Source organism: Salvia miltiorrhiza, chromosome 8 (assembly GCF_028751815.1).
Source record: "Salvia miltiorrhiza cultivar Shanhuang (shh) chromosome 8, IMPLAD_Smil_shh, whole genome shotgun sequence".
In the NCBI taxonomy this organism is placed as follows: domain Eukaryota; kingdom Viridiplantae; phylum Streptophyta; class Magnoliopsida; order Lamiales; family Lamiaceae; genus Salvia; species Salvia miltiorrhiza.
This window is the reverse complement of record NC_080394.1, coordinates 40,454,273-40,526,361: the sequence shown is the minus strand read 5'-3', so window position 1 is coordinate 40,526,361 and position 72,089 is coordinate 40,454,273. Positions and strand designations below refer to the sequence as shown.

Sequence of the window (72,089 nt, the reverse complement as noted above, 5' to 3'; positions counted from 1 at the left end):
TTGCATGTGTAGCTATTCGGTTTGAGACCTAGCGGAGATAACTGTTTAGTGGATTCAGGAATGTATGATATGAGTTTAACCTTGAGACCTAGCGGAGATAGGTGGATCATAGAGAGCTATTCTTAGGAGCTTTTGGGAGTTAGTAGATTTTCTTGAGACCTAGCGGAGATAGAGAATTTACTAATCTACGATCGTTGCTGCTCTAGCGAAAGTGATTGATTAATTAAGTGATCTCGCATCATAACTGGATTAAACTGGTACATAGGATTAATAGATTAATTGTGTAGATTTAATTAATGAACTTACTACCCTAGGATCAGCTGTTTTTCCTTATTTGATTTTTCTACGTGCTTTTATTTATTGCTATCTGCGTTTTAGTTTAAGTCAATCAATCTCTACTTTCTGTTGCCTGTCTACTGTTATAGTTTGTCTAGGAGATAGCTAGGGTGATTTCGGTTTTTCAGTCCCTGTGGATACGATACTCGATTGCTGTTTATACTACGATTACACCGTGTTAGTTGCGGTATTTTTATTGCTAATAAAATAGTGATCAAGCCCTGACTCTCTACCCACTCCACAAGATACTCATGCCCCCTCTTCTTCAGATCAGTTGATGACTGAATCCATCAGTCATCCAATGGCAGATACCACCACTGCCACACTTGCTTCAGATCAGTCAGCACCCCGGACGACAGAACCCATTAGTTGTCCTTTCTTTGAAGAATCACAGCCCGCTGACACTGATCAGACTGAAGATCACACCGCCAACCCCGTAGTTGATGATCGATAAGCTGAAGCTGGAGATCCCTCTACTCCAAAAAGACGCGTAGAGGACATCACTGAAGATCCTCAACCATCGTCTCCACCACTACTTTCCTCTGATGATCCCACTCAAGTCGAGGGTATCACTCACAAATCAGGATGTACTTTTGCTCCTTCTTTTTCTGCAGAAAATGAACAAGTCATTCCGTCTGCTCCAACCAATGCATCTGATCCTCCTTCTTCATCTAAAGGAGCTTCCACATCTCAAAGCCAACCCAGGGCACCACATGTTCCCCCTGAATTGGTTGTTGAGTTCATAGAGATTCCTCGCAAACCACGGGCTGTCAGATACGATTCTGACCTCGAGACTGATAGATATGTCACGGAATGGAAACATGAATCCCGCCCAAGGTCACATTCCAACCTGCTGAGAACACAGAAGATATGATTCAAGCTCTTCTGGACGTCATCTCTGATCAGTAGAATGAGATTGCCACTCTCAAGCATGAACACGAACTGCGCGACATCTATGGCGCCAAATTTCTCAAATATTTGCGTGATGTAGAAAAACAGGCAACCGAGGACATGATTGATCATGATATTCGGATTAAACAACTTGATGCGGCCTTGACTAAACTACGTCAAATTCATTTTGACTATGAACACGACATGATTCCTACCAAGGCCATTGCTGCACTCATACATGACAAACATAAGGCCCTTCAGATCTATGTCCTGGAACATGAAGTTTAGACCAAAGAGAAGCTTCTGACGCTCCAACAAGAACTTCGTGGCCTTCGAATCGAATTCATGAAATACTTCATGAACTCTACAGATGCTCAACTGATTGTAGCAGGAGCTCTTCGTCCTGTCAGTGCTCGAATTACTCAGCTAGAAGGTGAGCTTCAAAGTATTCACAATTCTTCTGATTATGCGCTCCTGCAATCCATGCTTGAAAACATCAAAGAGCTACAACTTCAAGTCAACTCTATCCCTCGTGATGATGCCAAAAAGGGGGAAAAGATTATGGATGATCGTCTCTCTGATGCTCTCCTAAAAGAATTGGCCCAGAACTTTGCCAATTCTAGAGCTATCCTTGCTCGTGCTACTTCGAAGACTCCTCTTGTCCCATCTATTTTAGGAGAATACAGCCGAAAGAGAACAAGGGAAGAAAACTCATCCAAAGATCCAGAGCCTAAGGCCAAGAAGGCTCTCCACCTTGGTGAAAATGCTCTATGACCGCCTCCTCAACAATCCTTCCATCAAATGTTTCGAGAAGAACAGAAAATGAAGTACTATATCAGCGAAGGACTCCTCGTATCCTACCTAGATAGGTTTGACAGACAAGATCAATGGATACCAGCTGACATCAACGAATGGTGGCAGAAGCTGAAAGAATGTTACACCAAGTGGATTGTCTTTGCCAATCTTAACAAGGATTCATATTTCCAGAAAGAAGCCTGGAAATACTTTCTTGTTAACTGGCATGAAAGAGGAATGGTTGAAAGAATGCAGACTGCTCAAAGAGAAGCAAAACTTCAGATTTCTAATCCCTTAAAGACGACAGTTTGCCCTCCAAGAGTCAGAAATGGCGTCAGTAGAGAAACAATCAAGAGAGAAGTCAGAGTCATTTGCAAGATCTGGAATGTGCCCTCAAACTTCAACTCAGATGATTTTGATAAGATCTGGAAAACAGTCTTCAATCTGTATGGTTAGAAACCCTAGTTTCTAGAACTGGTTCTTCTGTGCAAGATCTACGTTCTTCTTGTATTTTAAACTGATGTCTCGACAGTTTTTCTTAATGAAAAGAACTTCTCTTTGATCTCAACCTGAAGACAATACCTTTTTGTCCAAGCTCTAATTATTGCGCTCTTAATGAAAAGAACTTCTCTTTAAACTGTTGTGTTCTTCCTTCAAAGTGCAAGTTTTAGGTTCTATTGTTAAGGGGGAATAGTATTCACCCTGTTTGATAGCTTGTGCTTTGAGTTCAGTCTTTTTCTTGATTAGAACTGTTGTGTGGTTTTGGCGTCACCAAAAAGGGAAAAATTATTGGGAACTTAATAAAATATTCTAATCCTAGTTTTGATGATACCAAAATCAATAGGTTTCACTTGTAATAGACTAGAACTATTCGAACTCAAGTGTTAGAGTTCTTTTTCTAGTTTAGTTGCTGTTCTGAAGACTGAAGACTGAAGAACGAAGGAATGAAGACTGAAGACTGAAGATGCCGACTGATGTGACGATTAAGGCAAAGTCAAATACTGATATTTGATTTATCAGTCGAATGACCAGTTTCGACTGATTACTTAATACGCGCCACGTGGATTCAGCGGACAAATACAAAAGTCAAGTATCAATTAAACATTCTTCCTCGGACTGAACCTCTAAAGTTTAAAGGAAGCCACGTGATTTATGCTTAATTATTCTTAATTTGGGGGTTTGATTGTGTTAATTTTGAGTTAAATATTCTAGAAGTTGGTTCGTTTATGGGTTTGTTTAATACTTTGTAGGAGATTTTAATATAATAGGAGGAAGAATGTTTTGTTCAAATTTTTGGATCATAAATGGCTATCTTGGGCTCAAAGTGGTGTCCAGAGCTGACGGTGTATACTTTGTTGCCTCGCCAGAGCTGACAGAGTTCAAGTCCATTCGTCAAAATGGATTTCCCGTGCCAGAGCCAGAGCTAACAATCCCAAGCCAGAGCTGAGTTCCAGAACTGACCAATGTTGACAGAGCGGACCTTCCAGACTTCCTTGCCAGAGCTGGCATTTATTCGTCCAGAGCTGATACATCACCAGAGCTGACAAACTCTAGAGCTACCTACGCCAACACTGTTCCAGAGCTGACTTCCAGCTCTGCCATGACTCGCCAGAGCTGCCAAGACTTGCCGAGCAAGTTATCCAGTGCAATCCCCTGTGCGCGCATGTTGCCTTGATGTTTATCTTTTAGGCCCAGTTTGGCTGGGCCATTTTGAGTGTTTTTAGGGTTGATCGGTAGTCTATATATAGGGCTTAATGTTCTCAATGAAAAATAATCTTTTAGCCTTCGGAACAAGAATAGCTTCGACCTTAGGCAATCAAAACAATCTTTAGTTTAATTCTCGTTTTTCATAGTTCTTTAGTTTCGAGTTTTTGTTCTAGTTAGCTTTCAATTCAGTTTTAGTTAGTTCTCCGTTTCGAAGTTGTAATCAAGTGACAGTGATTTCATCCTCGCGACGTTTTATGGTATTTCGTATTTACGTTAATTTCTTTGCCTCGTTATAAATTATGTTAAGCTTTCAATTATGCAATTTAGTTTATGTCAACTTAGATTAGAAGCTTTTAATTAAAGTTATTTAAATTCTTAGTGTAGTAGCATTTAATTTCGAGTAGCCTTTACTTTATGCTTTTTATTCTGCCTAGGTTTAATAGTTTATTTATTTCTGCTTCGTATTTATGTTTCGTTTAATTCTGCCTAGGGTTAGTAATTTTCTTCTTCTTCTTAAGTATTTACGTTTTGTTCTTTTCCGCCTAGTTAATTTTAAGATTACGTTTTAAGTTTAAGTTTTAATTACAAACATTAGTTAATGGTTCTTTTCTGCCTAGTTAATTCTTAAGTTTAATTTTTCAAGCTTTAGTTTAATTTTACTGCTTTCAATCCGTTCTTTACTGCTTTCTTGTGATATAATTAGAAGCCTTTTAAGATCTTCCTTGAGAGATGAATTTGGGTCAACTTACCATTGCTAGAGTGTCCATGTTCTATTGCAAGTCAATCTAGAGGTGTTTCAGGTTGAGTCAAATTTTGGCGTCGTTGCTGGGGAAGGTTTTAGGTGTTTTAATTGTGTCACTTTGCTTTCTATTTTTACTTGTTTTATTTCATTTTTCTTGTTTTTGTTACTTTCTCCTGCCGGTGCGTTTAATCCGTGTGTTAAGTGTTGTGAATGCAGGAACGCCGCAGTCTGAAAAGAAAACTGGTGTCTCCCTTGGATAGCGCGAACACGGGTATTTTTAGAAAGGCGCATGACAGAGCAGACAATTCTGAGTCTGGTTCTGACGGAAAGGCGCGTGACAGAGTAGACGAATTATACTCTGACTCTGGCTCTAGATCGAATGCTGACTCTGACTCTGATCGTTCAGAGCAGACCATAGAAAGGAAGGAAGAAGCAGACTCTGACTCTAACGGGTCAGAGCAGACCTTAAATGAGGAAAAATAAGAGATGGCGTAAAACGATATGCAGTATATGGAAGACTTCACTCAGCCCGTCATAGGCCACACAAACACCTCGTCTATTGTGCTCCCTACGGCCTTCAGAAACTACAACTTGAAGCCGAATGATTCAAGTTTGCTACCTCTGTTTTACGGGATGCCGAATGAGGATGCCCTGCAGTTCATTCGTGACTTTTGCAATCAAGTGAAAACCATCCTACTGCGGAATCTTACTGAGGATCAATTAAAGCTTAAGTGTTTCCCTTATGCACTTAAAGATCGGGCGAGGACGTGGCTGCTATCTCTGCCGCCTAATTCCATCACCACTTGGGGAGAAGCTTGTGAGAAATTCATGTTGAAATATTACCCGAATCACAAGACACAGAAGATCAGAGCTCAAATCATGGACTTCATCCAAGGAACGGACGAGCCTTTTCATGAGGCTTGGGAGAGATTTCAAGAACTCCTCTGCCAATGCCCACAACATCAACTAACCAATGTGATATTGATGAAATTTTTCTATGATGGGCTAGTGCAGACTGCCCAATTCATGGTGGACAGCACCGCAGGAGGGAACATAGCTAGGAAGACTGCAGACGAGCTAAAAGAAATATTCAAAACCTTAGCTGAGAGCTCCCAGCAGAAATCAGTCCGTGGAAAGAAGGTCGAGGCCAGCGCTGTATCACAGGCTGGCGATTTGCAAAAACAGATGGCTACAATGGTGCGAGAATTGCAACAGCTCAAGATGAGCAAGATGGAAACCCCTCCGGTCCCTGCACAGAACATCGAACCTTGCGAAATCTGTGGTGATTTTAGCCATGGAATCAATGAGTGTCACATAATGGGCGAGTTTACTCCAGAGGGTGAAGCTGAAGTATATGCGGCATAAGGATTTCAGTGCAAACCATAATTCGGGCAGATCTATAATCAAGGGCAGCAGAACTTCAATGGCGGTTGGAGAGGTTAGCAGAACGCTGGGTGGGGAAATCAAGCTCCAGGAGGAAGTCAAGGAAATCAATTCCGTAGACCGTCTCAAATGGGATATCAAAATCAGCAACAATATTTCCCACCGCAGCAGAATTTTCCACAACAATATCCACAGCAATATCAGCAATTCCCTATGCAGCAAGGGAACTTTCAACCTCAACAATTCCTGAATGTGCAGCAGTATCAAAAGCAGATTCCATAGCAGAAGCAGTCTCCGGAGGAGACTATGCAATCCTTTATGGAGATAAGCAAGCAGAATATGGAATCTCAGTCAGCAACCATCAAACGACTTGAGACTACCGTGGGGCAGCTCTCAGGAACTCTGAACGAGTTGCAACAGCAGCAGCAGCAGCAGCCCGAAAAACTTCATGGTCAGCCTTTGCAGGCTCATCAGGCTCAAGCTGTTACTATTCTCCGCAGTGGTAAGATGGTGGATAATAAAGTGGATAGACCAGAGCAGACTAGGGTACCAGAGCAGACTAGGATGCCAGAGCTAATAAGGGTACCAGAGCAGACTTGAGTACCAGCGCAAACCGGGATGCCAGAGCTGATAAGGGCCCCAGAGCAGACATTGGTACCAGCGCAGACTAGGGTACCAAAGCAGAGGCAGCCAAAAGACAGAAAGATGGAGAAAGAGAGGGAGGTTAAGCTTCACAAGTCTACTTCGCCATATCGACCACCAATCCCTTTCCCCAGCAGATTGAGGAATGAAAAGCAGGACCACCAGTTTGAAGATTTCTATAACATGCTGGCTAAGGTGAATGTAAATCTGCCTCTCATAGACATAATCAGGAATGTCCCGGCTTATGTCAAGTTTTTCAAAGAGTTGGCGTCCAAGAAGAGAAAGTTCATGGACGATGAGAAAGTGTTGGTCTCTGAAGTTGCAAACTCTATCATACAGCAGCCCTTACCACCGAAGCAGCGCGATCCAGGTAGTTTTTTTATTAATATTGCTTTGAGAAATGGTAAGGAAGCTAAGGGTATATTAGATTTGGGTGCGGGAATCAATTTGATGCCTTACTCTATTTTTCAACAGTTAGAGTTAGGTAATTTGAAATCCACCCGTATGTGTTTGTAGCTCGCTGATAGGTTTTTTAGATATCCTAGTGGGATAGTAGAGAATATTCTGGTCAGAGTTGGGGGATTGATTGTCCCCGTCGATTTTGTAGTTCTGGAGATTGGGGAGGTACATGAAAATGGTAGACAACACACTCTGCTGTTAGGAAGACCATTTATGGCGACTACTAACACTTTGATTGATGTTAAAAATGGAACTATTAAAATGACGGTGTTAGGGGAGTCTGTGTCTTTCTCTGTGCATAGTAGCCGTGAAATGTCGTTTGCACATTTTATTAATGAATGCTCATTTATAGATACTACTGATGGCTTGGTCGAGACGGTATTTGTGCAGGAGCATAAGTGTGTGGAAGTCTTTGCAGGATCAGTGATAACACTCATGTTTCCATGGTTTTTAATATTCTTATGATGTTAATTTTATAGGAAACTGAGTGTTTGATGATTGTTTTGTGCTTAAATTGCTTTATATTGTGAAATATGTTACTTGCTCGTACTTTGATGAATTTTACAGAAATATGAAGTTCGAATTTGGACTGTTGATCTTAATGAAAGTTGTAGTTCGTCTCGATACGAGTTCGTAGGCGCAAACGGTTCGCAAATCCGAGTTCGGATGAGAAAGATATGGCCGAAACAAGAAAGTCGCGCGCAGCAGTGAATAGTGCCCGACGGGAATTTCCGAATTTTCGGGATTTTGCGGGATTTTCGGATTTTATCAGTATTTTCGAGCTCTATACTGTATTTATCTCCTGTGCCTATATATAGGTCCTTTGCCTGACCTATTAGACACATCTTTTCACATCTCTTTACCTCTTTTCATATTTTTCAGTTTTAGACTTAGGATTTTAATGCTTTCATAGATTAGATTTCTTTTCCTCCAAGATTCAAGATTCAAGCTGTTCATCCAGAATTTCTTCCGGGTTTTATCTATTTTATTTATTTCAATTGCTTTCTTTTATTTATGCTTTTATTTTATTTTATGATGTCCAGCTAGTTCTTTCATCTGAACCTAGGGTTTGTACATAGCTGATTAATTATGTGTGTATGATTTATTGATATCAATTTGCCCTCCAACTTGTGATTCATGATTCCTGGTGTTTAATTTCTTGTGAATTATTTGGCCAATAATTTACATGTCTAGCTGTTCAGTTTGAGTCTTGAATGCGATAATTGTTCAGCCGATTCAGGAATGCATGTTATAGAAGTAGCCTTGACACTTGAATGGGATAGGTGAAACTATAGGGAGCTATTCTTTGTGTACTCTTGGGAGTTAATTTATTCCTTGGAGTCTTGAATGTGAAGGGGGGTAAATTAATCTACTTTCATAGGTGTTCGTTAGAGAAGCTTGTGAATAGTTTTGTGATCTCTCATCAGAGTTGGATTAAATTGGTAATTGAATCAATAGGTTAAATGCATGTAGTTAATTAGTAAAAGTACATCCCTAGGGTCAGAGTCTTTTATTATTTGAATTTCCTAAGTGTTTTTATTTGTTATGTGCGTTTTAGTAAATCAATCTTTATTTTCGTTTGCCTGTCTACTATTTTAGTTTGTTTAGGAGATAGCTAGAGTGATTTCGATTTTTCAGTCCCTGTGGATACGATACTCGGTTACTTTTTACCTGCTACAATTGCCTGTGTTAGTTGCAGTATTTGTTGCTAAGAAATTAGTGATCAACTTTTTGGCGCCGTTGCCGGGGATTGATTAGAAGTTGCTTTAATATTTCCGATAGGACTAGGTAGTACTTCAGGCGTTTACTGTTTCTTTTTATTTTTTATTTTTTTTATTTCTCGTTTTTTTTCAGGCACTGCATACGATGGCAACTATTGAGCAAATTCAATTTCAAATGTTGGATATGATGCTGCAGATGTTAACAGAGATGTCTAGTATGAAGACAACTGTTAATACAAGAATGACCAATTTGGAGTTCCAAGTGGGTCATATTGAAAAAAAATTCTCAGCACTGTCCAAGCAAGTGCAGATGTTGGAGACTCAAATTGGTCAGATTGCCAACCAAGCAGCCGCGCAGCACAAGTCGAGCCAATTCCCGAGCAACACTATTGTCAATCCAAAGGGCAAATGCAATGCGATTTTCGATGACACTGTGTCTCCTGAAGATGAGGAAGCGATTGAATTTTTCCTGGCAAACTGTGAGGAGACGAGCAAGGAGCATGAATCTCTGATTGAGAAACCACACAAGGCTCCTTTTCCACTTAGGGAATACTTTCCAAAGGGTCCACTTCCCCGTAGACTGATGAAGAGGAAGGTGCTTGAAGAGCAATGTGCTGAGAAGCCGAGCAAAAAGTATAACGCAATTCAAGTGAGAAGCGGGCCAGAGCAGCGGGATCAGCCAGAGCAGCGGGATCGGCTAGAGCAAAGGGACGGCAAGGATGCCAAGGAAATCAAGCTGGAGATCCCCCATTGCAAGAATGAGAAAAAAATTGCCAATCCCGAGGAGACAGAGCATAGACGCATAGTGGATGAGCTAGAGAGGCTACTTGAAGAATCAGACCGGCGTGCAGAGCCTCAAGATAGCAGAGCAGCGAAGCAAAGTTCAGAACTCAACAGCCAGAGCAGAGAAATCAACCATTTCTCTGCCAATATCCGTTCCTCTACCAATGATAAAGAAAAAAAGGCAGTCGTTCACACCAAGAAGATGGGTCATGAGGATAGGAAAATCTTGCAGGCGACAGCTGTGGGCACTGAGCTGCCAATGAAGCTACTTTCGAAGAAGAAAGATCCGGGTAGCTTCACCATTGAGTGCGAGATTGGAGGAGAGCTCTTTCCCAAGGCTCTTTGCGATTTAGGGGCTAGTGTCAATGTGATGCCCATCTCTGTTTTCAAGCGGTTGGGAATTGAAGATCTCAAGCCGACCTCAATGGAGATTCAGATGGCGGATAGATCAAGAGTGAAGCCGAGAGGAAAGCTTGACGACATCTTTGTGAAGGTTGACAAGCTCGTCTTCCCTACGGATTTCTTGGTCCTCGATATTCCTGAAGATACAAATCCGCCGTTGATTCTTGGTCGATCATTCTTAGCTACGGGAAGAGCTATGATAGATGTGCCGAATGGAAGCATCATTTTTCACGCAGCTGATGCGCATGGGTCTTCTACCTCTGTTCGTGTCGGGCGGTCTGTCACGCCTGCTGTGTTTGATGTTCATTGAGAACATGAGGTATCGTCGAGCTCTAGACGTTAAATTAAGCACTTGTTGGGAGGTAACCCAACTATTTTTCTTCTTTGTTTTGTTTTTCGTTCTTTTTGTTTCTTTTTGTTCCTTTGTTTTCTTTGTTTTGTTTGAGAGTTTAGTGCAGTGTTGAGCTTGGAAGATGCGGGAACTCGCGCCTTGTCCATACTACCACCTTGGAGCATGTGTTTCTGTGAGTAGTGACACACATATCATCATCCCTCCAAACTTATTTTCGAACTTATGTTCTGTAATAAGTTTGGGGGAGGGGGTGAGAGTAGATATGTGTATCACTTTTATTACTTTTGTTGGCTTTATTGTTTTATCTTGCTTGGTTGGTGGTGTGTGATTGTTAGCTCCATTAGATTTCTGGTAAGATGCCAATGATGATTTCTGTGAAAAAAAATTGGAATTTGATTTTCTTTGATGATTTAAGTATAATTGGAACTAATTTGCATAATTCTAGAGTGATTTTGACCTTGACTTTTGGACGTTGAATAAACCTGTGAGGATTTGAGCTATAACTGTTTATCATGCACAGTTTATTCTTTGTTGTGAGTTTTGTCATTGCATGTGGTGATCTTCTAGAACTTGCCATGGTTTCTGTGTCGAGGTTGCTGTTGTGCCCAGGATTATGAGATGATTTTAGGCCATCTTTTGTTAGCCACAATTTCTCCCAAACACTATCCTTGAAAAAAAAATTATCCTTTGTTATCCACTTTGAGCCTATTTAGCTTTTATTCTTTAGCCGGATGATAGGGGGTGATGAAGTATATGGGGATCTTCGTGTGGTGAATATTCATAGTGGGTTGTGAAAAAGAAGGGATGATATTGATCTACTATTTACTCTTATAAGCTCTAGAAAAGTTGTGAAAAAAAAAAGAAAACAAAAAGAAGAAAAAAAAAGAAAAAAAGAAAAGAAAAAGAAAGAGAAAAAAGTATAAAGTCTAGTGTATATTGAGATATTTGTTTGAAAATCGACTTTGTGTGTTGGAAATAAATGGAGAGCATAAAAGAGTGTTTAGTTCTGTTTTGTGATGATTAAATCCCTTGAGTTGTGTTGATTATGGTGATATAGTTGGGTGGAAGATGGAATTTATTCCATACTTGTTTTGCGAAGTTATAAGGTGTTAGTGTTCTTGATATATTTTTGAGTCACTTAGCCTATATTTCCCTACCTTAACCAATGTCCCTACATTATAACCCGAATAAAAAGACCTTTTTTATCTTAGTCCTGGCACACTATTAGCGATGGAGATTGTAGACGATTGGCAAGCCTATGGTAAGAGATCTGCATTGTATTGAATTCGATGAGAGCATACACGTCCTATTCCATTAAATTGAGAGTTGAGTGATACACATACCTTGTGAGATTCAATTGTTTGGAATGTCAAGGTGGATTTTGCTATTGGTTGTGTTTATTGGTGAATTTTGTGCTTAATTATTGAGGATTTGAGAATTCTATCATTCTTTATTTTTCGGAGGCATCGATGAGCTAGATTTCTTACCCATTCGTGTTATCGATTGTGTTCTTCTCATTATTCGAGGACGAACAATGGCTTAAGTTTGGGGGAGTTGATAACACTCATGTTTCCATGGTTTTTAATATTCTTATGATGTTAATTTTATAGGAAACTGAGTGTTTGATGATTGTTTTGTGCTTAAATTGCTTTATATTGTGAAATATGTTACTTGCTCGTACTTTGATGAATTTTACAGAAATATGAAGTTCGAATTTGGACTGTTGATCTTAATGAAAGTTGTAGTTCGTCTCGATACGAGTTCGTAGGCGCAAACGGTTCGCAAATCCGAGTTCGGATGAGAAAGATATGGCCGAAACAAGAAAGTCGCGCGCAGCAGTGAATAGTGCCCGACGGGAATTTCCGAATTTTCGGGATTTTGCGGGATTTTCGGATTTTATCAGTATTTTCGAGCTCTATACTGTATTTATCTCCTGTGCCTATATATAGGTCCTTTGCCTGACCTATTAGACACATCTTTTCACATCTCTTTACCTCTTTTCATATTTTTCAGTTTTAGACTTAGGATTTTAATGCTTTCATAGATTAGATTTCTTTTCCTCCAAGATTCAAGATTCAAGCTGTTCATCCAGAATTTCTTCCGGGTTTTATCTATTTTATTTATTTCAATTGCTTTCTTTTATTTATGCTTTTATTTTATTTTATGTTGTCCAGCTAGTTCTTTCATCTGAACCTAGGGTTTGTACATAGCTGATTAATTATGTGTGTATGATTTATTGATATCAATTTGCCCTCCAACTTGTGATTCATGATTCCTGGTGTTTAATTTCTTGTGAATTATTTGGCCAATAATTTACATGTCTAGCTGTTCAGTTTGAGTCTTGAATGCGATAATTGTTCAGCCGATTCAGGAATGCATGTTATAGAAGTAGCCTTGACACTTGAATGGGATAGGTGAAACTATAGGGAGCTATTCTTTGTGTACTCTTGGGAGTTAATTTATTCCTTGGAGTCTTGAATGTGAAGGGGGGTAAATTAATCTACTTTCATAGGTGTTCGTTAGAGAAGCTTGTGAATAGTTTTGTGATCTCTCATCAGAGTTGGATTAAATTGGTAATTGAATCAATAGGTTAAATGCATGTAGTTAATTAGTAAAAGTACATCCCTAGGGTCAGAGTCTTTTATTATTTGAATTTCCTAAGTGTTTTTATTTGTTATGTGCGTTTTAGTAAATCAATCTTTATTTTCGTTTGCCTGTCTACTATTTTAGTTTGTTTAGGAGATAGCTAGAGTGATTTCGATTTTTCAGTCCCTGTGGATACGATACTCGGTTACTTTTTACTTGCTACAATTGCCTGTGTTAGTTGCAGTATTTGTTGCTAAGAAATTAGTGATCAATCAGCTGATATGGAGGAGTTAGAGCGAGAAGTCGAAGAGATGGAAAAGGCCACGCTGCCTATAGAGGAATCGGTGGGGTCTAGGAAGCCAGAGCTGGAATTGAAGGCACTCCCTGCCAATCTCAAGTATGTATTCTTAGAAGAATGAGAGGAGAAGCCGGTTATCATATCTTCTGCTCTGTCTATGGAGCAAGAAGCAGCGCTGCTAGAGGTGCTGTTGAGAAACAAGGCAGCGCTGGGATGGAGTCTGGCGGATATTCATGGCATTAGTCCAGCCATGTGCATGCACCGAATTAACCTCGAGGAGGGAGCTACGCCAAACCGAGATGGCCAGAGAAGACTAAACCCTGCTCTGATGGAGGTGGTGCGCAAGGAGCTTCTTAAGCTGTTGGCAGAGGGGATCATCTACTCTATCGCTGACAGTGAGTGGGTGAGCCCAGTACATGTTGTGCCAAAGAAAGGAGGGATCACGGTCATTCGCAATGATAAAGGGGAGTTGGTGCCGACTCATCCTACCACGGGTTGGCGGATGTGCACCGATTATAGAAAATTAAACGTCGTCACGAAAAAGGACCACTTTCCTCTCCCTTTTGTTGATCAAATGTTAGATCGCTTAGCTGGACATGATTTTTATTATTTTCTTGATGGTTTATCAGGATATTACCAGATCGCGATCGCGCCGGAAGATCAAATCAAAACAGCCTTCACCACGCCGTTTGGGACTTTTGCATGGAAGAGGATGCCTTTTGGGTTGTGCAATGCACCCGGAACGTTTCAAAGGTGCATGATGTTTATCTTCTTGGAAATGATAGGTAATTTTGTGGAGGCCTTTATGGACGATTTTTCTGTGTTTGGGCAGTCTTTCAATGATTGTCTAAATAAGATTGATGTAGTCCTACAAAGGTGTGTTGAAAGTGGCCTAACATTGAGTTGGGAAAAGAGTCATTTCATGGTAACTAGTGGTTGGGTCACATAGTGTCTAAACATGGAATTGAGGTTGACAGAGCTAAGGTTGAGGTAATTCAAAAATTGCCTTCTCCTGTTGATGTGAAAGGGATTAGAAGTTTTTTGGGTCACGCTGAATTTTACCAGCGTTTCATAAAAGATTTTTCAAAAATAAGTCACCCGTTGTGTAAACTGCTAGCTCAGGACGTACCTTTTAATTTTGATGATTCTTGCATGTCTGCCTTTGAATTACTTCAGCTAAAGTGAGCTCTGGACCTGTGGTGATTGCGCCAGATTGGTCTCTGCCCTTTGAGATTATGTGTGATGCGTCTAATTCTGCTGTAGGAGCTGTGTTAGGTCAACGTGTGGATAAAATGTTGCGTGTAATTTATTATGCTAGTTTAACTCTGAATACTGCACAAATAAATTACACCACAACTGAAAAAGAGATGCTTGTCGTGGTTTTTGCCTTAGATAAATTTCGTGCTCACATCATTAGATCTAAGGTAATTGTTCATAGTGACCATGCTGCTTTGAGATATTTGATGACTAAAACACAAGCTAAATCGCGCCTAATTCGTTGGGTTTTATTATTGCAAGAGTTTAATGTTGAGATAAATGATAGAAAAGAGAGTGAGAATTCTGTGGCAGACCATCTTTCACGCTTAGATAATAATTTGATAGAGTCTGGTCATAACACCGTCCCTGAATCTTTTCCTTTTGAGCATGCTTATGAATTGTATTATGTCCCTTGGTATGCGGACATTGTTAATTATTTGGCATGTGGAGAGTTAAGACCAGAGCTGACATCCCAGGAGAGGAAAAGGTTTCTTGCTCTGTGCAGGCACTATTATTGAGAGGTCCCACACCTATTCAAGCTTAGAAAAGATGAAGTCATTCGAAGGTGTGTACCGGCAGAAGAGCAGCAGCAAGTTCTGAGGATGTGCCATGAAGCTTATTGTGGTGGACATTTGGGGGGCAGAAGACAGCGCACAAAGTTCTGCAGTCTGGTCTGTTTTGGCCCTCCCTGTTTAAAGACGCGCATACTTTTACTTTGGCATGTGATAGATGCCAGAGAGTAGGAAATTTGGGATGCAAGAATGAAATGTCCCTCCAGAGTATACTGATTGTTGAAAGTTTCGATGTTTGGGGCATCGATTTCATGGGTCCATTTCCTGCTTCGCATGGATTTCAGTACATTTTGCTTGCTGTAGATTATGTGTCCAAATGGATCGAAGCTGTTCCTACGCGGACATGTAATGCTAATGTAGTGCTTAAGTTTGTGCAGAAGAACATTCTGTGCAGATTTGGATTTCCCAGAGCTATCATCAGTGATGGAGGAAAGCACTTTTGCAATAAACTGTTTGCAAAGCTCATGAAGAAGAATGAGATCATGCATAAGGTGGCCACACCTTATCACCCGCAGACCTCTGGGCAAGCTGAAATGAGCAACATGCAGATTAAGGGCATTCTGGAGAAAACAGTTATGCCATCGCGCAAGGATTGGTCTACAAAACTGAATGATGCACTCTGGGCGTACAGAACTGCCTTCAAAGACGTGCTTGGGATGAGTCTGTACCGCCTCGTTTATGGCAAGGCGTGTCATCTGCCGGTAGAGATTGAGCACAAAGCTTACTGGGCGATCAGAGTAGCCAATTGCGATCTGGACTCTGCAGTGAAGCAGCGCACGCTACAAATGGAAGAGTTGGATGAACTGCGCAATGAGGCGTATGAGAACGCCTGGATTTACAAGGACTTTTATTTCCTCAAAGTGAAGCGGCTGCATGATCGCCGTATTTCTCACAAGAAGCTCTGCCCTGGAATGAAGGTGTTACTGTTTAATTCCAGATTGAAGTTGTTTACGGGCAAGTTGAAATCTAGATGGAGTGGCTCTTTTCTGCTAAGGGAGGTGTTTGACCATGGTGCAGTCGAGCTGTACAATGAGAATACTAAGGAGAGTTTCAGAGTAAACGGTCATCGCATGAAACCCTACTATGAGCACCAGAGTCCTCCGATGGTGGTGGAGTCTCAAGCTCTACACTATCCAGAGCTGTGATTGAAGGCTGGTGTCGAGCTCTAGACATTAATCAGAGCGCTTTGTGGGAGGCAACCCACAGTTGGTTTTGTTTTATTTACATTTTGCTTGTGTTTTTGCTTTCTGTTTATATTTTTTCTTGTTTTGGTGCTTGCTCGGATTGCTTTGATTTTTAGGTGTTCTTGTTTATGTTAAGCAGAAGAGTCTTATCCCAGTACTGAACTTCCACTATGGCGCTAAATTTTTCTCTCTGAAATCCCAGCGCTGAACTTCCAGCTCTGACGCTGCCGCCAGCGCTGAAGAGAGCCGCCAGCGCTGACATTTCCACACTGTCGCAAACCTTAATTTTCGCCGCCTCTCACAGTGCTTCTGCTTTTCAGTGCCGATATTCAGGGACGTTCATCTAACTCTTTATATCTTTTGCCCTGAGGACATGGCATACTTTAAGTGTGGGGGTGACTTGTTTTGATGCGTGCATGCTTTCGATTGGGCGATTGGTCCCCCTGTTCTTAGCTTGTTCTTGTTTGCTTGCTAATTTTTTTGAATTTGTGGAAAAGATGATTCTTGATGTGAATTTCGGGTTAGTGATTGAATGGTGGTTATTCTGGTTTTACTCTTGATATATATATCTCTTGTTTGTGTAAAGAATTATGAGTTTTGTTGCAACACTGTGGTGAGCAAGTAAAACGTGATTTGTCCGGTAGATGCTAGAAGGAGTGTTGTCATTGTGAATTGCCTACGATCGTATCCTTATATGTGAATTTTTGACAGTTCTGAACATCTGGCCAGCTCTGAAAATCTGGTCCAGCTCTGAGTCTCTGCTCCGCTAGTTTAACTATGAGCATTGGAAATCACGTGAGAAGACTTTGGATTACATCCAAATGGTTTTATTTCACGAATTATGGCTCAACTGTCGAAATTTAAGTGATTAAGCACACAAAGTGTGAGAAATAGAGATAATGATTATAAAGGCGATCATATTAGGGAATTCACTTCTAGTGGAAAATTGGGTCTGATCGAATTATTTGCTTTACCTCTGTGTTGTTTCGTAAACTTGAAGTTACTGGCATGATCTAAGAGATATATGTTGATTGGAAAATTTTAAATTGACTTGTTGAATGTTTGGATGGAAATAATCAACGTGAAACATTCTCTTCCTTAGATTCATACTGATTTTGCTTGACGACAAGCAAAAGGCTACGTATGGGGGGTGCCAGCTCTGTAGATTTAGCTCTGCACACATGAATGCCAGCTCTGGCAAGGAAGTCTGGAAGGTCCGTCCTGTCAAGATTGGTCAATCTGGAACTCAGCTCTGGCTTGGGATTGTTAGCTCTGGCTCTAGCATGGGAAATCCATTCTGACGAATGGACTTCAGCTCTGTCAGCTCTGGCGAGGCAACAGAGTATGCGCCATCAGCCCTGGACACCACTTTGAGCCTAAAATAGCCATTTCTGATCCAAAAACTCGAACAAAATACTCTTCATCCTATTATATCAAAATCTCCTACATAGCATTAAACAAACCCATAAACACACTAACTTCCAGAATATTTAACTCAAAATTAGCACAATCAAACCCCCAAATTAAGAACAATTAAGCATAAATCAACCTCCCACAATTAGCCTTTTTCTTTTCCTCAAGCAAAATCAGTATGAATCTAAGGAAGAGAACGTTTCACGATGATTATTTCCATCCAAACATTCAACAAGTCAATTCAAAATTTTCCAATCAACATATATCTCTCAGATCATGCAAGTAACTTAAAGTTTACGAAACAACATAGAGGTAAAGAAAATAATTCGATCAGACCCAATTCTCCGCTAGAAGTGAATTTCCTAATGTGATCGCCTTTATAATCAGTATCTCCATTTCTCACACTTTGTGTGCTTAATCATCTTAAATTTCGACAGTTGAGCCATAATTCATGAAATAAAACCATTTGGATGTAATCCAAAGTCTACTCACGTAGTTTCCCACGCTCATAGTTAAACTAGCGGAGCAGAGACTCAGAGCTGTCATTTTCAGAGCTGGACCAGATTTTCAGAGCTGGCCAGATGTTCAGAACTGTCAAAAATTCACATATAAGGATACGATCGTAGGCAATCACAATGACAACACTCCTTCTAGCATCTACCGGATAAATCACGTTTTACTTGCTTACCACAAGTGTTGCAACAAAACTCATAATTCTTTGCACAAACAAGAGATATATATCAAGAGTAAAACTAGAATAACCACCATTCAATCACTAACCCAAAATTCACATTAAGAATCATCTCTTCCACAAATTCATAAAAATCAGCAAGCATCCAAGAACAAGCTAAGAACAGAGGGACCAATCGCCCAATCGAAAGCATGCACGCATCAAAACAAGTCACCACGCACTCCAGAAGTACAGCCGCATTAAATGCAGAGATCTCAGGATCGTCCTTTCTCTGCAGAGGCCATTCCTTTTTGGTGATTACCTTTTCAGAGATGTCCTATCTCCTGCTCCTCAAAGTAGTCGTTCTCACCAAACAAGGAACCTCAAAGATTGAAGCATTAGCCCAAGTTCAAATTACTCTCTAACGGAAGAAATCTTGAAGACCATCTCCGCCAACGGATCTATGCAAGACGTCTCCTATAAATTGCTGCTCGAGGATCACTTCAATCTTCACCAATTCAACAACATAAGCTGAAACGCTGCCGAATTCGTTACTCAGCAAAACCAAGCCTCCCCAAAGTTTGAATCGAAGAAGAGAATCACAAAGCCAAAAATCAGTCACTGCTGATTACATATATTCTCTTAGAACTTAGGCAAATATTGTATATCCACAGCCTAGGTAAAAACTGACTGCAGAGAACTTGTTCTTTGTGGTTTAGTTGGCAAGTGTTCAAACCTCCATTCAACGGACTGAATTCAGAGTTTGAGTCGAAAAGGAGTTCAGGTCAGTGTCCTGTCTCCGTGAGATCTTAGTTCCCAGTGTGCACTAGGAGTTAGAAATCAAACCCAGTGTGTTGGTACTGAAGATAGGCTCTTCAGTTGTTTCGGTTTGTTATGCACCCGTAAGCACACGTTCAGGTATGCTGTGCACTCGTAAGCACACTCATAGGTTTGCTGTGCACCCGTAAGCACACGCATAGGTTTGTTGTGCACCCGTAAGCACATGCCCAGTGAAGTTATCGGTCTGATCTATTGGTCGTGGATGTAGGAAGTGTTTTCCGAATCACGTAAAAATCTCTGTGTTATTTACAACTTTCAGTATTTACCTTCTTACTTGTGCTCTTACTTTCTTAAACTGAAAACTGATTAATTGCAAAGAGAAACTTAACTGCTAACAACGTGATTAATATCACAGGCTATTTCAAAACAAAAGTTTTCCGCTACGTGTGTTATTAGGCTAACTGATCTATCTTCAGATAGTCAGTAAGATTCATAACATCTCTCTATTTAACAAACTCGACTGAAGCCTTACGTGTATCAGTTAAAGTCTTTGACTTAACTGATAACTCTTTACTGAATAGTATTCAGTATCAGTCGTCAACCTTGTTTTGATAAAACTCTTTTAACTAAAGGTTGAGTCAGTTTGTATTTAAAGTTTCATTTTTGAAAAATAACCTATAGGTGTATTCTCCCCCCCCTATACACCTATTCGAGACCCTCCGGACCTAACACCTACTAATTCATTTTCTATCCTAGACAAGAAACAGATTGGGATTGATCCGAAGTCGACGGATCCTGCTATGCGCGATGAAGTTTTTGAATTTCCTAATGTTATGGGGGATGCAATACTTAATTCTCATCAGCATAAGGACGTTTCTTTCCCAACAAGATTGTCGGGCAGCTCGACTCAGGATCTTCATCGAGCACATGGAAGACACACTCCAGATAAGTAGCACGCTCAAGTGACGAATGTTGAACGTGAGAAGCAGGCTATTGGTAAGCAGGGTCAACCTCGGAAGATGACTTTGGTGGTCGAAAGTAGGGTCCAAATGGAGAATCAGGATTTTTTTACTAATTCAAGCAGCCGTTATATTGAGAATCAGGATGATTTGACTCAAGACATTCATCGGTCAGGTGGTGGGCATCCCGACTCGCCTCTGCATTGCACGCCTGATCCTATTACTTACACCAGAGGGAATGCTTCTTTGCTTCCTTTTGTTCGATCCCAAGATCGGCAGTCTAGTTCGGGCGGCCATCCCTCATGCCAGGTTGATATGGATGATCTGAGACATAGCATTGAGGCAAAGCGAAAGTCCATTGTTGATGGAAGGGGTCATGACACTATTGTGCCTTCTGTTGAAACTCCTAACACTCACACTAAAGCTTTCCTTACCAAAGTTAAGGACAACAATGCTCAAGGGGTGCCTCTTAGCTCTTTTAAGCTTCTTAACCAGAACACAACGACAGTTGGCACCATGAATGCGGTAGCATCACAAAGATAGGGAGACATGATGGATAATGATCCTCTACAGGAGGATGAGCTACTTGTGGAGTATATCATGAATATTATATCCTGGAACATTCGTGGGTTCGTCGGTAATTCGTGAGATCTTTTACGTCATTATTTGCTTGTTACATAAGCAACTCGTGCTTGGCATTTTAGAACCAAAGTTGCAATTCTCCAGTTTTCATGTTTTTTTTTTTGCATTCTATGAATTTTTGTCTGGTGCACCAGAATTCTTGGGGGTCTCATTCTTCCAATATATGGGTTTTTGCGCATCACTCTATTACTCCATAGTTACTTTTATCTTCTGAGCAGGTGGTCATTATTCCTTTCAGTATGTGGGAGCCTGGTTTACGGTTGGTGTTGTGCATGCTAGTTGTAATTACATTACTAGGCGGGAGCTTTGGCCGGATCTTTTGGCCCACGTTTCTGAAAAAGTTATTTTCATCGGTGATTTTAAGGCGGTTTTGGGTGCTCATGAGAGACGTGGGAGGCGGATTCCCCCAGCTATCTCGTGCCGAGAGTTTTAAAATTTTGTTGATCAGGCCGCTCTTATGCCTCCCCCTTCATCCGGTCTATTCTTCACGTGGACTGATAGAAGGCGATTTCCTTCTCCAATTGAGTCAGTTCTTGATCGGGCTATGATTTCTGAAGATTTTGCTAATTGATGGTCGTCTATTGCCTCGATTGTTCTCCGTCGTATTGGTTCGGATCATTCGCCTATTGTCCTTCAATGCAGCAATGGCAGTCATTCGAAGGCTACTTTTCTTTTTTTGGATATGTGAATTTCTCATGAGGATTTCTTACCGCACGTTAAGCGGTCTTGGGGGAGCCAATTCAGGTACGTTGTCCGATGGTGCGGGTCATGCACAAACTCAAACAGCTCAGGAAATCCTTTAAAGTGTGGAACAAAGAGGTTTTTGGGAATTTTAATTCTTCCATCACTCATTTCATGGACGATCTCAGTGCGCTTCAAGAGACTATCGACAAGGATGGTTATTCGGATCTTCTCTTTGATCATGAGATTGATTTGCAAGCTCAGCTTAGTGTTATGCTCACTAGGAAAAATCAGTTATTACAGCAGCAAAGCCGTGTTGCATGGCTTCAGGATGGGGACAGAAATACTCGATTTTTCATAATATGGTTAAATGGAAACGGGCAAGGTAACAAATTTGTAGCCTGCGTATCAACGGGTCTTTGGAGTTTGATAATCAGCGTATGCGCAGCACGTAATTCAGTTTTATGAAAATTTCTTTTCTGGTCCTCCCTCTGTTCAGAATGACATGTCCTGGATTGAGAACTTCATTCCCATATTGGTTTCGAATGCCCAGTCTGCTGCCCTTTTTACTTGTCCTTCTGTGGATGAGATTCAGGTGAGTGTCTTCTCCATGGATCGTAGTAGTGCAGCTGGCCCTAGATGGATTTAATTGGGCCTTTTTTTAGATGGCTTGGGAGGTGGTCGGTCAGGATGTTTGTGGTGTCGTCCAACATTTTTTTCACTCATAGCTATCTTCCCAATGGGCTCAATGCCAATATTCTTTGTCTCCTGCCCAAGAAACTTGATGCCTCTTCCATCACAGATTATCGTCCTATCGTTTTAGGCAACTTTCTTTCCAAGATCATTACTAAGGTGATGGCTACCCGGTTGAATTCTATTGCGGCTCATATTGTCTCCCCTAATCAGTTATGTTTTATCTCGGGTCGTTCCATTCATGAGTGTATCCTCCTTGCTTCGGAGGGGGTTAATTGTCACCATCGTTCAGCTCTGAGTAGAGGTATGGCGATGTAAGTGGATATTGCCAAAGCTTTTGACACGATTAATTGGAGGATTATTGATATGGTCCTTTCGGCTTTTGGATTTCCTGACATTTTTCGCCATTTGATCCAGGTGATTTTCTCTTCTGCTCATATCTCTATTATGTTCAACGGATCTCTGCATGGTTATTTTTGCTTCACCGGAGGGGTTAGACAAGAGGATCCCTTTTCTCCCATCATCTTTGGCGTCGCAGAGAAGGTTCTTAGTAGACTTTTAGCTATTGTTGTGAATGACAAGTTTATCACTCTTATGCGTTACTCTCGGTCCATTGATTTTTCTATGCATTTATTATATGCTGATGATGTGCTTCTGTTCTGCCGGGCTTCGGGTAGCAATTGTACCATGCTTGGTTCTATTCTTGATATTTATGTGGAGGCTTCTGGTCAATTCTGTAATGTGGCGAAATCATCTCTCTACTTTAGCAAGGGGGTTTCTCTGCCAACGAAGCGTAATTTGCAAAGGATTCTAGGTTTTGCCTTGGCTTCTGTGCCTTTCACTTATTTAGGTGTGTCGGTTTTTTGGGTCAGGCTTCTTCTGATAAGCTGGCGCACAATGAAGATCGGATTCTCAATCAGTTTCCTAAATGGCAGGGAAGACAGCTCTCTATGGCTGGCCGTATGTGTTTGGTGTTGTCTGTGGTGCATAGTGCTGCCACTCATAGCATGATGATTTATAAATGGCCGGCTAAGCTACTGCATGACCTTGATAAAGCATGCCAGAACTTTATCTGCACGGGTTGCACTTATACTACACCGAATTTTTCGGTGAAATGAAAGCGTGTTTGTCTTCCTAAATCTTAAGGAGGTCTTGGGGTTCGCTCCTTCACTACTATAAATGCTAGCTTTCTTCTTCGCTTGGGCTGGCAAATTATGAAATCTCCTAGCTTGGGGTTTTTGACTTTTCGAATGAGGTATCTCACGGGCTGCATGGAAGTCGCCTCCAAATGATTTTCTTCTACTGTATGGCTTGGAGTTCGCTCTTCAATTAATAGCTTGGCTGATAATTCTTTTTGCTTCATTGGCAATAGGACGTCCGTGGGTTTTTGGCTAGATAATTGGCTCGGTTATAGTCTCATGGATAGGCTCCACATTCCGGCCTTCATGCATCATTTTTTACGTCACCCGGTGTCGGATTATTTGATTCAAAACGTATTGCACCTGACAGAGGACTTTGTTGCTGCTTTTTTGGAGGTAGCATTTGACATTATTTCTACTCCAATCAATGGAAATAGGGATGACAGAGCTTGGACACCCGCGGATTACCTCGCTTTGTTCATTCCCGAGGTTCGCTAGGGGAAGTGGATTTGGGCCAGCTATATTCCACTCCGTCGTTCGATCGTCACATGGCGGATTATCTTAGGCCGTCTTCCTGCGGCGAACATTCTCTATTGCTATGGGCTGATGAGCCCTCACTGTTGTGCTCTCTGTACCAACGGTGCGAAATCCATCTCACACGTCTTTTGGGAATGTAGATTCGTTCGTCGTGTTTGGCATACGGTGTTTCATCAGTGGTTTGGTTTTCAGGATTATTCGATCCAAGACTCGTGTGGTCTCATTGTTAGTGCCATGAATTGTTCGACAAGCTCTCAGATTTTGGCTCTATGGAAGACCTCACTTATTACTACTTTGTGGGCGATTTGGAAGTGAGGAATAAGTGTATTTTTTAGAATATGGTGGAGTGTCCGACTAAGGTCCTGGTTTTTATTATGTTGGCTATCAAGAAAGCCGCATTTTTCGACGTCGGCACCATGAGCAACTCGGTGATTGATCTTCTCACGCTCCATTATTTTCGTGTTAGAGGGATTCCTTCGAAGCCCCCTTCTTGTATCGATGTCCACTGGTCCCTTCCTCCCCGTGGTTGGATCAAGATTAACATAGACGGTTAGGTTAGAAAGGTGCCAACTCACATGCGTGGTGGCAACATTTATCGCAATGAGTTTAATGAGGTCAAGGGTTGCTTCAATTTCATCGCCTGAGGTGGAGCTGCTTTCGAATCAGAGCTCTTGGCTTTGATCATCGCACTTGAACGTGCGGTCTGCCTTGGCTGGCCGAATGTCTGGCTGGAGTCGGACTCCATGTATGTTGTCCAGCTTGTTTTTTCTAAGTCTACTATGGTGCTATGGCGTTTCAAGGGAAGATGGGTGAAAGTTTTACATGATATATCCCACATTCATATCATCGTCTCTCATATTTTTAGGGAGGGTAATAAAGTTGCCTGATCATCTTGCGACTCACACTGATGTTGAAGGGTGGTGGAATGATGGACTTTTGGAGATTGTTGAGCTCGTCCAAGTAGATGTTTATCGGACCTATGTTCGAATGGCGAGGTAGGTGCTTTTGCTTGCGAAGCCGGGTTTGACCGTTGATTCTTTTGCTCGTGCCGTGCGTATTCTTTTCGAGGATTGGGTTTCTTGGCTTTTCTTTTTATTTTTATTTGTTGTTGCCGGTTGTGAGAGACAGGATTATCTAGGGGTGATGGTTCAGCCGGAGCTCCCGAGATAATCTCAACTTCGCTCTCCTCCCGGGTCTCCATTTTCTTGGTGTTAGAATGAGTACTCTTTTTCCTCTTTCCGACTTTTGGAATGAGGTTTTAACGAGGCCTAGCCCTTAATTGTGGTTTGTGCACTCATGGGTTTTATTTGGTTTTGTTCCTATCTTTTTCTCTAATAAAATCTTCAATTTAGCCTATGCCGAGGAGTTCTAATTGAAACGGTAAAATTGAAACATCAAAATCTCATTTTTACAAAGACTATTAATTCAAGTTTCAGCGATACTATATAAAATTATATTTTTATCTACTTATTAGTTTTTTTTTTTAATTACAAGAGGTATCTGAATATAAATCAATTATGCAACCCGCACGCAGGCGGGACCTCACCACCACCCAAACGATGGAAAAACATCACGCATGCAGGCGAGAAACGCCTTGCGTATGGAAACTCAACACCAAACAATACAACAACGCACGTAGGTGAGAATACAATTCCACCTAAAGTACGAAAACATCACCGCACGCAAGAGGGATTAAACTCAAGACCTCTCACGTCTTTGAGTGCCTCAACTTTGCCACTAGAACAAGGCCTCATTGGTTATCTCCTTATTAGTTATTTGATCTGTTTTATACATATGATCGATCTTACAGCCGTAATTATAAATTTGTCCATCGTCACATTAAATGTTTATAAGTAATAGAACTCTAAAATTAAGGCGAGAAGATTGTAAAAACCAAAGTGTTTCAACAACTTGTTGCAAAACATTAATTGGGATAGCAGATGAATACTGACAGGTATTTTCTCTTTAATGATCCCTCACTTGCCTCCATTCATCAATCATCATTATGTTCATGTGGTCCAAAATGCGCTGGTAAATGATTATATTAATAAATAAAATAAAGCATGAAACTTAGTACAAAATAATTTTCATACATGGAAACTGATATTACTATATCAGCTATTACGCGATTGTTAACATTGATAATTGATCAGTACATCACGAGTTTCTTCATATATTCTTGTAAAATCAACACTATTTTGAGACATTTCAATAATTTCATCATTTATTTATTTATATTGAACGAAATCTGTTTTACCGGTTAAATGATTTTGTCAACTAAGAAAATCTTAATATCTTAATTAAACATATTTATAGAATAGTGAACTAGGAAAGGTTATGAAGGGAGGTGCAGATGGTGAATCGAATAAAATGTGTCAATTATATGTACACTATAGCTAGCGACATGTTTCTTGAATGAATTAATGTTGAGGATATATAAATGTCATATCAATTCATTTTTATCAAGATTAATTATCATGTATATATTGCATAGTAGAACATATAAGCAATAAAGGGCCTGCAATTATTGATTCCCTTGAACCAATTTCAACATTTGGGTGACTGCATTAACTTTAGGGTTTGAAAAGCGTACACATTTGAAATTGTGAGCAATATGTAGGGCCCTTAGCAATCAATATAATTATCTCATCCCAAGTTAATTGAAATTTAAATAATGTTTCAATTACGAGTATAACATTTGTAAAGATTGCTAGTGAAATTCCACGGCCTTTCCCTATTTCTTTTGCATGATTCTTTTTAGAAAGTCTATAACATTGATTGAAATTGGACTACATTAATTTCAGCATAGTAGAATATGTATATGGGTTCAGTCATTGATTATCACATTGATCGGGTTATATATTTTACTACCTTTAAATAATAATGAACACGTTATAAATATATCTCAGCATGTCTATGTATTATATTATCCTATTTTGGTGGAGAATAGCTTAAGAAAATTCAAATCTGACCATGAAAATCAAATTTGACTTCTTGTAATCGTGACCTGCAGAAATGTCGTATAGCATGAATGTAGCGAGAATATATAACTGAGACTTTCACAATAAGTTTTGAACTTTTACCGCAACCAGTTTTATACTATATTGATTACTATTTTGGTTAGAAAAGTGAAAATGTAATTTATTTTTGAGCATGAGTTTCACAAAATAAGCGCACGTACACTAATATATATGTTAAATCAAGATAAGTCACATAAATTCAGTTTTTATTTTTTAAGTAAATCCAAAACAGTCAACATCACAATTATATATGAGCATAGTTTTAAGAAATAAAAATTCCGACCTAAGTTTTAGTAGACTATAGAGAGCCTGTCAATGTATTCAGTTAACTATACATGCATTCATTTTTTGATTATAAATTTATTATAATAAAAAGAAATTTTAAAAAAAAAAATCTTTCTATAAAATACCTCATTTAAATTCCTGCATTTTTTATAAAAAAGAATTATGCCCTTTCTTATTCATTTTAAAGAGAATAATAAAAGGTGAAATTCTTCTATATAGAAAACTAACATTTGCACCCCGTGCAATGCACAACAAATATTTTCATATTCTATATTTATATAAAATTGATACCAACTCAATTATCATGTTTATAAATATAATAAAAAAAATTAATTTTAACTAAATATATTTGAGTTGAATGTTGAAAAAAAAATTAAGAAAAAATTTCAATAATAAAAATTGATATTATGAAAACGTAAATAAAAAATAAAAATAGAAAAGTATTTTTCATTTATTCAAAAAAAAGATGAGAAAGGAGAGAGAATGTTTTAAAATTTTAATTTTTAAATAAATATAACTTTTATATTTTAAATCAAGTATTTACATAAAATATATCAAATTAAAGCTCTCATCGTGATCTTTAATTTGATATGCATATTAAATACTCCCTCCGTCCCAATAAAAGTGGCCACATTTCCATTTTGAATTGTCCCACTAAAAGTGTCCACTTTCTTAAAATGAAAATGTTTAATATTTAATTAACTTCAATTAGTTAATATAATTAAAATTTGTAATTAAACTTAAACAATCTTTTAAATAAACACAACACACACAAACACACACACAAACACACACACACACACACAGAGCCGCACACAGTCACACACACTGTTCTCTCTCGGCACTCTGCCGCCGCCGTCGACAGTGGCGCCGCCCGATGGGTCCGGCTTCAGCCGCCTCCATCTCCCCTCTCCTTAGTCCTTACGTCTCTCTCTCTCCCTCTCCCTCTCTCTCTCTCTCTCTCTCTCGCTCCCTCTTTTCCGTTCGCCCGCTTTATTGCCGGAAGAAGACGCACGCTGCCGCGTCCCTTTCGTCGGCCTTCAGATCCGCCGCCGCCTTAAGACCTCTGGACTCTGGCCTTTCTTGGCGGCGTCAAAGGCTAGATCTGATGGTGGTCGGCGGGGGTTTGGGGGCTAGGGCTTTCAGGCGGATATTTGGGGGTTAATGGTGGCGTCGATTCACGGCGGCGCCGACTCGCCCTTTCTTGATGATTGCATCGCCGATTTTGACGGCACCTACGATTTTCCGAAAAAGGGGATCATTTTTTTTTGTTTTTTCATGAGATTCCTTCGTGCTTGATTTTAATGGGGTTAGTGATAGTGGATTTGGGTGAGGAATGTGAAGTCTGGTTTGAAAGAGAGAGAGATCGAGGAAGGTGAAGTTTCGTTTGGGTGAGGAAGGTTGTTTGAGAGAAAGAGGAAACGTCGTCGTCGCTAGTGCCGATGTCGCCGGCGGTCAGATGTAGTGAGAAGTTAGGTTGAAGAAGAAAAAGTTAAGTTGAAGGAATTAACTTATTAATTTTGATGAACTACAATTAATTAAAACATAACAATTCCTTCTTAATCTCTGTGCCCAAAAAAAGTGGCCACTTTTATTGGGACGGAGGGAGTATTTTATAATTAGTAGAATTTCACAATTTTAGAAAAGAAAAAAAAAGAAGAAAAAGAAAAAGAAAAAGAAAATAGAAAGAAAAAAAATATAGGTTACAAATACACGTTCAATTTTATAATAACTATAAAATTACCACTCAATTTTGAAATTGATTTTCAATTGAAAGTTGTCTTTTTAATAGATTATAGATGGGGATTTAATTCCTTCTTTTATTGTGATAAATTTACAACTAAAGTGAAGGCACCCAACAGTTAATTATAATATTTTAGATAAGTTCGTTTAATTAGTTAATCCAACTTGAACTCAATAATATATGAATGAGTCCCGTCGCAATCGATAAGTCTCCACCAATAAAATGTTGTATATTATCCTCTATTTTATTATTAGAAAATGCGCCTCTAACGATTAAAGAAATGGCGGGCATGAATGTTTGGATAGTTGTTTGGAATTTATAACGACTGAACAATGGTCTTTACAATTAACAACCGTTTTTGGGTCTTTAAATTGGTCGGATTTTCCAAAACTAATGACATAATTTATTATTAACGATCGAATTTGTGGTCGTTAACTGAATGAAAACAATGGTCGTTAATTAAAAACCATAAGACGCTTCCCCTCCAACCAATAGGTCGGGGGTTCGAGTCACCCTAGGAGCTAGAGTGTGAGTGGGTTTTTTCCTTTCTTTGGTTGTAACAAATTTAAAAAAAAAAAAACCATTTAAACGGTCATTACATTTATTTATTTTTTAAATTTATTTACAAATATAACTGTTAGAGTTATTTTAACTTTAATAATTATTTATTCATTTTGAATAAATCCTTGATTTTATCTTCTTCATTAATTAATTTTATTAGAGAATTAATATTCACATATTTTCGGATATCACAAGGAAGGAAAGAGAAGAAAATCTACCAAGACTTTGTCAAATATATGTTTCAGACATTATGAATTGACGAAGGAGAAGAATTAAGCTTGCAAGACATGGTCTTCCATAAAAATAGGAATGTTGGTTAACTAACTTAACCAACAAGACTACTTTGGCTCCAAGTAAATCTTAGAGGCCATGTCCACATCCCACGTTCTCAGCCATGATTTTCTTGCCCACCAACCATAATGTACATCTATAAATATGGGCAAAGCATACTACGTTCAGTACCGGTCCATTCATGAAGAAACACAAGTGTTGAGTAACAGGATTTCGAAGCTAGATTGTTCCAACATATATCTCGACATCTAGTCAATCACACCTTGAGCGGGAGACTAGTGTGTCTAGCATACCTTGAGTGAGAGACTCATATGTTAGGGCTAGTTAGTAACTTAGTAGGTTTGTATTTTTGTGATTCATAGATTAGCTTTATTAAAAGTCTTGTTGTCTCTAGCATCGTTGATATGATTAGAAGTGATTTCATTTCTTATCAATACCAGGGATTCTATTGATTGAATTCGTGTACCTTCATTGTAAAATAAATTTTTATAGTGAACACACAACTACAATTAATTAACATTACAGTATAAAATTATCCATTGTGCGTACTTTAAATTTCCGCTATATTTATGTTTTTCATACGGTATTGTTGGGTAAATTGTTTGATCATTTCATCCAACATATCTGGGTTTGCAAAAGCAACAAACTTTCAATAACGACCATTATTCACTCATTATTTTTTTCTCAATTCTTTTATTCTATATTAGATAACAATATTAGACATGTATCTAAATATGTAACGAAAGGTACCAATAGTCTAACTTCATAATTAAATTCATCCACAAATCATAAATTCATAAAGAAATAAATATGTCAAAAAGTAGTCAAAACAATAAACTAAGTATTCAAGTATCTAGTATGAATGTCAAAATAACAAGCAACTCAGAGTTGGGATGAGAGTGATTGGACGCATAAGAAGAAGAAGGTCGAAAGTAGCACAATCAGAGATTGCATTTAATTCCTCCAGCTTCCACTAGAAAGGCTCATCATTCTTCTTCATGTGTTGTACCTCGGCTATAAGAGATGGTGGATGAGGAGTTCGGGACGTGCTAGTGAATTAGATGTTAGATTCACCAGGGGATGTAATGATTTTCGACAATATCATATCATACCCATCCCCATCACACGCCCCTCAAGTTCGGAGTGATGACCTCGTGAAAGATGCAATCCACGTCCTAGGGAGTGACCTGGTCCTGAGTACTCTGAAACTCATGCAACCATCTTTGGACCTCCTCCTTCAATTTAAACAAATTTAGAACAATTCTAAAATAAAATATTTTGACATAAGTTAGTAAAAACTACATGAATTCCACTTACCCCCGGAGCTACGGGCCATCTAGAGGAAAACTTCCCATCCTTTCAATAAATTCGGTGTAACGTGTCCCAAGACTTCGCGTCTATGGGATATTCTTCTCTCAAGCCTAAAAAACACATTAAAAAAAAGAAGAAGAAAAATACAAGTTAATACTACTCTCTCCGTTCCATAAGAGTGTGCATGATTGTTGGTGGCACAGATTTTAATATATGATGGATGAGTGTGTTATGAGTGGAAGAAGGGGCCCACTTCTATTATTGTGTTATGATAGTGATATTATTAAATTGTGTTTAATATATAAAAGAAAGAAAAACCCTTGAAAGCACAGACTGCAAATTAAGGGTCGGACCTCATTAAAATCTTAATTGAAAAAAAATCAGTAAGGAAAAAATCTCAAAAAGAAAAAAGAGTGCCCATAAAAAAGAGTACAATAGATGTAAGAAAAAACAACCCCAACAACGGCCAAGAATCCATTCTGAGCTTCAAACTAACCATCACCCAGACAAGACGATGTACACAATTGGGGAAACTAAGGACCGATCTTCTCGAATGACCCCAAGCCTTAGCGCACCGGAAGCCTGTAAAAAAGGTCGCAAGTAGAGCTAAGATCACCAGTCTATTCGAATGACCCCAAGCTTGAAAAACAACCCCAACAATGGCCAAGGATCCTTTCCGAGCTTCGGACTAACCATCACCCAGACAAGACCATGGTCACAATTGGGGAAACTAAGGACCGATCTGCTCGAATGACACCAAGCCCTAGCGCACCGAAAGCATGTAAAAAAGGTCGCAACTAGAGATAAGATCACCAGCCTAGTAGAAGGAGAAATACCGAGCTTTGGAGTAGCCATCACTCAAAATCCTCCAACTAACCAAGCATGTGGGACGGGAAGGAGACGATAAACCAAAAGAAGATAGCTAAACCAAAAACCGAGCCAAGAATCATCAAAAAAACCAAAACCAAGGCCCACGATCCTAGCACCTAGTGCACTAGGTGGCTGTAAAAGAATCGTGACGCTTAAACTATAGACGACGTAAAGAGTGAGACCACCGTGACTAGGTAGACGGGAATCCGTACCAACACCAATGACCCAGACCCTAGCATACCAGAGGTCTAAAAAAGAGTTGTTATATCATAATGTGAGAACCTTCCGGAGCTATGAGGCAAATCTTCAATATGAAAAATGAGACCTGTTATAGAAATAAGTGCTCAAAACTGTTGTGAAAATTCCTCATGCAAATTGCCCTCCAACTGTTTGAGACTAAGCCCCAATGAATATTCCTGTTGCGCCCAAGAGGGTCTCCATCGATAAAAACGACCACATACATTGCCACTAATAGACCCACCAATTTTGAAAATAACCCCATAACTATCACTACTTTTTCTAATTTATATGATCCCTTCTCCACTCACCAAGTATATTGTTAGGTCCTGAGGGTCTCGAATAGGTGTATGGGGGGGGGAATACACCTATAGGCTATTTTTAAATCAATCTGCCGACCTCAATCAGAGGGATCTCAGTCAGAGATCAAAACGAAACTTTACAAGCAAACAAAGACGCCTGTTTTACTGAAATCAGTTTTGACCAAACAGGGTTGACGACTGATACTGAAAGTTCTTCAGTAAAGAGTTATCAGTTAAGTTGCTGGAACTTAACTGATACAAGTAAGGGCTTCAGTCGTGTTTGCTAAAACAGAGATGATAACACTCTTCTTGACTATCGAAAGATAGATCAGTCAGACTGATATCATACGCAGTGGAAATTAAACTTAGTTTCGAAATAGCCTCGGTGGAGCAAGTTGTTGGTTAAGGTTTCTCTTTGCAGTTAGTCAGTATTCAGTTTTATCAAATGAAATAACACAAGTAAGAATGTAAAACTGAAAGCTGTAAACAACACAGAGACTTTTACGTGGTTCGGAAAAACCCTTTCCTACATCCACGGTTGGTTGATCAGACCAACAATCCACTCCGCAAGTGCTTAACAGGTGCACTGCAAACCGAACCGTGTGCTTGCCGGGTGCACACAACCGTACACTGAAGATAACCCTTCTCCAGTACCCGCGCTTCACTCGCGTAGGATTTCCCTTGCTTAACACAACCCGTGCTAAGACTTCCCAGAGTCAGAAAACCCTTCTGACCTCCGAATCACTCAAAACACTCTTATGGGGGGAGGTTTTAACGAGTGCCAACTATACTTACAAAGAACAAGTTCTTTGAAGCAAGTTTGACCTTCGGCTTCTGGGTAAACAGATATATGCCTAGGGTCTAAGAGAATGTATGTAATCAGCAGTGACTGATTTTGGCTTTGGAATTCTCTTCTTCGATTCAAGCTATGAGGAGTTTAAGCTTAAGGCTGAGTAGCAATTTCAGCAGAGCTTCAGCTTATGTTGTTGAATCGGTGAAGGTTGAAGTGATCCTCGAGCGCTATTTGTAGGAGAGAACTCTTGAATAGATCCGTTGGCGTAAATCATCCTCAAGATTTCTTCCGTTGGAGAGCAATTCGAATTTGGGCTGAGGCTTCAATCTTCGAGGTTCCTTGTCTGGGTGGAAACGGCTCTCTTTGATGGACAAGAGATGTGACGACTCTGAAAAGTAACCACCAGATAGGAATGACCTCTGCAGAGATAAGATCCTGAGATCTCTGCATTTAATGCGGCTGTACTTGTGCGTACGTGGCTTCCTCTGAACGTTGGAAGATCAGTCCGAGGAGGAATGTTCAACTGATACTTGACTTTAGTATCAGTTCTTTGCGCGCATTAAGTAATCAGTCTTCAACTGATTCTTCAACTGATACTTCAGTTGGGATCTGCAGTCTTCAGTCTTCAGTCTTTGACACCGCACACTAAACTAGAAACGAACTCTAACACTTGAGTTCAAAACAATTCTAGTCTATTACAATTAAGTCCTATGATTTTTGGTATCATCAAAACAAGGGTTAGGATATTCAACAAGGTTCCCAACAATTTCCCCCTTTTTGATGATGCCAAAACCACACAGCAGTTCTAGACAGCAAAAAGACTGAACTCACAGTACAAGTTCTAAACATGGGGTGAAAACAGTTCCCCCTTAACAATAGAACCTAAAAACTTGTACTTAGAGTTAAGAACGAAAACAGTTCTAAAACAGAACAAGGAGAAGACAGAAAAACCATAATCAGAACCTGGACAAAGAGTCATTGTCTTCAGGTTGAGATCAAAAAGAAGTTCTTTTCATTAATGAAGACTGATAAGCCATCAGTCTAAGTTACATCTTGAAAACGGAAAATAACAATACAGAAGACATCCAAACGACTCACGGTTTCTGATTGTAGAGATTGAAAACTGCTTCACAGATCTGTCTGCCGTCCCTGGAGTCTGGATGAATATTCCAAATCTTACAAACGACTTTGACTTCTTTCTTGATCCTTTCTCTGTCGACTCCATTCTTGATCCTTGGTGGTGTCACAATTTTCTTCTGAGGGTCAGGAATCCTTTTTCCATATATTCTCTGAGCGTCTTGCATTTTAAGAACTTTTTCTCGTTCTTTCAGTTGCAACAGAAAATACTTCCAGGCTTCATTCCTATATTCCCCTTCACCTTGGACGTTTGCAAAAACCATCCATTTGGTGTAGCATTCCTTGGTTTTCTCCCACCAGTCATTCAACTCTGATGGTATCCATTTGTCTGGTCGCTCAAACTTCTCCAAATATGATACAATCAGTCCATTCTTAAGATAGTGTTCGAGCTTCTGACCTTCCTTTAGAGTTGATATGAAGTCTATTTTCTTCTTCTTCTGTTCTGGCTCATTTGAGGAGCTTTCTCTGCTTCTCTTTCTGTTAGCTTCGACTGAGGCAAAAGAAGGAGCAACCTTTGCTATGATCTCTTCAGCTTCAACCCTATTGAAGACAGAGGGGATCATTTTCTCTTCCCTTCGGATGCGCTTTATTATATCCTCTTCCCCCTTTTTGGCATCATCGGGAGGAAGTCGGTTTTTCAGCTCTTGAAGATCATTGAGCATTTTTTGAAGGAGGGCGGAGTCAGGGGACTCTTGAGGTCGTTGGAGTTGTCCTTCCACTTGCTGGAGTCGTTCCAGGATAGGCTGTACTGTCTTTGCAACGAGTTCATTGACTTCAGTTCTTGGTATGAACGTCTTCAGGAAGTCAATTTCCAGTTCCCGGAACTGCTCAGTCAGTTCAAGGTATTGTGTCTTCCTTTGAATCTCTGATTCAAGAAAGAGTGTGTACAATTCCCTGTGATCCTTTTGAATTTTGGGAAGACCTTTCTTTGGATCAAGCATTTCTGCCTTGTATCTGAGCAGAGCAGCTTCTTCTGTTCCCATCCGATGTTGGAGCTCATTGATCAAGCCAGCATGATAGACCATGTCTGCAGTTGCCTGTTTCTCGACTTCTTTAAGCTTCTTCACAAACTTCTCTCCGTAAATATTCTGTCGTTCGAGCTCGTGTTGGAGTAAGTCGATTTCAAGCCGTTGATCAGCAAGCTACTCAAGCAGAATATCCATCGGTTTTTCAGCATCATCAGAGATCCGTAGTAGATTCCTGTGTGGCCGATTGTGCTTCCAGACAGTAAGAAGGTCGTCAGTTTCGGAATCTGAATCAAATAGAACTGGTCCTTCTGCGCGAGGAAGCTCTACGTGTTCTATTGGGATGTTTGAGTCGGCAGGAGAATTCTGCACTTGCTGACGATCTTCATAGGCTTTGGATCTGGATGCCTCGGCTTGGCTGGTTGGAGCAGGACGTTATGTTCTTCCTTCAGCAAAAGACTGAGGAATTGATTGCTCTTGACTGATGTTCTGGCCTTCAGGTGGAGTAGGCTTATCAGTGTTCAAGAGTGGTGTCGTTGAAGGCGGAGGAGATTTGGGGATTTCTTCGGCTCGTTCTTCAGACATTGGGAGATTGTTGGATTTGTATACTGAAAGCAAGAACGTTTTATGCTTGTATACAATGTTTCCTAAGTTCACTATCTAATCTCCTATCTGATTGTGTTCATGATTGCATATGTATGTTCTTTATCTCTATATAAGTAGATTATATGGTGTGTTGTAGATCACAGAAGACCATATAATTGGAATAACCTTAAGAGATATAATATAATCACAACCGAAATAACTCTAGGACAAGTTATTGGTTTAGGCTGCAGTATAGATGGAAGTAGTTTGTCTTGACTACTTATCTATACTGGTACGTCATTACATATTGATAGGACCACAGTGAGATGTATTCTTCTATCTGACTTAAGTGAAGAATCAAGATCTCGGTGACTTATAAGATCTTAATACTAATAAGATTTCAGATATATATGTTGATTCGTTTATCACTTTGATTTACTATGAGCGAGAGTTATATAGTAACTTGAGTACTCTGTATCTTGGGTGATAGCGGTTAATATATGATATTTGATTATCTATATTAGTACTCGTATCCGGTATAGGATAATGACATCCCCTTAAGGAGCTCAATAATGTTTATTGCGTTAAACCCTGCAGGTTGATTAAGTTCAGGCGCAATAATAAGGTTTGAGTGGTACTACTTAAGGATTATAAGAAATTAATTAATTAAGGCTGTCAGAGCTCTAATTAATTAATGGATGTCAGATATTTTAAATAAGAGGATTTAATAAGTCTAAATACAAGCCCCGACTCAAATGCCGGCAATAAAGGGGTAAGTCAATATCGGTTCTCTAGTGGAATGAACTGATATTTATAAATTAATTATGGTCTGGGCTGACCATAGATAAATTAATTTATTTGAGGCCCATCTTTATTCCTTGTATCTGGTCCCTGGACTGGCCCACTGTCTCCTAGCCCATGTAGGGCTAGAAATCGCCTACACACAGAAACTGGCGCTCCCTTCCTTTTCTTCTGTATTTATAAATACAGCTGTCAGCTCTCAGGAAAACACACTGATATAATTAGGGTTTTGAGAGCTGTGTGGGGGCGCAGGAAACGTGTAGGGATTTCTAGCTTGGGAACTTTCACAGCTCGTTGTCCATCCAACGGTGAAAGCTGAGCGGGATACAGTTCAGAAGATCAGAGCTGGAGTCAGATTTTCTGCAGGAAATCAAGTTCTGGCAGATTCGGGAGAACGGCCATAACTTCCTCCACAGAATTCCGATTCAGGCGAAACAGGCGGCCACGGAAAGCTCTCTCGAAGACGAAGAAGTCGTATTTCTGGACAGAATACGATTTAAGGACATTTGAGGCTTCAAACGAAAGATTGAAGCTGACTGGTCTGTTCAGCTGCGAGTTTAACGAATTCTTCTGAATTCTTCAGGTATTTCTGAACTCCAACGTGTAGCAATTAAATTCATAGATGCATGTTAGGGATTAATCGTTCTATGATAAATTAATAATAATCCAAGAAACGATCATCGGGCAAACGGAGCATTAATTCAGTTTAATATTCCTTCACGATCAGCATTGTCAGCTGATCTCTGTTCTTCTTCTAGTAAAGTAGCAACAGCTTCAGGGATGGAAGTCCGGTCTGCTTCAGCAGGATTTGTTGGAGGCGTAGATGGCAAATCCGGTTGACTGATCGAATCAGTCATTGGTTGTTCAGCAGCAGCAGGATCAGCAATTGATTCTGCTGGTTGATCAGTGTCACCAACTGGAGAGCTGAGAACAACAGTTACTTGTTCTATCGTGAGAGGCTCTTCAGACGTCTTTGGCATTTCAGCGTCGTCGTTGAGTGACATGTACAAGTAACTCATGGAAAATTTGTCAAAGTCATGAATTACATCCCAAACACTTTCAATATGAAAGAGGCTAATTAGGGAAGCCTCTTCCATCTCGAACGAATCTTCGGCTTCAGGGCTGTGAAGACTGCTGATTCTTGGGCATGGCGCCGTCTTCAGGAAGGTATACGTAAGAAGTCTATGAAGGTTCCGGTAGACTTTTGATGACGTATCAACATCACCAATTATACATCGGAGGTGATTTGTAGCACTTTGTTGAGCTTCGGTCTGAAGTTCAACTGCTTCCTGAGTCCCTTTTGAAAGAAAGATGGGGGCTGATTCTGGGACAGTTTCCAAAACAGCTTTGCCTTTGGATTTTGGGGAGAGCTTCCAAGGCATCTCAGTAGGTCTTTGGGAGGGTTTTTTGGGGAGGATGGTACGAACTCGGCGTGGCACATTTGTGTGAACAGGAGAATTTGATGGCTGTGAATCAGGTGTATCATCAGAGTCAGATGATGGTGGAGATGAGATATCAATTACCTTCGTCTTCGGAGAAGGTTTGGGATCTCTTCTTGCCAGTTTGAAGAGACGAAGGCTATCTGTGAATTCGATCATTTTTGGCCATCGCACAAACTTGTGCTTCTTTGTTCCTTCTATGATGATTTGGGAGACCCTGTTCCCTTGTCGAACCATCGTCGTTGGCCTCGTGTTGTGAGCTTCATTGAAGAGAAGCTTCAGATAAGCTTCTTTCCAGTTGTAGGATTCATTCTCCATGAGAGCTGCCATGACATTCTTCTGTGGTTGAGAAGCTTTGTCGGGAGTTCCGGTTGCACCTATCCAGCACTTCTGGATAATTTTGCCCAGCATGGAAAACTCCGGATGCAGATGGGAAAGAGTAACTTGACTCTCCGTCGATTCGGATTCGTCCTTCATTGCAGACTTGAGAATTTGATTTGCGTCCTTATCAGTCAGTCTGGAGAGGAAAGATCCACTGTTCGCAAGATTGAATAGTTTTCTGACAATTTTGGAGACGTTGAGAGTTTCTTCGATGCAGTTTGGCCCGTCGATGATACTAACTTTTGAGATCAGTTCTTCGGAATCGTTGAATTCGAGATTCCTGTAGAATTCTCTGACAGCGTCGTCGAGTAGATACTTCGGTTCACTGGTGATACACTTTGTCCAACCGTGTCAGTGAAGAATTTTTGAGACCTTTGCAAAATCCGGTTTCTTTTCGAATGATTCTTTGTGCACCGTCTGCTCATATCTGACTTCTTTCTCTCTCGATGCCTCCTTCTTGTTGTCATTTTTCTTCATGTTGGTCTTGGCCATTTTGAAAAAGAAATTTGTGAAGAAAAATTTTACAGGAAGGGATCTCACAGTTAAGTGCTGTGGATTTTGAAAGTTAGAGAAAATGCAAGAGTGATGGAAGATTGAGTAGTGGTCGTAATGGAGAAAGTATGATCGTGGGAGATAAACAGTTTCCTAGGGCAATCGAAAAGACGTGGCGGTTTGAAATCTGCGCGCCAAATCAGTTTTAATGAATTTTGACGTCCGTAATTAATGCCCGTCAGATGAGTGCCTTGAAATAAGAGATATAGAAACAGATATGGAATATTTGGCATGATCTCTTACTGAAAATAGGCGGCGTACAAAGCATGCAATGATTTGAAAAGATATGCAAAAAAAAAAAGGTTTTCAGAATTTGAAAGTCCAATGCAAAACGCAATGTCGTCAGTAAATCATTATCGCTTATAGGCCCTATTTTCTTTAATAGTCAAAACAAAAAGTGAATATGAACAAGTTCCCAACAATCAGTCAGGACAACAGTCAAGTACTGAATAAGCTTAAACAGAGTTCCCCCTAAATTAGATAATCCATAATCAACTCAAGTAAGTTTAGGAAAGGAGAACAAAGACTGGATAAACATAAATCAGTAAACGACAATGTATCAAACATTTGTGCAGAAGATCATAACTAGGAAGAATGAACTAAGACAATCTAAGAACATCATATACAAAATAAAGAGTTTCTGATAAGATGACATTCCTTGATCTTCCTTAGTCCTTAGTTGATGCGGAGTTGTTTGCTTGGCTTCCTTGGAGGACTTCTTTTTGGTTCTTCAGTCATCTTCCCTTTTCCTTTCTTGTCTTCTTCTCGTTTGTCTTCTTCATCAGATGCAGGAACACCAATGTACTTGTTCTGAATTTCCAGTTGCTGTTGAAGATGTGCGACTGTTGATTCAAGGAAAGCTATTTTGACCTTCAGCTCATAAGTTGCTTCTTCTTGAATGATCAGCCTTTCTATCAACATTTCAAAATTTTCATCAGTGGAAGGTCTTGCAGATCTTTGCTCTTCAGTTGGTGTTTCTTCATCTCTTGCGTTGGCTGGAGCCGTCTGATGCAGTGGAGATTCATGGTGGACTTCAGTGTCCTCAGCATCATCTTCTTTGAGAAGACCTCTGGAAGTCAGGTATAGTCTGAAGTTGGGTGCCCAGTCGTGAATAGCATCCCAAACATTGGTGACTCTAAATTTCTCAAAGATGTTGTTCTCCAATGCTTCCAATTCTCCTTCAGTGAGAACTTCATCAATCTCCTTGTATTGAGATTTGGGCAGGGTTTTGACGAAGATGAAGAATAAGAAACTAACAAGAGCCTGAAACTCTTCAGGATTCAGAGAGGCTAAGACTGAGGGAAAAAGGGTTGTGACGCAGTGTTCAGACAGTTGTGTCACGAAGTTTTTGAGAAGGTCAGTTTGATTGACAGTGGGTGAGGATGAGGATGCGGCGTTGATGTCAGCAGATTCTTCAAACTTTGCCTTCTTGTTGAACCCTTCAAGACAGTAGTGAAAGAAACCTCTGAGAGGAAGTTCTTCAAAATCAGTTTCTCTGTCATTGGTTGCTTGTGTCTTCTCTGGCTGTTGATCTCCCTTATCTGGTGGAGGAACAATGGGAGCCTGTTGCTGAGTCGTTTCAGAGCTTGGAATCAACACTTCTTCTGAAGCTTTTTGGTGCAGTTTCTTCATGATCCTCATCTGGAGATCTCTGAGGAGTGTCAAGTGAGATCTTGACTGGAGATGACAAGCTGTCGAACTTTCTTTTGGTTGAGCCTCGAGTCTTGTAGCGTGGCTCAGAAGTGAGGAGAGGGATTTCAGTTAAGATACTGGCATTCCCTTTGACTGAACTTTTCTGGTTTTCAAACAGATGGATGGTGGAAGACACTTGAGTGGTGTTTTCCCAGAAACATGGTGTCTCCTTTGCACTAAAGAGAATGAGTGCCGAGACTCTGGTTCCTTGTCGCAGATGCTTGGTGGAATGGGATTCCTTCTTTTCTTCCGCAAGAATCTGAAGGTAAGCCTTCTCCCAGTTGAATGGGCCTTTCTGAAACAGGGCGATCAGCACCAGTTTGTGAGGTCTTGAGAGATCACCAGGGGATCCAAGAGTACCGAACCAGCATTTCTTGATCATTCTGGCAATGGGTCTGAGATGATGATGTATCCTTGAAATGCTCAGAACATTGGTGATGATGTGGTCGGCCGCTGCATTGCTCGTCAGTGCTTCTCTCATGAACTCTGTGGCTTCATCATCGGTGAAGAATGGTGCTGGTCCATCAGTTGGGAGACTGAACACTTCTCTTGCCGCTTGAGAGATGTTGATGGATATCAAGTCCGCTGATTCCTTGAAAATATGTATGAACAAAATCGCTGGAGGAGTCTTTCTTGTTCCTGTACATTGTTAGAGAAAGCAGGGAGAAGCACACAGGAAATAAGAAACGAACACGGAGCAAGCTGACTCAAGAGGAATCTTGTGAAAAGAATTTTGATCAAAGACAACAATTCCCTCAATAGGATCTAGTTCAATTAGAACGAGGTCAGATACAGATAGTTCTTGCGAACAACCTGCTCTGATACCAATTGTTAGGTCCTGAGGGTCTCGAATAGGTGTATGGGGGGGGAATACACCTATAGGCTATTTTTAAATCAATCTGCCGACCTCAATCAGAGGGATCTCAGTCAGAGATCAAAACAAAACTTTACAAGCAAACAAAGACGTCTGTTTTACTGAAATCAGTTTTGACCAAACAGGATTGACGACTGATACTGAAAGCTCTTCAGTAAAGAGTTATCAGTTAAGTTGCTGGAACTTAACTGATGCAAGTAAGGGCTTCAGTCGTGTTTGCTAAAACAGAGATGATAACACTCTTCCTGACTATCGAAAGATAGATCAGTCAGACTGATATCATACGCAGCGAAAATTAAACTTAGTTTCAAAATAGCCTCGGTGGAGTAAGTTGTTGGTTAAGGTTTCTCTTTGCAGTTAGTCAGTATTCAGTTTTATCAAATGAAATAACACAAGTAAGAATGTAAAACTGAAAGCTGTAAACAACACAGAGACTTTTACGTGGTTCGGAAAAACCCTTTCCTACATCCACGGTTGGTTGATCAGACCAACAATCCACTCCGCAAGTGCTTAACAGGTGCACTGCAAACCGAACCGTGTGCTTGCCGGGTGCACACAACCGTACACTGAAGATAACCCTTCTCCAGTACCCGCGCTTCACTCGCGTAGGATTTCCCTTGATTAACACAACCCGTGCTAAGACTTCCCTGAGTCAGAAAACCCTTCTGACCTCCGAATCACTCAAAACACTCTTATGGGGGGAGGTTTTAACGAGTGCCAACTATACTTACAAAGAACAAGTTCTTTGAAGCAAGTTTGACCTTTGGCTTCTGGGTAAACAGATATATTCCTAGGGTCTAAGAGAATGTATGTAATCAGCAGTGACTGATTTTGGCTTTGGAATTCTCTTCTTCGATTCAAGCTATGAGGAGTTTAAGCTTAAGGCTGAGTAGCAATTTCGGCAGAGCTTCAGCTTATGTTGTTGAATCGGTGAAGGTTGAAGTGATCCTCGAGCGCTATTTGTAGGAGAACTCTTGAATAGATCCGTTGGCGTAAATCATCCTCAAGATTTCTTCCGTTGGAGAGCAATTCGAATTTGGGCTGAGGCTTCAATTTTCGAGGTTCATTGTCTGGGTGGAAACGGCTCTCTTTGATGGACAGGAGATGTGACGTCTCTAAAAAGTAACCACTAGATAGGAATGACCTCTGCAGAGATAAGATCCTGAGATCTCTGCATTTAATGCGGTTGTACTTGTGCGTACGTGGCTTCCTCTGAACGTTGGAAGATCAGTCCGAGGAGGAATGTTCAACTGATACTTGACTTTAGTATCAGTCCTTTGCGCGCATTAAGTAATCAGTCTTCAACTGATTCTTCAACTGATACTTCAGTTGGGATCTGCAGTCTTCAGTCTTCAGTCTTTGACACCGCACACTAAACTAGAAACGAACTCTAACACTTGAGTTCAAAACAATTCTAGTCTATTACAATTAAGTCCTATGATTTTTGGTATCATCAAAACAAGGGTTAGGATATTCAACAAGGTTCCCAACATATATAATGATTTTTTTCTTAAAAATTATGTTGCCTCTCATTTGGAAGATGTTTCATGAACGGAATGAATATCAAATTTTCAACTTGAATATAATGTTGAATGTTGTTAAATAATAAATGATGTTAAAGATAACAAAAAATTTAATGATTTTAATTTCTTAAATTCATTAAATAAGGATCAGATGAAGTCAAAATTATAAGTATAAGAACTTAATAAAATATAAAAATGATCTAATCAGTTAGAAAGCTGGAATATAGGGATCTGATATTGTGTTTCGCCAAGTATAAATGATATAGTTATCGAGTCAATACATAAAACTATCCATTATCATATAATAAAAATAAAACATATCCACTAAGATGAAAAACTTAAAAGTAACCACTTTTGTGTAAGATTACATCATTATCCTCATTTTATTCTTCTGCCAAAACTCTCTCTCTCTCTGGCCTTACGTCCTCCACCACTTCCACCTCGGAAGCCAGTTGAGCCGCCGTTTGCGGCAGGGTGGCATGTGTTGCGGTGGTGCAAATGCAAGAATAAGAATGTCCTATGACTGTTCATTAGTCCCAATGAAGAATCTAGAATTTGAGTGTTGATGATATAACAAATTATGTGATTTTTGTATATTAGTGTTGTTTTATTATTGATTATCAATTCATATCCAGATTTAACATTATTAAAAAAGTACTACTATTATTTTTGTAATTAAATATGATTTAATTGGATTTGTATTGTTATTATTCTTAAACACACAACTAAGTAAATTGTGAATTCAAGATTTAAAATAATGATTCACAATTAGGAAAAGTTTTGGTCGTGAATTCGAGTTATAAAGCCGAATTCACAACTCGAATATAAATTGATTGTGAATTTATGTTTTAGAGCTAGAATTCACAACTGGGAATAGTCGTGGTGGTGAATTTTTATTCTAAAGTTAGAATTCACAACCAAGCTATTGGTTATTAATTGCGGGATAAAATAGTAAGTGTGGCTATTTAAAAAAAAAAATTATTTAATGTAAAAAATTTATTTTTGTTATATATCTCAATTTGAACATCTTTAAAGTCCGCTGTATAATTTTATATCTCAGCTAAATTTCAATTATCACATGTCTGTGTGGATATATAATTAGAGTAAAATTTTGAAGTAGCCAAAATGAAGCATAAAACACAATTTATGGCCACACATTGAAAAAACATAAAATTTGGTCATTTTTATTGATTTGGACGTTTTTACCCTTAATGAGGTGGACCGGGTAGGATCAGGCACGCGGGTCGCGTGCCGGGTCGGATTAGGCACGCGGGTCACGTGCCGGGTCGGATTAGGCACTTATGGCACTATTAGTGCCATAAGTGCCATACGTGCAACAGAAACAACAATAATAGAATCAAGAAATCATAAATAGAATAATCTAAACCCTAAATGGATAATCTAAACCCTAAATCGAACATCTAAACCCTAAATGGATAATCTAAACTCTAAATGGAACATCTAAACCCTAAATGAAACATTTAAACCCTGCGAGGAAGTGTTTAAAATGGTCATTTTGGCACTTATAGCACTAATAGTGACATAAGTGCCAACGGAAATCCAAAATAAAACCAAGTAATAAAATGATGCGTAGTGCCATAAGTGCCATACGCGCAGCTGGCGCTGGCTTTTCCCCGTGAGCGCGCAACTCACCCATAAGCTTCCAGCGACCGAGTAAAAAGGGCAAATTAGGCATACCACCTAATTAATGGCCATATTTTGATGTTTTAAGATTAGGGGCCAAAAATTGATTTTCAATCTTCATTATGGCCATTTGACTACATTGTTTCATATAATTATATATTCCCTTTTGTATAATATTTTCGAATCTTGTTAAATGAACTTTAATTCAAACTTTAATTAAATAAGCTCATATACAACCTTATAAGTTTTGGCCTAGTAGCAAAATAGAAAAAGTTGAACCTTTCAGTTCTTTATTAAATAATATGAGACAGAAAACGAAATGCTAGCTATTGATGATTAATTCAGACTGTGATTGAAAGATCGCCTCTAAACAAAATCGTTTTCACGTTAATTAGTTTCTAAACACTCTTTTTTTCATAGCTCTATCTCCCAACTAATATCTGCAATTGATATTATAAAGTAAGTTCAGATTTGTAACGAAAACTCTATTTAAAATTCTTACAAATTAATGATTCTTCAAGTACTGATTAAACAACTTATAAACCGTTAGTTTGATTTTGTTTTTATTTCATTTGGTCTTTGCACATTGCAACATTTCTATGAAATAAGATTACTTTTGCAAAAATAGAAAATTGTGTACGTATATTTATTATAACGGTCTTTCATCAATTTAACTAAGTTGGATCCTCTATTACAAATTTATGCTCCATAGTTACTTTACTTCCAATAATTACATTATCATCGCGTGTATTTCAAAATTATTTTATAACCGTCCATTATTTATAAGTTGCAATGACATGAAAAATATGTCAATTTAATTTTTCGAATAAAAAATGACGACACTCAACATTTAAAGTATGAGAAGGATCTCATCCAAATTTCAACCTAGCTTTAGTATTCACTTTAATCTTAAAATTAACCACTACTTGAGAGAAGGACACAATTATCAGAACATTATTTGATAAACACTAGACTTAATAAGAAAAAGTTAAAGATGATGTCCGTTATTTACAAACAGACAAGAAGAAGTCACATTTAAACACACACAAGAAATAAATGATTTGATAATGTAGAGATTTTATAGTAAATAGTAAAAGCGTGACATATGTAAGAAGAGCAAAGGCAGCAAAGAGTAAGAAAAAAATAGGAAAGCTGAGGATTTGCAAGTAGATACGATACGATGAGAAACTGACGAAGCCGTGTGACGTGGCGACGACGTAGGAGAGGGGAGGGGGCCTCGGCCCCCTATTTTCTCGTCGGAAGCGGGACAAGCCCCCGATGCGCGACACGTGTCCTGCCGACAGTGACCGTGGGGGTCGGAGATAATAAATAGGAAAGCAGTTGCCGATGGCCACACGTCTGCGCTCCCATTGGCTGCTTTCTTGACTTTTTCTCCACCGGGGAAAAGCGGGCCCCACCTCTTCGTGGATTTACACCCACACTACACGACTCTCCCTCAAAAAATCCAAATTAGATTGATTGGACCAGCGGGCCCCACCCCCTTCCCGGGTCGAATCTTCTGCCATTGGTTGACGCGTGTACAGTTCCAGCGGGCCCCGCTACCCCCGCTAAATGCCAAAACGGAGTGGGCGAAGATAAAGAGCAACAGCGAAAGCCATCGACTTAAAAACTTCATTCTCTCCAAACGATTAAAAGTGTGGTTAATTTTTTTATTTTGGTTGTGAAATGCAATTAAATCTGAATTTGAAAAATTCTAAATTCCGTAATTAGTGATTCATGGTTCAAGGTATTTTTTTTAACTCGATCAGTTGCTTCGCATTGGATTTCTTATAGTACAGAAATAATAATGAACAAATATTCGGTTGCAACATTCTATTTGTCTATTGAAATTTCATTTCATGATGATTAGGAACCTATCCTTACGTACATTAGAAAAATTTATATTTAACCTTTAATTTGTGTTTAGAGATATGAAAGATAGTCCAATATATGTTGAATAACAGAATATAAACTCTAGTCGAGAGATGCTTATGTATCTATAGCTCTACACTCACAAAAAACAAAGCATAATAAATAAATAAATAAAAACCGTCGGCAAGAAAAAAAGGATATACTTTTTTGTTATACTGATCTGCCTGCAGAGGATTTCGGAAGTATTATACAGAAAAAAGGGTTTCTTTCAAATAATTATATTTTTAAATGTTTGGAGGGAAAAAATTCAAAGTGGTATAATTCTCTTTAGAAAAGATGACGAGAGAGATTATTAAATTGTACAGTACTATGAAACCACACTGTTTTTGGCAAGTCTAATGTTGAATGCTGCACTGTGCCCTAATCTCGACTGTCTATTGTCCATCTATTAGGCTTTGTCTATCCTAGGTGCCCGCTTACTAGGCGGGGACGTTGATCTACCGCCACGTGTCCTCCCACAGAAACCATTACTGCCCACCCTTTGTCTCCGGTTTTGGTCACTTTTTTCATGTTGGTTTTGCAGAGTCAAGTTTATATTGACAGCACCTCTTTGACTATGAACAGTACCCAGCATTGGTTGTTGTGTCCAACCTAGGATATCTTGGGATTTGGTATGACACGTTTCGAATTTAAAAGTGTAAGATGTTAGATGACCTTCTCCCTACCGTTGGATTGACAGCTCTCTCTCATATGGTTGTGGAGTGAAATTTAGTTCATTTCTTAGGTGAAGTGCGGCGTTTTTTTCCGGTGAAGTTCAGCTTGGGTGTTTCTCGGCGAAGCTATGTTGAAGTTCAGTGTTTCTTAGTTCATTCAGAGGAGTAGTTGGCAAGCTGCTGGGTGTCCGTTGTCGCAAGGGTTCGGTTGCTTTTCCTTACAGCTATATTTTGAAGATCGTCTTGAGTAGTTGTCGTGAGTGTCTTCCACCCAGCTTGGATGTTCTTGTTGTTTTTTTCGTGTTCTCTAAGGTTGTTTGTGGGGGAGGGTTTTGTTACAGTTTCCTAGTTTTCTATATCTCGAATTCCCTTCTTTCGGTGTAGTGTATTTGAAGTAGTAATTTTGAAGTCATTAATTAATGGTTTTGACCTTTTGGGATATGATGTATTAATTGACATTAAATCAGATGTTAAGGGAAATTATTGTAGTTGAGGTTTTCGTTTTGATTTTGTTGATTTAGAATTCTCTTGGAGTCTTTACTTACCACTATCATGGATTTCATGCTGCATTTGCCTATCGATCAATTGGAATAAATCCGTCTTTGTTTTGGTGGCTTCAAATATCATTAAGAAAAGGATTTGGATTTTATTGCACTAATTTAGATCTGCTGCATTGTCCTATCGATCAATTAGTAAAGGCTTTAACAAATACATGGCTGCGAATTTTGAGTCACATTTTTTTGGTGATAACTCTATTATTCTGTTTACATTATTTTTTATGGCCCACATTTTTTGTTTAATGTACATGCATACATGTGTTGTGATTATCTGTTGTGCTAGGGATCTTCTAATTTATGACGACTTTGTTGCAGAAAACTGATCTAGGGAGATGGACTTCGATTTGAATATACCCGTAGGCCTTGATGATTTTGGCGATTCTTTGAGTGGCAATTCAAATTTTGGTGAATTTGGTAGTTTATTTTCAGGTGGTGAGACTGATGAATCAGTAGAAAGTTATTCAGCAGAAAGTGTGGATTTGGATAGCATTTTGAATGGAAAGAGAGGTGATGGAAATGCTGAAGAGGTTGGGGATGTAAACAGTGGCGAGAAGTCATTGACGTTGCCGGAAGTGGAAGCTATGATTAGAGTTGGATGTGCTATTGACACTTTAGATGAAGTATTTGTGTTATATGCAACCTATGCACGGATGATTGGGTTTTCTGCTAGGGTTGGAAGTAATGGCTATTTCAACGACCGAAAGACTGTTTCTTCGAAGGCTTATCATTGTTCATGTGAGGGGCATCCCGATAAGAAGGCGTCGACTAGTAGAATAGCTGCATTTAAAAAGCACAGTTACCGGAGCAACTGTAAAGCTAGGCTACGTGTTAGTCGGGCAGATGTGGATTCGCCTTGGGTGGTAACTGTATTTTTCAAAGAGCATAACCATGAGCTTGCCCATCCCAGCGAAAGCTATTTGTTGCGATCTGCTAGGAAAATTGAACATTCACAGAAAACTTTGTTAATGGCGATGAAGTCGAGTGGCATTGGTGTAAGCCGTGCTTATCGTTTCTTGGAGAAAGAAGCTGGGAATCGAGAAAATATTGGTTTCACACGCAAGGATGTTTATAATGAACTGAACCGCGAATCAGCGGCAATGGCGAAATCTACAAATGGCGATGTGAACAAGTTGATGGAGTATTTAACTGAGAAAGGATTGGGGGACCCTGCGTTTTATTGGAAGGTAAAGGTGAGCGATGATGGTAGGCTTCAAAACCTTTTTTTTCGGGATAGTAGATGCCTTGTTGATTACCAACACTTTGGTGATGTGATTTCTGTGGATGCTACGTATAAAACTAACAAGTATGATTTGATTTGTGTTCCCATTGTTGGAATAAATCATCATCGGATGAATGTTATGTTTGGCATTGCATTTTTATGCAACGAGAAAACCGAATCGTACGAGTGGTTATTTGCCACATTTCTTGAGTCTATGTACAATAAAGAGCCCTCTATTATTTTCTCCGATCAAGACCAAGCTCTTATGAATGGTGTCGACGTTACCTTTCGTGATGCAAAGCATAGACTTTGTCAATGGCATATAAACAAGAATGCCGGGAAGCAATTCGGTAGGCTTAACCATGATAAACATTTCAAAAGCTTGTGGTACCGATGCATGAATGGTTGTGAGAATGATGAAGAGTTTGAATCCTCTTGGACAACTATGATGGAAGACTTCAACTTAGTGGGTAATAGATGGTTTAGCGGCATGTATAAGTTAAAAAAGCGATGGTCATCCGCTTTCACGAGAGATAGATTTACCGGTGGATTACATGCAACATCTCGGAGTGAAGCGACGAACAAGGTTCTTAAGGAGTTGTGTCGTTCCACTACTAGTGTCCATGAATTTGTCGTCGGGTTTGAGAGATTGCAGAGAAATTGGCGCACACAAGAATTTGAGGAGGATGCTCTTTGTCGGGGAATGCCGGGTATGTTCATACAAAATGCGAAAATTCTTTTTCAAATTGGGGAGGTATGTACTCGAAATATTTTCAAGTTATTTGAGTACGAAGCTTTGTATTCGGTTTCTCTTAAAGTGAGTCAAGAACCTATCGATTTGAATGATGAACTTTTGGAGTTCAAGGTGTGTTCATCTACGGCTTTTAAAGGGTACCGCGTTGTCAATTTTAACCAAACAACGAAGATGGGGTCATGTTCTTGTTGTATGTGGGAGACGGAAGGTATTATTTGTCGACATTTATTTCGAGTTTATTTCAATATGAACTTGGATAAAGTGCCCGATCAAATGTTGCTTACTAGGTGGCGCAGGGTGTCGAAGGAACGAGTGCCTTTAAGTAAGCGATCTATTGATTGTTGTGGACCAAACAAATTCACTCATATGGTCTTCGTCAATCACAATGCACATCGTGTGTATGATTTGTTGACCGAGTGCAAAGAGGACAAGGCGTGTCGGGATATTATCACTGAACGTATAAGTAGTATGATAGCTGAAGTGAAAGGGATGAGAAAAAATAGTCAACCTACTGCCAAAGCCGGACCTTCTCGTTCATCTTTGAAAGAGCCATTGCATAGGCCGGTGAACAACCCAACACCATCGAAGAAACGTTCCTATCGACGGAGGATTGTAAGCAAAAATTGGGATGCTCGGCGTTCCGGCGCAGAGAAGAGATCAAAGGCGACCGTTGACATCAATGGTTAGATAAAAAAATCCATTTTTGGTGTTAAAAATATAGAAGCATTTCTTTAACCATTTTGTGTTTTTGTTTGCAGATTTCGTGGATTCTGAGGACATGCCTGAATTCCTGAGTAACCAATACAGTACCCAAAATGATCGTGTCATGTCCGATCGTTTTTCCGTTGATTAGGACAACTTTTGTATGATTTGACGCCATCTTTTGTAGTTCTTCCGCGGTATGAATTTTATGTGTTATGGTATTCGGAAATCTGTTTTTATGAATTTTCATTTTCATGAATTTAGCGTAATTTTCTGTGGATTTAGCGTAATTTGCGTCTTTGTATGATTCTGAAAACTCTTCTTCGGCTATTTTTTCTCGATCGCATTTGAAAATTTATTCTATTTGTTGCTGCCGTAATAGTATTTAAGTTTGCACTCGATCCGAATCAGACTGCACAGTGGTAGTATTTTCTGTGGAGTTTTTATATAGCGGACCAAGCTCAGGTTCTGAGCTGTTTTTCTATGTTTTGGTAGGGCTTAAGCGATTTAATGTCTGCTACTTTTTATTGAGTAATTTTGTGAGGAGATATTTTTGTTTGTGGAGATGCTTTGGTCTCTGAACTTGAATATCAGTCTGGTTTAATGTCAGATGCTTTGAACTTGTTATGATTTTTCTGTTGATGCAATTCTGTTGATTTTTGTTGGGCAAAAAAAAAAAAATATAGCGGAAGGTTTATACTCGTCTAGATCTGGAATTCTAGATCCGAATGCAATCGCACGTAGATCTGATTCATTTACATAGAGATACACGCATGTGAAAATTGGCTTGTTTAGATTTTACTTTATTTAAATGTAGGCATTTATTTCAGATATAAAATAATTCACAATTATAAATTTTGATAATATGCACAAGTCCGGAAATAATCAGTTTTGAAAATTTTAAATAAAATACTAATATAAAAGTAATTTAAAAAAAAAATACTAAAAAAAGATGAGAGAGCATAGAGAAATTTATAAAACTTTAATATTTAAATAAATTAAAATTATACATTTTAAACAAAATATTTACTTAAAATATATCGTATTAAAGCTTTTATTGGGATCTTTAATTTGATATGCATTTGAAATATTTTCTAATTAATCGAATTATACAGTTTTGGAAAGAGATGTAACAACGAATAAGAAGTTAACGAAAATGAAAATAAAAAGAAAAGTATATAGTATAAACAAAAAGTTTATATTTTTTAATTTTTAAATTGTCACTTAATTTTAAATCGATTTAAAATTTAAAACTCCAATTTTAATATGAATTAATGTTGTTGGGCCTAATGTAATTTGTTTGGTCTTGCTTTTTGAAAGGATCTATTTAAATGTCAATCCGGGATTGGACTAATGTAATTTATTTAAATGTCATTCCGTTGTTGGGCCTAATGTCATGGGCCTAATGTAATTTATTTAAATGTCATTCCGTTGTTGGGCGGCCTAATGTAATATGTTGCTGGGCGTAATTTTATTAGTTTATTTTGTTTTTGGGATTGGACTAAGGATTCAAAGGTAGTGTTTTTTAGGTTACCCAAGTACTATATATTTGTCATGGTATGGCATTGTTATTACAAGAAATTACTTTCTACATGTACAGTAATAATAGATGAATAATTCACCCAAATGAAGCGATGTGTATCTGGAGAATATATTCATGAAGTCGAGTTTTATATGAATGGGAGTGGAGATAAATAAAATTTCGGTTAAAAAAAATGAATAATGACATTAACGTTCTTAAGCTGAATAACGTTTAACGGGTGAATGCATAGTTGCGCAGTTAAAAAAGATTAGCCCAATACATAATTTCATTAATTTAAGGGGTGAATGCATAGATTCAGTGTTTGCGAATATGTAAATAACGAAAGGTTCCATGCCGATTACAAAATACAAATTTCGAATGATATACAGATTTCCTGGAAATCTAGATACTACACCTAGTTATAGTTTTGAAACTACTTCAAAAGATTCAACCGGAAATCTGGCTTGGTAGGAATAACGATCATGGCCTCCTGAAAAGCTTTCGCAACACTATTACCTCCTGTGGGCAGAAATTACTTGTTAAAAAAATATTCTCAACACGATAACATTGTTGTAGCTCATAATTCTGTTGTAGATAAGCTAAAAATTACCCTCAAAATGTCATTTCGTTCACCTAAACTGCACGATTCTTACGCCTTTCCGCTTTCAATTGCTCACCAGTTCGCTTCACAACATCCAACAACAAGTCGACGAGCTGTAATACCCCAAACAAAAGATTACAAATTAAAGTATGACGCATCTAATGTGGAAGTGTCAAAAAATACTATATACAATATTTTGATTATTAAATAAAGAACAAGTAATTGAAACCTCGTTGCTTGCTTTTAGGTCATCGCGGTACTCTTGAATGACTGCGTCTACACCTTGGGATTTCTTCAAAGCATCTTCCACCTATACGAACCCAAAATAACCCATTTTTGTGTAAAGTTTAATCCCATATAATTTGTTTAAATAAAAGTAAAAAGTTACAGTTCTTACAATTTCCTCACTCGAAGAGGAACCATGCAACCTGAAACAGTCTTCTTTTTGATCCATGAATAATTTGCACAACGGACACTACATTCGGAAATGTGGGTTTCATATATTTCTTCATAAACGTGTGGTTTATAACGACGATTTATAGTAAGTAAAATGTTAACTACAAGCGCGAGCACTTACGACAGAGGGTGTCCTTCCTTTCAGCCAAGTATTGATGCAGTTGAATCCAAAGATATGGCCACATCTCAGCGCACTGTAATGTGCGAAACAAATTAAGTTACAGAAATGGTTTGTGTGTGAAACATATGATAGATTAAATAACATAATTTTTTGCCACAATATCAGTAAACCCTATGTACTCTAACTCTAACATGCAATACGAGTTTTGAATCGTTAATCCAATTATGTTACAAACGAAACGAAACGAAGCACATAATACGGAATGAAACAGAATTTAAGGCACGTACTGAGGATAATGGAATACACCCTCCGTAGTCGGCTCGAAGCATATTCCGCATTTCAGTAGTGTGTCATGAAAGTCGTTGCGAATTTCTTCATCATGAGTTTTAGCCTTCTTCGTTGCTGGGTTTTCGCATGGCCTGCATGGGCCCACAGTAGACCTTGGGACAGGTACGGCTTCGTTGTCGCTTGAATCTTCTACTTCAATTACGGGTACTTGGGTATTGTCTGGTTCGACAACTTGAGTTTCCATGGATGGCTCAACAGCGGGCTCAGCATCTTCGATGTACTCATCGATCAACGCGAATATGCTCCGCGGTTCTTCAGTTGGCAAACTGTTGGAGGAGCGATTTGCGCCAACCCGATGGATGTTCACTGGGCGACCTCTCCGACGTGTTAGCTGCGACATCTTTTGTGGATTTAGTGGAAAACAGATGTTCGGAGTGGCCGTGTTATGGGTTTCGCAGTAATAGATTGTTCCCTTACTTGTATTATTAGGTTTGATGGTAGGGATGGCGGACGCCAAACAAAAATGAATTTTTTGGGGTTACGTGTGTTTCTGTGGACGTCAAAATTAAATTTGATCTGAAAATTTGAGAGGCTGTTTCGGCGCGCATATTTTTATGTAACCAGTGGATAAACATTTTATCCTTTGGTTTAGAGTTGAAGGGCATTCGTAAGTCTACTTTTGTGGACGTACATTTGAATTAGATGATATTTAGCAAAATAATTAAACTATATAAAAAATTGTAGAACAGAATGGGTGGGAGAAGAAAGATATAAAACGGATAAAAAAAGATGGAGGAAATAAACTCATATTTTCTAAATTATATAGATAATATTTTTATGTAATAATTAAACAATGTGGTTGGTGATGATTTAATTTTAAAACAAATGAATGTTAAGCTTTTATTTGAATTTAATACTTGATTCAATTTTATTTATTGAAGTTGAATTTGTAATTTGTAATAATTAAACAAAAATGTAATTTGTAATTTCATAATAATTAATTCAATTTAATTTATTGACGTTGAAGTTGGTAATCCCAAATTCAACTTCACTAAATGTAACTTGAATTTCACTCATATGTAACTTGAAGTTGATATCAAATTTATTATTTGCAAAATGATCTAATTTTTTTAATATAGCTAATGTAATTTATATAATAATATAAAATAAATTGACTATTAATTCGATATGTAACATTATAAATTTATTGTGAAAAATGATGAATTACAAAAAAATAATAGTAAATTTTTGGAGCCTATGACATTTGAATCCTCGACCAATAATTAATTCAATAAAGCCATGATTTTACCTTATTTATCCCATACCATATCTCAACACATATTTTGAAATTTTAATAAACTCACAATAATATTTTAACTTACTTTAATACTTTAATATCTATCAAAGGTAATTTTATGGATAAAAAACACATTAATAGAAAATAAAAGAATTGTCATTTTTAAAAAATCAAAAAAAGAATTAGGTAATGTCATATTAATAATTTTTTTGAATGAAATCAATAAAATACACAATTTGAGAAATTTTAAAAAAATGATACAGTTTCTAATTGCAATTAAATTATCATTATGTATAAATATAAATTATTTTATATATTAAAATTTATTATCATTACTTGGTCATTTTAAATATATTTCTTATGTATTATATATCAAATGAAAGTTTATTTCATAATCTTTTATTCAACATGCATATTTTATATTTGACATAATATGAAATTTCTTATAAATGAAAAATTGTGTCCTATCTAAAAAATATGAAAAGGAAAAAATATTATATTTAAATATTGTATTGCACAACAATTCTATGGTTTGCTATTTTCTTGGTTAATGCCTAATGGCAGTTTTTACTTTTCGAAAATTAAGCGTATAGTAGTTAACACATTAAATCTAATTTATAACTTTTTCACTCCAATTCCAAAATTACCCTTGAAATTAAATTTATTGACATTTACTTTGCTTTTTATATATATAAAGCTTGTAGCAATGCATATTGACATTACTTACAACATAAACACTAACACTTTACACATTATTTGAGATTGAATAGTATAGAATCTAATGGAGCATCTCCAACGTGAGAATGAATCTCATAATTTGAGATTCATTAGAAGAGAATCTATTGGAGAATCATTGATGATAGAATGAATCTCATAATTTGAGATTCATTAAAGTGAGAATCTAGTGGAGAATCTCCAATGTGAGAATGATTCTCCGTATTTGAGATTCATTGATGTGAGAATGATTCTCATAATTTGAGATTCATCAAAGTGAAAATCAAGTGGCGATTATCCAATGTGAGAATTACAGCAAGCATCATATTCACTACACACCCAAACAACTAATAATGACGAAAGCATTATTACATAGTCTATTATCACTATTTCACGAAAGTGTAGGATCATTAATGACTAGTACAAAAATAAACCTAAAACAAATATTTCGAATGCAACATATATGAAATTATTGAAACATGCATTTAGTCGTTTCTGCCAAAAATTCCTTCATCACAAATTACGAACTCAGCTGCAGCAATGCCAACATGGGGAGCAAATGAAACTTTCAATTCGCGACGTGTGTCTTGTACAACTTTCGAGCCACCGGTTGATTGCTTGTGCGATGATGATCCTTTTTCTTGGACAGTTGCCAGAGCAATTTGAAACCTAATATTCACGCAATTCGCCCACGATAGGCCTAAAGCCGGTATAACCGCCCTCCCGGAAGTGGTTATAAACGCGTCGTTTCCAATTCTAACATTGTTGTATTGTGGGAGCATGTCGACTACATGATTTGTAACCACTACCGCCAAATTATATTTCGCAGCATATAATTTAAATTTAGAGCCAATTTTGAAAAACAAATTTTGTCGCGCTTTCATATCCGCTCCCGTGTTTGCAAATTCCCCTCGAAACAAAGTCGTTATGGAGTCGAGAATAATGAGTTTAATATTTGATTTGTCTAAGTAGGAATCCAGACATGCTAAAATTTTTTGTAATTCATCAAGAGTTTGAATTGATTGAACAAATACCTTATCCAATGGATTGTCCTCTAAAAATGGATTCAAGCATGCTATTTGATGTAGTCGTTTTATTGGAAACGGTTGCTCCGAATTCAGAAACAATGTATGTCCACAAAGGCCACCAAGGACTTCGGGTAATTGAGTGTTGCATGCAAGTTGCAACATGAGTTGTGTTTTTCCACTTCCGCTTTCACCAACCACCTCCGTCACCATCGATGTTGGTATGCCTCCTCCGAGGTGTCGATCTAAAATCGGACAACCGAATGTAATTTTTTGGGTGATCAATTTGCTGAGGGGCACAAGACTTTTGAAAGAAATTGATTATTTAGCAGGAGAGTTTGTAGGACTACTATCTGGCGAAGCCGATTCCATCTGAAACACTTAACACAAATTCGCAACTACAATGGACGTGAGCTTATATATTCAGCCGCTGCCTTTAATATTTGAAGCACACCAACGTCTTCAATGCGTGAACAACCAAAACAAACAACACAGGATTGGAAACGGCTGGCACATTAATTGGGGGAAGTAAATGCATGAACATGTATTTGCAGAATTAAATACGATAAATTATTTGACAATTTGTTCCTAGCTATTTTCTAATTAATTTTGAACATTTTGCATGGCCTTTACGTCCCCTTCACTGATTGAATTGTACATAACCAATTTGAAAAATAATGTAACACATACATTATTGGTTCGATGACAATCTTATTTTTCCACATAAATGATTTGTAATTAATTGCAAGACATACGTCCCTACGAAAAGTAAAATTTGATTTAATAGTATAATTTTTACGAGGACACTAAATCCAAAATTAATGTGACGATTATTTTCAGTAATTTATCAATTGTAAAACAAAAGTCAAAATTATAATAAAACATCATCCCATATTATTATTATTATTATTATTATTATTATTATTATTATTATTATTATTATTATTATTATTATTGTTGTTGTTGTTGTTGTTGTTGTTGTTGTGATTGTGGTTGTCGTTGCTGTTAGAGCATTTACAACGGTTACACGATGGCATGTAACACCCATGCGGATGCTCTTATTATTATTATTTAGTATTGTTAAATGGCTTTAAGCTAATTAAAAATTTTGTACAATTAATCAAAACACATTAGCACTACCTTTTTAATACTTACACTACATTTAAAATCTTTTTAAGTTTCTGTGACGAGTATTATGTTTTAATATTAAACTTAAGATAATTAACAAGGTATTAATCATCAAATTAGGATTAACACTAATTTAATTTTTTTAATACGAGCAGTTAAAAATTATGACACATCATGTTCAATATAAATTAAACTCTACTCTACCTAGGTGTCTATGTTACTACCAACAAAAAAGTTGAAAAAGTTAAAATATGGCTGCGACTTTGGTTTGCGTGGATTTCTTAGGTAAGGTAACGTGTTCCAATTCATTTCACTGAGTACTTTATCTCCTTTTCTCTGAAATTTAAAGCTAAGCCTTTACCTTCTCTACATTAAGCTAGGGATTTATTTTATAATCTAAAAATATAAATTCCCAAAAAAAATTATATTTTATAGTACAATGTAGATAATATGACAAAATAACTTAATCCCAATTTTATTTTTAAAAATAAATTAAATAAATCAAAATAAAAGAATATGAAAAAAATTCTATTTTTATTTTGCGGGTAGATTTAAAATATTTTTTTTTGGGGTGTCAACAAAATAAAAGAATATGAACGACAATGGAAAAAAATGTAATGAAATCTCTAAGTAAGTAACCAAGTAATGAAAAATTTAAAAACAACTATTTACAAACAAGAAATTACCACTCTGGAATTGCAATAGTAATTAATGTCTCTGAGTGGTCACTATCGATTGGAAACGGCTGGCACATTCCCCAGACAAAGGAGAGTCTAATATTTTCATGAATGGACAACAGAGGAGATTTTTTTTGATTTTATAGTACACCAACGTTGTACCTCGGCAAGTGCATTCGAGATAAAGCCGATAAATTTTCACGCAATCCTAATGGACCGAGCTGAGTCACCAGAGTGCGTCATAATTTAAAGTCATAAAGTATACACAATTTTTATTATAGAAATTTTGTGATCATTAACTAGGGTTTATTCAATCAATTAAGGGTATGTAATTAATGTTTGTTTATTTAACTTTTATTAGCTAATTATAGGTTGACAAATTCTAAGGCATGTTATATAGAAAATTTAATTTGTTTTAATAATATATTTAATATAATATATTAAAGCATGTCACAAAGTGGCACATAAAAAATTATGGAATACTGGATCTGACCCCTTAATAAAACTATTAAGATCTAGTGTCTCATAAATTTTATGTGTGCCACTATATTCCATTTTTATATATATTATTTTAAAAATATTAGTTTTCCTTTATGCCAAAAATCAAATATTCTCTGAAGATGCATACTCTCCACAGCATGGTATTATTATATTCCTTCAATGCTGTGAACTTTTTTGCATTGAAAGGAAAATAAAACTCTTCTGATTACAAAGCCAAGAAAAGGTGTCCCAAAGGTGTTGAGAAAATAAATGTTTTCCTTTCTTATATTTCATGAGCCGAAGACAACAAGATAGTCATTTACAAGGAATTATTATTAAGGATTACACATGGCAAATCCATCCTCTACATCATCGGTGAGTCTTAGCATGTTAACTGATGGTAATATGAAATATAATATTATGTCTTCATCCCATAAATATGGTTAACTTAAAATATCGCCGTAAACTTTGAAATACCGTCGCGGTCGTTTGAAATACCGTCTTGAGAGATATAAAATACCGTCGTGATATCAGTACATATTGTTAGAATATTTAAAAATTATGATCGACGGTATTTTTTTCCCCTGCGGTATTTTATATTATTTCGGCGGTATTTAATATTATCCGACGGTATTTTATGTTTTTCGACGGTATTTTAATATTTTCCGACGGTATTTTAATATTATCCGACGGTATTTTATGTTTTTCGACGGTATTTTAATATTTTCCGACTGTATTTTATGATTTAATATTATTTCGGTTATTGCAATTGTAAGTGTTACATTTAACCTTATAATTATTTTTGAATGATATTTTTTTACAATATAGGATGATCATATTTATTTGAGGCCGGATACAATTAATGTGAGTTCACATGTTGGGACATATTACAAGGCAAAATACTTGAAAACGGTTAGAAAGACATTGGGTGAGAGAGGTGGTCAAGCGTTGCTAGACAAATTTTTGGGTGGTTGTTTTGGACACTTACTAGATTGGAATCCGGGCTCAAAGTGTACTATGGCTCTTCACCATGTCGTTTCTCGCCAAATCCAGTCACATGATAATGGTTTGTGGTTTTTTATTAACGGGAGTAGGTTACACTTCTCGGAGAGGGATTATGCTCTTATTACAGGCCTGAATTTTGGAGGAACTGACTTTGATACGCGGGCACATCACGATCTTCGAAATGTTGAAGTGTTTAGAAAATTTTGTTGTGGCAAGCGGACAGTTAAGGTGGATAAGGTCGTTGACCTTTTTGAGAATTATGATATTCATGATCCGGATGGGAGTTTATATTTACGTGTGGCCCACGTGATAGTACTGTATGGCATGCTACTGGGGTATGAATCTAATAAGAGCGTGTCTGACTGGGTTTGGGCTTTGGTGAACGATCTTGATGCATTCAACCAATTTCCGTGGGGAGCTTATACGTATCAGCTATTATGTCAATATGCATATACATGTTCTAGAAGTTACCAGTATAAATTCTACGGGCCGGTGTGGGCATTACATGTATGGTCCCTTGAAATCATACCCGAGTTGGGTACTGCAGTGGGTAGGTACTTGGATGGAGGTGCACGTCCCAGATGTTTGAGGTGGAAGTTTCGAAGTAGGCCCACTGTGTCGGATTTACGCCCCCTATTCGAGCAAGAGGTACTTATTTCATTATATAAGTATACTTATATTTTTTACGCCCCCTTAATGATATCATTATTTATATTGTAGCCGTATCATATATTGGCGATACAGCCCGACGATTATGAGATGATGACCCATTATTACAATGCGGCAGTGATGCCCGGGCCCATTGGGGTTCATTACGAGCGACCGGTGAACCCGTTGAGGGAGGGTAGGCAATTCCCCCCGCGAGCTGCACAAGACATACGTGTTCAGGAGCATGAATTGCCGAGGAGACAAGAATCGGGCAAGACTGGGGCGATGACGTCTCGAGATAAGGGAAAGCGTAGTCGAGCTCCATCGACCACTTCATCATCTAGTAGTGGGGATCACGTGATCCGGGGACGGGATAGGGACTATATAGAGGGCATCATCACTAGGATGGGCGAAGAGCAGGATCTTCGAATTAGAAGGATGGCAGAAGAGCAAGAGATACGATTGAGAAGGCATACTGAGGATTTGGAGAGTCGACTGAAGAGGACAGTGAAAGGTTTATTCGACGATTTGAAGGCGTTTTTCAGCTGTAGTGTTGTACACCCTAGGGGTGTACACTGTCCTGCCCCTCGTCGCACACCTGCACCAGAGACTAGAGATTTTGCTGATGTCCAACCCGACGATGGTGGTCCAGTGGCCGAAGATGATGTGCCAGCGTTGATGAAACATCGACATTCTGTGCATGAATATGGCACCACATCTATTTCTCATCAGGATCAGCCACGCTTTTCCCTTCAGAATCCATCTGATTACAATTTTGATGAAAGATGTATGGAGTTTGTGGCCCAGGTATTAGTGCAATTTTTTTTTCTTTTTTAAACATTGCAATCTTCATATACATTTTTACTAACAGTTTTTATTTGTTAAGGGACTGATGTCCGGGATGGGTGCTGTGACCACTGAATGCCTCCAAAATGCACTGTTGGATCATTTCCAAGTGCCTTCAATGCCCCGAACCAGTGAACGACATAGATTCCAGGATTGATCTTCGACGTAATTGCACTAAAATTTATTTTATAATATGTGTTAAATTAGGTTTTTCATGCTTATGATGATCGTGTGTCAAATGTTGTGGTTGAATACCGTTGGAAATAAATTATGTTTGTGATTTGTTATTATTTATTTATTAACAATAGTCTAATTAGTGTTATAATTTTTTTCAATATAAATCTTAATTACAGCTTATGACAAAATATTTAATCTTAAAAAAGGTAATCGAAAATAGATTTCGAACAATTTATATATATTTAAAGTTTAATAGTAAAATATATCTTTTTTTTTTCCGTTTATTAAAAATTAATAAAGAAATTTTAAATAATTGTATAGTAATCGTTCATAATTTATTACTTATGCCCTTCAAGCTTGTATTTTTACTTATAATACTAATAAATTTTAACGTCATAATTTATTACTTATGCCCTTCAAGCTTGTATTTTTACTTATAATACTTATAATACTAATAAATGACGTATTTGGTGCATTTGCCTAGACTTTCGACCCAAATTATTTTTTCTACCGTGAAATGATTCACTTTACGATAATTGCTGCATGCTACCCATCTTCACATGTTTGACATTGAAATTTTATTCGGTAGAAACTTGGCATATTTGTAGGTAAAGCTGCAAATCAAAATTATAAGATTCCAATAATATTTTTTTTTATCATCACTAGTTGCACCATGCTTAAGAATATTTTATTTTTAAAAAAATGGCCATTAATTAGTTTGCATTATAAATAGAGTCCAACCTTGGACCCAATGAGAGACCACGTAACATCTTTTGCCCTCAAACTACAATTACTTTCTTTAGAGATTTCATCTTCGCAAAACAGAAAAGGTAAAAATATCCCCATCTTTTTCATTTCCTCTTTCCGTTTTTATTTGTAAATATACTTTATAGTGTAATTGCTTTTGGAATCACAATTAATAGTATTGGTTCACTTTTTTTGTTTCCATTCTTCATGACTCTAGCATGTCCGGGGGTGTTCAAGGGGACGACGACATATCTATGATGAACTCGGATAATCCATCATTTCGCGTCCAACTCAACAACTCTCACGTGCATCACCCTTTCTACGTCGTTAGTGTTTAAATGTTTTAATATAAAATTATTACGTACTATTTTGCATGCAATAGGACATATGTGGAATTCATATGGACTTTGGTGTGCAGATAGTGCCAAAAAAAATCTGGATCTTAATTGACAGACCAAAACTTTCATTGAGGCTGATGAATAAGGAGAAAGCGTGGAGCACGAAATACATTGCCCATCCGCAAAAGAAATACTTCAAATTTAAGGACTTTGTGGAGGAAAGGGGACTCGCCAAAGGGGATCGTTTGGTGTTTGAGGTAACGGAACTTATTCCGAAGAGGATGACGCTTCGTGTCTTCATTCAGCGAATGCCCCCAGCCGGATGGAATACCATATGGGGCAAGCTCGAAACTACAAGCGATGACACTGCAGATGATTCCAGTGGTTCGTCTATGTACTACGATTCATCGGACGATGGAGCCGATGGTGGATGGACGCAGGACAACCCTATTGTGCTTGATTGAAACTAGTGGTTGTTTATTTACTATGGAAGGCTCGCAGCTAGGTTGTGTTTGTTTTCCATTACATTATGTGGTTGTTGTATGTGTTGTTAAGGTTGTTAGGTTTTTATTATTCTATGGGAAAGAATACTATTTAGGTATTTATGGTGAAGTGGTGTTATTCTATGGATGTAGTAGCGACGTAAAACCATGCTATGTAATCCTCCATTTCCAAACTAATGTAATGAGGATATATGTTAGATATATATTGCATTATTCACTTTAAATAATATTAAGTCATTTCCACCTTTTAGAATGCAAGAATTAGTTTGTTAGGCGAGAAAATGTTAGGATATAAGTCACTTCCACCTTCTATAAAACATGAAGTCACTAAAATGTATTTTATAATATGTGTTAAATTAGGTTATTCATGCTTATGATGACCGTTTGTAAAATGTTGTGGATGAATACCGTTGGAAACAAATTATGTTTGTGATTTGTTATTATTTACTATTTATTAACAATAGTCTAATTTGTGTTATAATTTTTTTCAATATAAATCTTAATTAGAGCTTATGACAAAATATTTAATCTTAAAAAAAGGTAATCGAAAATAGATTTCGAACAATTTATGAATATTTAAAGTTTAATAGTAAATATTTTTGTTATCTCAATTTTCCGCCGGTTATTAATGTTAAACATATACTGTATTATCTTCTTTTTTTCCGTTTATAAAATATTTATAAAGAAATTTTAAATAATTGTATAGTAATCGTTCATAATTTATTTATTTATTAAGGAAGATCGTTTAATTTTAATACTCGCCATCAATCGCACGGATGAACGTACTAGTTCATATAATAACCTAGTGTATGCCCTTCAAGCTTGTAGTTTTACTTATAATACTAATAAATTTTAACGTCATAATTTATATTAAAAAACGATTAAGTTACATAAATGACGTATTTGGTGCATTTGCCTAGACTTTCGACCCAGCTAATTTTTTCTACCGTGAAATGATTCACTTTAACATAATTGCTGCATGCTACCCATCTTCACATGTTTGACAGTGAAATTTTATTCGGCGTAAACTTGGCATATTTGTAGGTAAAGCTGCACATGAAAATTATAAGATTCCAATAATATTCTCTGCATAAAGTAATGAATAGTTACATCCAAAACTATAGTACCAATGAAGGGAATATACTAATAGTGAATCTTTTGTCTTCAATATAAGCACCAAGCTTAAGATTATTTGACATGGGCGTGCACTATATATGAAAGTCACACTACAATTCTAACATCCACCTCATATGCAAAAAACTCCCATAATTTCACTCCACAACCATGGACCAAGACGACATGAGCATTGAAGACTATGTTGGCTGGCTGGAAAACCATTTCTCAAAGGCCAACATTTGCGATTTGTACGAAGAGTATGGAATTGACCGCCCCGAGAGTTCAGGTGTAAAAGACGATGATGAACACGAAATTGTGCCCAACAAAGACAACCTGCCAATCGAGTGCAAGCTTTGTGGTGAAGAGACTTACAAAAGTGAAGATCATGCAATTAGGTACAATTACGTTTTCATATAAACGATTGAAATGTGTATTGCTTCTAAATGTTGCAATATTAACTTTGGCATTCTTTTCACAATTGGTATGCATCTCAAAGCGTGTTGCCATGCGGAGATGTATTTGGATTTTCATGCATCTTTTTGGCGGTGGAAAAAGAGAAAAAGGTACGCATAACATATTTCATTGCCGAGATTCATTTACTGGTTTGGTAAACCTTATATGAACTATTATTTAATTTTTCATTGGAGTTTTAATGAATGTAGTGCCCCAAATGCAATGCGCATTTCGATACTGAGGACATAATCACACTGCAGTTTGGAGATGATTAGTGAGTAACTTAAATTACAGTTAGCGATATCAGTTGGAATCATTCTTAATACGATTAATTTTCGTATTATTTGGTTCTTAACCGTTATTTTGTATTTGTTTTTAACCAACAGGAGTAACAATAAACGGGGGACTAGCTTCTTCTCCCTTACTGCCGCCAATCTTTGAGCGCCGTTGATGTTTTTCGTCTTGCATTTGTCGTCTATGGTCATTCGATGTTATCTTAGGATGTCTAATTCACCTCCATTTCCTACTGTATTAAGTTCTACCATGGACCTTAATTTTAAATTTTAGGGCATCAAATTTAGGTTTTATAACTACTTTAATTAAAGCAATGTGTATTTGTTAGAAATTGGCGAAAATCCACTGTCTTGCGTGATATCTGCTCTTCGATGTGCAAAAGAGATTGTAATATCACATGAAATTTATAAATATCTTAAACTTCAAGGTCTAAAACAAATTGACGTTAGATTTCCATTTTTTCAAACCTAAATAAAAATATAAATGTTTTTGAAATTACAAGGTTCTTCAATTGAATTTGATCATATAAAATAAATAAAATATTAATTACATACAAAGGCTGTAAAAATCTATGCCACCAGGTGTATGATATAAGTCCCCACTAACCTCTAAGTCACATACCCACCAAGTGTATGATATAAGTCCCCACTTAAATATCTGGTTTTTATATCTTCTAAATGTGAATTTTTTTTAATTTTTTTTTTCGGTATATAATTTTGTTAACCAGTTATTATAGTCATACAAATTAATGAGTTGGATTATTTCAAGACATCTGTCACGAGACAGAAGGAAGTAATAGATGGACTTCTTAAAAAAGAAACTAAGAATTCATGTTGCCTTCTGTCTGTCTCTTATTGAACAGTAGATAGTTTTTTTTCTGGACAACAACTAGTACGTATTTAGGTTTACAAGTTACGACAGTGTTTATCTTAATTTTAATTATAGTATATTAATTTATAATATATTACTTTATTGATTATGATTACAAATTAATTAGGATGAATGAATAGCGAAGACGTATACGCCAAAATGTGCTTCATTTTTTTATATATTTGGTCAATATTTTCTTCTCTATTATTGGAACAGGATGCAAATATGCCATTAACGTTTGTTTATTAAATGTTAAACGTTTTTGTAAGCCAAAAACATGGCACCAATCAAATGGTAAACAAGATAAAAGAGGTGGAATTAGAACATTTTACTTAGTTAAAACAGTAAAAAGTATTCAAAATTTTAATGAAATTGGCCACTCTTATCACGATATACTCAAATTTGAAATAATCGTTTTACTTTTGTATGTTTGGATGCATGATACACGAACTATGCATGCAGGTAATTCCACATGCACAGAATATTTTTAAAATTTAAGTAAATGGTAAACCAACATCTCACAGAAGGAACTAAAATTAAATGGCAACCCAAGATCATTAATTGATAATATATCCTACAAAAGTATTTAGCCTTCACAAATAAGACGTCATCAACAAAATAAGAATTTCAGCTCACAAGACTAAGCCAAACACCAAAAAAAGGCTACACAAAATATTCTAAACTTACCATAATCATTCTTCCCCAATACTCTTAAGCTCCTCCGAATGAGCAAACAACTTCGCACAATAACGGCGACGGAATTGCTTGCATAGAGTCGGTATTATTTCCGTTACCGAGACATTGTAAGCACAACACTCCATGTATTTAACGGCCATCACACCACAATCATGTAGATTAACCTGCTTTGGTGCGTTAGCAAAATTTACAACATCCCAATGATCCTTCATGGTTTTCCCTCCAAACCTAGAAGAACTTTCCCTCTCACCTCGTAGCCTACATATGATGGGTAAGTGCTTTGCCATATTGCGAAAATGATTCACAACATAATCCCACGACTGCACAAGTGAATTGTATACAGTAATCACTTGTTCCTCCAACGAAACACTAAAGAATACCCAATGCGAGTTACTCAAATTCGCAACACCGAACACATGGCTTACATCACACCATCTCACTCCTCCACAGACCGCCCGTTCCCCACAAACATAAGGCTCTACAACTGGTATAATGTCATCAACATCTTCTCCAGTCAATGCTTGCTAAAAGGAAATAGTTTTAAAAAATTATTATAATCATAAAAAATACAAACAATATGATTTCACAATATATTTCATCAATTGTTTCCTTACCCAACAACAAACCTCCATGCACGTCCATTTGCGTCGATATGTCCCAGTAAAATGTTTGTCATATTGTATCACGAGCAAATTCATTACGGCATCTATGTGCTAACACAATTTACAAATAAAAATTCTTATATCAACAAGATTGCTTTAACAATATTTCAAATTGAAATTTCTCAAAACAAACAAACCGTATTCTCTAGCCATCCATTGGGCCTCCATAAATCCTTGAACCATGCCAAATCGGCATACTTGTAAATCTCCATTGGCAACAAAACATCCCTAAGTAAAAAATTCCGACAAAGATCATGTAACAATATACACTGAAAAACAGTAAGTAAATTTTTAAAATTTAAAATTAAAGGAATAACCTGTTAGATTTTTTATAATCTTTAACCCAAGCAACAAACCCATTCAACTCATCATTTGTCATGTGGGTATCATTTGGATCGTATATTGATAGACATACCCCATCAAAGTTATTATCTTCCAAACCACAACCGTCAACAACACAGCCGTCAGCCGCTACGCTATCACCCGGAAACAACACTCGCGCCACATCACTTTTGTGTAACGTTTTTTCACATCCAACATTGAGGCCACCCATCGAACCCACAACATTTCTTCTCCACTTTACTCTACAATCGGCTGCATCATGATCGTCAAAATAAATTTGTTCGCCTGTACCATCTCTTTCTATGGTTGAAGGGACTTTTTCCTCGTGTTGAGAACATGAATTGGGGTAGCACATACAATCAAATCCAGAAACACATTTGTCAATAAAATTTTCAAAAACTCGATATTTCGTGAGCATTAGATTTTCCAAAGACTTTATTTCATTCTTCATACCCAAAATCACCTCAATAAGGGCCTGCAAAAAACAAAACATATCTAAACTGAGAATCGCAAATACTTATGTCTAAGCAAATAACTACAAAATAAATAACTCACCTTGTAATTTGCGTTCACACCAACATTGTTATCATTTCGGCTCATAAAATATGAAGTGGTGTTTGACTGGCTGCCGCTTGGTGGAGTAATATTGTTATTTTCCTCGCCAGCTTTACGCTTACAGTGCGACATCCTCTGCGACGAATAATTCCCCAATTCATGTGGTTCAATTATAGCACAATCCTCCAACTCCATCTCCTTCAACGACGGGGTACTAAATGGTGAATTATTGGTTGGGGAAACCTTTCGCTTGCGAACTTTCTTTTTGGCACTTGATTGCCGACCTCCCGCACTACTATTCTGACCTTTACGTTGAACATGCTTCGTTGAGTCAATGATTGGACTCAAAGTAGGAACAAGCAAAGCAGAAGAGATGCCAAGATCCCCCATCTTCTTAATTTCAATACTTGAGAAATGCAGCCGGAACTGTACAAATGATGCAAATTTGTGCAAAATTTACAAACATACCAATTTAAAAAAAAAAACAAACAAAAAAATAAATATTCACTTAAATATTATACGGTACTTACTGCAAAGCAACCATGATCCGGCAAGAAGAAATTACAAAGACCATCAGCGTCCGTTGTTATGTCTCCAATAACAACCCACTTCAACAGTCTCGGAAAAGAAGTCAAGTTTAATGGATTTAGGGATGCACAATATGTCCCAAGTGCCGGTAACACCTCATATGCCCAACACTGTAAACCGTAAACAAATCCGTGTATTTCTAATGGGCCGGAACTCGGGAAACTTGACAATTGTCTCTTTAAACGATGAGTGGCCGTGACAAGAAATTCATATGCAACAAGGCCCCAAGGAAAGGCACTAAGATTAGGAAGATCATCTAGCAAATGCAAATATCCCAATTCGATCTTCCCAGTGTCATGATTGTTCATCATCAAAACACCATAAATAATGAAAGCAAAAGCAAGCTTCAAACTTCGAACTGAATTGCCACCACTGAACTTACATTCCTTACGAAATTCATTTTCGATGTCACAAAATTCCAACTCCTTACGCCTAGGAAATACTTGGCCATGGAATTTAGAATGATTTGGTAGTGCAGTGTTGCCACTAAATTTTAACCCACTCATCACACAAAAATCCGCTGCACCAAATTGTAACAATTCATTGCCAAAGTTGAAGACTAGGGTCTTCCTATCCAAGCTATTGCCCTGTAACCTTCTACACAATAGCTTCATCAGTTCACCTTGAAACTTAATTTCGCCAACTTGAAAAAAATGCCCAAAACACGACTCCTTCAGTTGAGACATGTTCGAAACCGATAACAATTCTTCAATCTCGGTCAAATACCACATTTGGCCTTTGGTTCTCAATTCAATCACTAACAAAATAGCAAAACATAATAAAAAAAGGAATCAATTAAATAATTACATAATGTACCAAAGATAATGTACTTATACATATAATATAATTCCACGGAAGCAGGCTAATATTTGCATGTTCTCAGTCAAATCTGAGTTCAATGTCTTTCAATAATTCAACTATTGGAATTAAATTTTGCATATATAATTATTCATATAAAGATGTCATATTAAAACATAATACTCGTCACAGTCGCTAATTAAAACATAATAAGGATGTCATAGTCGCTATACTAACGGAAAGTACATTGTTTTGAATACTAATTATGTGCTCCAATTGTAACCAATAGCGGAAATATTTGGTAATCTAATCACAATACGCTAATCATCTGGCAATCTAATAACAATACGCAAATTATCGCAAGTTTAACAATACGCAATCTAATAACAATACGCTAATCATCTGGCAATCATTTTGGTGGATGCATTTATAGGACATTGCAATGATTAATTTTTTTCTCCATATTCATCATACAAAAGTTTCATATGCACTACCAACAAATATATAAGCAAATAAACTAAAAATCGAGCGACATTTTGCTTATATATATGTGTTACTATTATAACCAAAATAATTCATGTTATATATACTTGTATGTATATATGTAGTTTTAAACTAAAGGTAAGACTTTAATCAAACATTATAACCACTGGGACTATTTCAATTTTCTCCCCAACCACCATAATATTACATAGAGAAAAAAAACTTGCTTTCACAACTCAAACATGCAAAAAAAATAATAAAAAAATTCCTGTTAAAAAAACATGTCTTCTGGGTATTTGGCTTGCAAAAAAACAACAAAAACTATAAAAAAAAATGGCGGTTCCAATGCACATTTAAAATCAAGTTACCGGGATCCTTGTATCTTCGGGAACCCATTAATGGAGACACCAAGCTGCGTGGAAGACAACCAGCTGCGTGCCAACTACTCCTCTGAATGAACTAAGAAACACTGAACTTCAACATAGCTTCACAGAGAAACACCCAAGCTGAACTTCACCGGAAGAAAACGCCTCACTTCACCTAAGAAATGAACTAAATTTGACTCCACAACCATATGAGAGAGAGCTGTCAATCCAACGGTTGGGAGAAGGCCATCTAACATCTATCAATTTTAAAATCGAAACGTGTCATCCCAAATCCCACGCAAACCCCAAGATATCCTAGGTTGGACACAACAACCAATGCTGGGTACTGTTCATAGTCAAAGAGGTGCTGTCAATATAAACTTGACTCTGCAAAACCAACATGAAAAAAGTGACCAAAACCGGAGACAAAGGGTGGGCAGTAATGGTTTCTGTGGGAGGACACGTGGCGGTAGATCAACGTCCCCGCCTAGTAAGCGGGCGCCTAGGATAGACAAAGCCCATCTATTACATGTATCCTAGGCCTGTCAAATCGATAGCCTACATTGCATTACTTACAACCTCATAATATATTTAAAATATTATCTACTATATTGATCTTGTCCGGTTTGTATTTTGTATTTATCATACAAAATGAAATGAGATTGTTTAAGGTCAATATAGAGATAATGAAGTGCAACTTAATCAACGCGACGTTTCTCCTCCTTCAGTCATTAGGTTTAGTTTAGAGTTATTATTTATCATGGGAGAAAATGAAGAACAATATTCATCCTTTATTTTGTTTTTATTTTTGAAAGAAAAAAGAAAAAAGAAAAAAAAGGTCAATATCAATAGATTTTTGGATCAAGAAAAAGGTTGATTTTATTTCTCTGGGTTGGGCAAACATCTTAGTAGGGTTACATGTTATGAAAGTAGCTTGTTCAAAAACCTTAAATGTTGGTACATATGTTTAACAGGCAAGTATATGTAACGTTGATTTTTCGGGCTCCGGAGGCCATTTGTTATGGTGATGTGAATGCTAGTAGAAAAATTCGAACACCAACAGAATCGACAGAAGGAAATCTATCAGTATTTAACGACGGAAAGACGATGGACCGATGGAAAATAATATATTACTCCCCATCTTTGAAACATATGCATACGTAGTTTACCGTTTTAGGACTTCTCTAGAAAAATCACTTTTCATTTTCAAACACCACTTCACTCAGAATAAAATGAGACTCATTTTCCACTAACACACATTTACCTAGCATTTCTTAGAGCATCCACAGTGAGGCTTGTTGGGCAGACTCGTGCTACTGAATCCCAACCCCGCTACTGAATCCCCCAGCTCGATAGAATGAGCCTAGCTTGTTGTGTTTTATAGGAGACACGTGCATTTCTCGCGCATTTTAAAAAAATAGAAATTAAATTTTGAAATCGAGCCATTTTTTTATAAATTTGAAAGAGCAGTTGAACAACACTTTTGTTTTATTTATTTATTTTTATCAAATATCTCCTATAAATACATCACAATCAAATTAATGTAATTTTAAATTTCACTTTTAATGTAATTTTTGTAGGATTATTGTAATTTCTAAATTTAAATTTAATAAATTTTTTAATTTAAAATAGTATTTAGATTTCAATTTTAAAAAATGAGTCGAAAACTCTATAGAGTCACCTTATAAAGTCCTTGTTGTGGATGGAGTGGCTCTTCAGATAGTCCTTTAAAGATGTTCTTAAAATCCATACCACCAAAAGTGTCGCATGTTTTTCAAGGACAAAAGTAGAATTAATTAAATCGTACCAGAACAACAACAGATCGACGACATCTCCTAAAAATACG

General features: G+C 37.7%; 2 protein-coding genes across 2 annotated transcripts; both read left to right on the top strand.

The window, feature by feature from the left end:
* Nucleotides 1-47,245: 47,245 nt before the first annotated feature.
* Nucleotides 47,246-50,599, top strand: LOC130998470 (protein FAR1-RELATED SEQUENCE 5-like). Its single transcript, XM_057923890.1, has 3 exons — nt 47,246-47,352; nt 48,089-50,428; nt 50,505-50,599. Exons 2-3 carry the CDS (start codon nt 48,106-48,108, stop codon nt 50,597-50,599), a joined length of 2,418 nt encoding a protein of 805 aa, XP_057779873.1. The 5' UTR covers nt 47,246-47,352; nt 48,089-48,105.
* A 13,681-nt stretch (nt 50,600-64,280) lies between these two features.
* Nucleotides 64,281-65,113, top strand: LOC130996762 (uncharacterized). Its single transcript, XM_057922056.1, has 4 exons — nt 64,281-64,532; nt 64,634-64,700; nt 64,800-64,864; nt 64,977-65,113. Coding segments are annotated over exons 1-4 (360 nt in total). The 5' UTR covers nt 64,281-64,305; the 3' UTR covers nt 64,978-65,113.
* Nucleotides 65,114-72,089: the final 6,976 nt, after the last annotated feature.

Bases quoted from the DNA above. Each gene is read 5' to 3' on its own strand.
- LOC130998470 (XM_057923890.1), top strand. From the start codon at position 48,106: ATGGACTTCGATTTGAATATACCCGTAGGCCTTGATGATTTTGGCGAT. The intron at 50,429-50,504 runs GTTAGATAAAAA...TTTTGTTTGCAG, and splicing joins GGCGACCGTTGACATCAATG to ATTTCGTGGATTCTGAGGAC.
- LOC130996762 (XM_057922056.1), top strand. From the start codon at position 64,306: ATGGACCAAGACGACATGAGCATTGAAGACTATGTTGGCTGGCTGGAA. The intron at 64,533-64,633 runs GTACAATTACGT...TGCATCTCAAAG, and splicing joins AGTGAAGATCATGCAATTAG to CGTGTTGCCATGCGGAGATG. The intron at 64,701-64,799 runs GTACGCATAACA...TAATGAATGTAG, and splicing joins CGGTGGAAAAAGAGAAAAAG to TGCCCCAAATGCAATGCGCA.